This window comes from Rutidosis leptorrhynchoides, chromosome 8 (assembly GCF_046630445.1).
Source record: "Rutidosis leptorrhynchoides isolate AG116_Rl617_1_P2 chromosome 8, CSIRO_AGI_Rlap_v1, whole genome shotgun sequence".
NCBI classification, from domain to species: Eukaryota; Viridiplantae; Streptophyta; class Magnoliopsida; order Asterales; family Asteraceae; genus Rutidosis; species Rutidosis leptorrhynchoides.
In genome coordinates this window covers 281938002-282010090 of record NC_092340.1, presented here as the reverse complement: position 1 = coordinate 282010090, position 72089 = coordinate 281938002, and the positions used below count along the sequence as shown (strand labels likewise).

Genomic DNA, 72089 nt, shown 5'->3' with positions numbered 1-72089 from the left:
GCTTCTCGTATATGTGGAATTGTTAGACTTGTGTATAGGTCCAATTGGCACGGTTGTGCATTTTGGTTGACCACTTTGGCGAGGTGCACACTTTGTGTGTACGTTATCACATGGGCGTGTGATGTGGACTTATATAACCCCAATGACGAAGGGTTAATATAGTGAGTGGAATAATTATATGTGTAGGTATATAATGTATCTATTTGTTGTTGCATGAAATGTGTAGTGTCGAGGTGCTAAGACACCACGTTTCACGTGATGAGTGAAGCATCGAGGTGTTAAGATGCCACTCGGGGTGAAGCATTGAGGTGTTAAGATGCCACCTAGGGGTGTAGTATCGAGGTGTTAAGACACCACTCCGTAAAATAATGAGTGAAGCATCGAGGTGTTAAGATGCCACTCGGGGTGAAGTGCCGAGGTGTTAAGGTGCCACCCTAGGGGTTAGTGATACGAGGTGTTAAGTACCCTAACGGATGTTATGAACACCGATGGCGTTTTCGCGAGCGCCATTCCCTTGTGCGATTGGTTAACCATGGTTATTGTGTTATAAGCGTAAGCAAATTATGTTATTCGAGATATATATATATATATATATATATATATATATATATATATATATATATATATATATATATATATATATATATATATATATATATATATATAATGTTGTATTGTCGTGATGTAGCTAACCCTCCGGGAGTAGCTTATTGGCATTGTTCACATCGTTGTTGGTGAACTTATATTTTGTTGATGTATCTTTAGCTCGTTGCTTAGTGATCTTACGGTATGCTTAAACTAGCTTGACTTTATGCTTGGATGCTCCGGTATGCGGTATTTGGTTTTGTGTGGCGTGTCCATTTTATGCATATATATGTATGTAGTATGTTATCACTCACTAAGCGTTAGCTTACCCTCTCGTTGTTGACTTTTTTATAGATTGCATGGATGCGGAGGCTCGGGTAAGCGGGGACTAGTGGACTTGCGTAGTTGCTTTAGAAGGCTTGCTTTTGGATTGATTAGGATTGGGTAGCGTATCCCCAATCGCCATGCTCGGCCTTTATTTTGTATTACAAATCATGTAGTTGAAAACTTGTATTTTCGTATGAAAGTCGTAAAACGGCCGATGTGGTCCCGGTCTTCGTAAAACTAATTTTATTAATGGAACGTGTTAGTTCTACATATATTAATGTATGGTTAAAAGCGTTTTGTCTAAATACGTCAGGAAGTGGTCAAACATTTTCGCATTTCATGACTTTTTGGACAGGCCAGTTTGGCGCGCCGCGCGGCCATATGGCGCGCCGCGCCATATGCTGTTCCGGAAAAAAAAAATTAATTGATATTTCCGCGTGATCGTTTGTATTACGGGTTGGGATGTTACAGTTTGGGCGAAACAGTTGCAGGAGTGTTGACGAAACCGTATCGGCCGGTGACAGGAGGTTAATGGTGGCGGTGACATAAGGTTCATGGCGGCGGTGGCAGGTGGTGGTGGATGATGGTAGCGGTGGCAGGTGGCCGATGGTGGTAGGTTGGGGATAGTGGTGGTGGGTGGAGGTGAGGTGGAGGGATGGTGGTTGTAACACCCCGTCAAAACCCATTAACGGAATGTTAACTCTGGTCCCAGTGCTTGGCTTGACTTCTACGTAACAGCAAAGTTTTACGGCGGAAGCAATTAATACATGAGAATAAAACACGCAAAACGGATCAACAATAATGTTGAGTGAACCTACAGCTTTTAGGTAAACAATACATTACGATTATTAAATGATATTTAGAAAACGTTTATTAGTAAAAGACTACCAAGGTTTCATATTAAAAGTTTGTAGACAACAATGTGTCCTGTTTCAAATGTTTGTAGACGTTGTCATGTCAAGTTTCAAATATTTGTAGACAATACCATGTTTTATCTCAATTGTTTGTAAACCAAAGTTTTAAATAACGTAATATAGTGCTTGAAAAACATTATTCAGAAAAATAGTTTAACCGCATTTGACCACAAGATTTCAATAAGCGCAATCCAGTTGCAAAATGTTTACATAATCCATGAGCACCTGAATACTAACAATGACCTTAGTATAGAAACCACTACACTCCCTTTATCCCATAAAAATATTATACACTTGTTCGAATGTACTTAATGTTCAAAGTAAATGCACAACAGTTAATATTGTTTGGGTGAGGTTTGTCTAACCTAACGGATCTGTCCATCTAAATTGTGCTTACCTGAAGGTAATAAAAGTATTCAAGCTAGGGGCTTTGTGAACAAAACTCAATATGTATAATAAGTACTCGTGTCAAAACATAAAAGCATTTGTAAAATGTAAGTAATCAGCATGTATTCTCATCCCAAAAATAGTAAGTAAAAGTGGGATTGTAGACTCACATTTGAATAGCTCTTGAACAAAGTAAGCAAGTAACTTGTATAGTTTATATCCGAGTAAAGCAACCTAAGTGTGCATAAAGAATCTGTTTTCACAACTTAACATAAACTAGACTTAAGTCTCATAACATGCAACGTTTCAATATCCAGAAGGCCAAGGTCTCAAAAGGTTCACAACTCATGCTATAAAGCTATAGGTGCATACATTACAGATTTGGACTGAACTCAGGTTACCATTTTGATTCGCATATTACACAAGTTTCACAAATCCAAATGATGCAAGGCCTAGGTGAAAAGTTAACTATAACATATAAATTTTCCTAAAATGTAAAGACCTAAATCATCATCTCATTTTAAATGAATTAAAAAGTCAATTTCACGATAATGAGCAAATCAGTTTTTCATGTTCATTCAATTAATCATAACGGAAGCTATACGAATCCAAACTGCATGAAATCCTAGTCTAACTTGAGTGTTTTTAAGTCCTCTATAAAATGGTTAATATGTTATAACAAAATTCACAAAGCAAACAACTCAGAAAATTAGGATTCATGGCAAGATCACAACAAAACTTCGATTTAACATAACTAGAGCATACGATAACGAAATCAATTGATTCTTGAGCCTAACGTTATTAATTTTTCGACCTATTTCCATCTAGATAATAATCATTTACAGTAAACAAGTCCATCGTATCAGTATCATCAATATTAAATTCGGTTTTCACACAAAACATTCAATACGATCAAATTAACGACTAATAATGCATACAAACATGATGAATCGAGCAATTGTGTGACGACCCGGAAAATTTCGACTAATTTTAAACCAAACTCTTGATACGATATTATATTTTCGACACGTTAAGAAAAGCCTGTTAGGTTGAGTCTCAAAAATTTTGAACTGTTTCATATATTCAATTAACCTTCGACCATTCCCGACGATTCACGAACCACTATTTGTAAATAGTTATGTGTGAATATATATATATATATATATATATATATATATATATATATATATATATATATAAATAATTAGAAATATAATTCGAAACATTATATGTTGTTGTTATTTAAACGAATTATGTAAAATAAAATAAAAATAGAATATGATAATAATTATTATTTACAACATAACTATATATAAATAAAGTATAGTAAAAATAAATATTAAATGATTGTAATACTCGTTTGATGTTCCGATTGATATTAAGTAAACTAAATTCAAATTTATATGATTTTAAAATAAACGGTGATCCGAAAATGAGTTCTATAAATTATGGACTTATTAAAAATGTATTTAGGAGCTGTTTATTAAATTTTAGAACTTTTTATATTTTACCCAGAATTGAGAGGGACAGTTGATGTAATTTTTATTTAATAAATTAATGATCAAATTTTATACCATAATGACCAAAATAAATAAAACTATTTAATATAAAAATTTGGGATTTTTCTGTGTACTTTTATGCATTACCAACGGAGCACAAATTTCAGTCCGTAAATGAAATAGTAGGCGACGGCTAACTTAATCACACGTTTATATTTTAAATTATATTATAATTATTATTATAAAAATTTTTGATTTCAATTTGATTGAAACGTCTAACTGGAATTGGAATCAAGTGAATTGAGTACTATGCTTAATTGAGAAATTGAGTTACTATGCGTGTTTGATGTTTGATTCCCCACTCACTGGTTATTATTATTAATATATAATATTATAAATTAAGATGAAGGGTGTTCTGTGTTCTCATCCTCAATCTATTCTATACATATGCATATATATTGATACACATAGACAGAAGCGGGAACACACCCATTTACATAATCACACAACCACAATCATCTCCAAATCACCTCTTTCATCACCTCAGACCATCCTAAACACCATCATCTTTTCTCTTGATTTTCTTGTTCCTCTTCTGAGTCATCCAAGATCACAACAAAAACCACCATCGATCATCTTCATTAAAAACTAAGAAGATGCTAACCATGAACAACCACCTACGAAACCCATTTAAACAACCACCCTTTTCTTTTCTTTCGGCTTTGCAAGCAATCGAAAAAACCTCATCATCCCCGGTTTCTTCTAAGCCGAGATCACCATAATCATCGAGTAAAAGCAAACCCAAAAACCACCATCTTATGATTTTTTTTCTTCCTACGAACAAACACCACTACTATGATCACAACTTTCATCTCTCTCTCTCTACAATTTTTTTTCATTAACCTTGATCGACCACCTTCAACAATCAAGCTTTACTGTTGCGGGTGCTATCTCTTTACTCCCTGTACGAATCATCACAACCCATCATGGTTGCTACAATTACGTAAGTTTCTGTTTCTTTTGGTATTATTCGATCACCATCTTCAAATACCATACAACCACAGGAACCATTTCTCTTTTGCTATTCTTCTTCTTGTTTCTATTTAACGAACCACCTTCATCATCATCTTAATATATTATTTTTCTATTTCTATTCGAATCATCACAACTCACCACCAATAATAGAACCCATTACCAACACCACAAAACGGTTACTACTCATTGATGCTATGAACTGATAAGGTTTGATCTTTTCTATTTTTTGGTTACGATTACCATCACCACCAAGAATCACAAAACCCAATTGCTATATCTATCTCCTGTTCCCAATCGACTGCTACTTGTCTTCGTTATTATCACAACCCGTTTTCTCATGTTTTCTGGATTAACCGAACATCATAAATCACCCCAACCTCCTCACAAACTGCTGCTGTATTATTGCTATTCCTGCTTCTATATTACTGTTACATTGAAAATAGGAATAAAATGATTATGGTGAGTAACGATATAAATAATGATGATGACGAGGTTTATGTGGAACCGAGTAAGTAAATAAAGAAGATAATAATGATGATTATAATAATTGAGATGATAATGCTTCAAATGCTTATTACAGACGAACCCCACCTCCCACCTAATCACTCGTTCAATCCTTATCTGTTTCGAATTTTTTTTATAAACCGAACCCCAATTAGAATCTGATAAAATGTTACGGAGTATCTGTTCTACGTTGGGCCATTGAGTATCGGTTGGGCCAGCACATATCTGTTTGTACATATTAGGCCGTAGCCAAGCCCCATTCCTTTTATATCTTTACGACACCCAATTACTTGCTATTGCAGCTATGATCGTGTCTATTCCTATTTCCAGTCACCGTGAAAGATGTGACGACCCAGAAATTTCCGACCAAATTTAAACTCTAATCATTATATGTTTCCGACACGATAAGCAAAGTTTGTTAAATTGAATATCAAGAATTTTAAACTATGTTCATACATTCATTTGACCTCGACCAAATTCCAATGATTCACGAACCATTAGATGAACGGATATGATTATATAGGTGTATGTGTATATATTATAACTTGAAAACATTAACAAAGTATTAGACGTATAATACTTTACATAAACGTATTTGTTTCAAATAATTATCGATGGAATTAGAAGATGATATCAAATGATTGATTTAGCAGATACATTGAATTATGATTACGAGTCTCTGTTAAGAGGTCCACTTTGATTTAGAAAACCTTTCCTTTTTAACCATATTCAGAATAAATGGAAAAGTGATCTTCGAGTAAGGACAAAGTGTCAAGTAGCGAGAGCAGGTCAGATTGGTGAAAATTTCTGTTAAATTCCAATACATGCCTTACAATAATTGTCTCGTGACTTTTGATAAGATAAATTAATTAACCTTCATATTAGGTATTGTGAGAGTGAAATTAGGGAATATAGGTAAATTAGAAAATAGATATTGACAAGTTAAATAGATCGACATTTTACATTAAAATGATTCCTTGCGTTTGATTTTTCCTTTAGACTTAATCCTATGAGTCATGATTAAACTAGAAGTTAAAACCTTGAAACTTGATATGATTCATATATGATTTTACGTTCATAAACGAAAACGTCATTTCGATATAATAGACTTTTTAAGAACGTCTTATGACATAACAACTTCTACTATTATAACCTTTGTGATAAAATGATTTGGAGTATAAAGTAATTGGAATATTAAAATGTCTTTGTAAACATTTTTCACATAAATAAAGTATATCAATATTAAACTTTAACAATACAAATGTTACGAAATAATATTTCTTATTACTTACACGATTTCAAGATATATAAATTTGAATATTATTAGTTTTGAAAAACTATATATTATATATTGTCCCAAAATTTATATTTCGAATTGAAAATATAAAAATATATATATATATTTTAACTTAGTCATAAAACGTCTTGATTTAAAATAATATATTTTGATAAACAACGAGCCACTGATTTATAGAAGCAAATGACCAAAACGCTCAATTTTATAAGTTACATTTTTTTATAAGATAATTTATTGATGAGTAAGTCAAATTATTAATAAGAGTACACATCGCGAAACGTAAAAGGCTAGTTTTCTAAACGTACGAAAATGCGTTCGAAAAACCGAAAGTGGTACATGAGTCGGGTGACAACGTACGAGTTATTTGAACAAAAATTACATTTTTACCATGCACGTAAATATAATATAATATATAATTAATTATATAGATTAAATAATAATTTATAATTAATATATTAAATAATTAAATACGAGTGTGGGCGAGAACAATTGATGGATACCAGCTGGAATAGAGCTCCATGCGATCGCATGGGCTCTCCACACACCCACCATGCCATCACATGGCTAAGGGAGAGAGGCTAAGTCCATAAATTCGTTCGACTGGTTCCATTTTCATTTCATCATCCATTTCTCTCTCGTACTCTCTCTATATTTATATACATATTATTATTATTATTATTATTATTATTATTATTATTATTATTATTATTATAATTATTATTATTATTATTATTATTATTATTATTATTATTAAGAGTAATATTATTATTAATCGCGTTATTATTAGTAGTATTATTATTGTATTATACATAAAATATTACGACGATGTCATGAACGGGTTATTTCAAGACGAGTTTTGCGAGTAGGATAGGGCTAAGGAAATTATGGGTTATAGCTATGGAGGTGATGGGTATGGTTCATGGGTGTGCTCATGAGGTTAATCTAGTGTTTATCATCTCCGTTGCGTCTATGTACCTTTCCTGCAATATTGAATCTCAATATTGATACGTGAGTACTCATAATTTAACTTTTACATATTAATAGTGTATCCCTGACAAGTGCTCGAGTATTTAGGATTATGCATGCTTGTACTTATGATCTTGTCATTAGATATGATATGTTGAATCATGAATTAGTTACATATGCGGTTGAGATAAGGTATAAGATATGCATGTCGTTGGAAAGATAGCGAAAAATTAAGAACTTTTCATTTAGATATCGAATGATTCCGATGAATAGATTAGAAGTTATAGTCAATTGAATTTTTGTATTATTATTAAAATTGATTATTATTATCGTCGTTCTAGTTTTTATCTAATTATTATTATTATTATTATTATTATTATTATTATTATTATTATTATTATTATTATTATTATTATTATTATTATTATTATTATTATTATTATTATTATGATTATTATTATTATCATTATTAATAAAAGGTATTATCATTAAAAATTATTATTTTTATTATTATTACTATCGTATTTATCGTTAAAATTATAATTAGTATTATTATTATTATTATCATTAAAATAGTTATTAAGTATTATCATTAAGATTACCATAATATTTATTATCATTAATATTATTAAAACTAATATTAGTAACAGTTACTTATTATGATTACTATTATTATCATTAAAATGAATGCGATATAAAAGACAATTAAAAGCTATTAAACGAATCGATTAGGAAATAATGAGTATGACTATCATGATGAAATTAAAATATTGTAAGATATTGACTTAGATAAAATTATCGTTCTTAGTATTTTTATCATTACTATTATTAAAAGTATCGTTAGTATTAAAACTATCATTTTAACAAAAATTATCATTTTAAATGAAATGTCATTGTTATTATAAAATATTATTATTATTATCATTTTAAATAAAATTATTATTTTAAAGTTAATATTAAAAAGTATCGTAAATATTAAAGTTATCATAATTAGAATTATCATTTATCATAATATCATTTTTAGTAAATATAAATATTGATATTTTTATTAATAGAATAATAATTATTATTATTACAAAATAATACAACTTTTACTTTTTATTATTATCAATATTATTTTTATCAAATAAATATGTAATACAAATAATATAATTACCTTAATAAAACCTATCATAATATTTTATGAACTTTATTACTTAAGATATATACAAGTATATATTTTTGTATAAAGTTTTATTTATTAATAAATGAATTATATTATTTACTCTAATAAATCTTTTAAAAATGTTTAAAAATATAAAATAACGATATTTAAACTATATAATAATCATGTATAAATTTTGGAAATCATTTTGAGTAAAATTGACTTTTGTTGAGTTTTGCATATTAGTCTCGAGCATTAGGATTGTGGTACACTATGACCTGACCTAAATTGTTAGATAAATATTGACCAACATATAAATATATATAATTAATATAGGTTCGTGAATCCGAGGACAACCTTGCACTTGTTCAATGACGTTATATGTATTTTTACTACGAAATACAATAGGTGAGTTTCATTTGCCTTTTTACCCTTTATATTTTTGGGCTGAGAATACATGCGAAATTTTTATAAATGTTTTACGAAATAGACACAAGTAATCGAAACTACATTATATGGTAGAATGATCGAAGCTGAATATGCCCCTTTTGCTTGGTAGCCTAAGAATTAGTAAACCGATCTACTAATTAACGCGAATCCTAAAGATAGATCTATCGGGCCTAACAAACCCCATCCGTTGTTGCGGATGCTTTAGTACTTCGAGTTTTTATATCATGTCCGATGGATGTCCCGGAATGATGGGGATATTTTTATATGCATCTTGTTAATGTTGGTTACCAGGTGTTCAATCCATATGAATGATTTTTGTCTCTATGCATGGGACGTATATTTATGAGAAATGGAAATGAAATTCTTGTGGTCTATTAAAATGATGAAAATGATCGATTATGATAAACTAATGAACTCACCAACCTTTTGGTTGACACTTGAAAGCATGTTTATTCTCAGGTATTAAAGAAACCTTCCGCTGTGCATTTGCTCATTTTAAAGATATTACTTAGAATCATTCATGACATATTTCAAAAGACGTTGCATTCAAGTCGTTGAGTTCAGTAAAGATTATGATTAAGTAAATGACAGATTAGATCATTTATAGATGGATATTATGAAATGGTATGCATGCCTGTCAACTTTCGATGTAATGAAAGTTTGTCTTTTAAAACGAATGCAATGTTTGTAAAATGTATCATATAGAGGTCATATATCTCGCGATGTAATCATATGTTATTGTATTCGTTCTTATGGATTATGACGGGTCTTTACAAATGATACATAATAACGAATGTAAAATGATGACAATTATGATATAAGATAGAACGAAGTAATAACGAATAGATGGTGATGGGCATGATCACATAAAATAATAATGAAGGGGATTGATAAAGATGATGGCTGATATGTTGATAATTATATCGATGATTATAATTTATGATAGTATGATTTTAATCATTCGCGAAACAGAAAAAGATGTTAATGATGATGAATGGTTTATTCCCTGATCAATTTGTATTATTGAAGAAGAAAGGGAAACTTAAAAAGGAAAGTTAAATATACTTTAGGCGTAATATAATTCAGAAAAACAGTTTCAGACGGACAGTTTAGGGGTGGTTGTGTTGAGCGAAAGGTCGGGGGTTCGAACCCTGGCGGCGGCGATTATTGTTTTTAAGGCTTATTTCTTTAAAGGTAGTAACTTATTTATTTATTTATTATTATTATTATTATTATTATTATTATTATTATTATTATTATTATTATTATTATTATTATTATTATTATTATTATTATTATTATTATGATTATTATTATTATTATTATTATTATTATTATTATTATTATTATTATTATACTAATACTAATCTTGATATCATAATTATTATATTATTAATATCATTAATATTAATCTAATTAAGATTACGAATGTTAAGATAAAAACGATTAGGATTGTGATCATGAATATAGTTAAGGTAATTACTACCGAGAAGTATAATTATAAGTACGTTTATGAATAAAGATGAATATAAATACAATTAAATCATGCTTAAATAAAATCATCATTTTTTTAGATTATCATTATTATTAAAAATAACATGTTTGTTAAAATCATCATTTAAATTATTATTAGTATTATTATTTTTATTAAAATTATCATTTTTATTAAAAACTATCATTTTTAGTAAAATTATTATTATACATAAAATTATCATTTTTATTAAACTTATTATTATTATTATTATTATTATTATTATTATTATTATTATTATTATTATTATTATTATTATTATTATTATTATTATTATTATTATTATTAAAAGTATCATTATTATTATTATTATTATTATTATTATTATTATTTTTATCATTATTATGATTATCATTAAGCATGATTTTATTTTTATATTTTATTTTTATTACTAGTATTATCATTATTATAAGTATTATTATTTTTAAAATATTACTATTATCATTATTGTTATTACAATAAAAACTTATCATATAAAAACATACTTAATAAAACTATATAATAATTATTTATTTAAGGCATATAAAATAAATATAATTAATTAAGTTATTAATGAAGCACACGATTAAAATAACAATTAAATCACTAATAATATATAAATTTGTTTGATTACCATCATATGTGTTTATATATATATATATATATATATATATATATATATATATATATATATATATATATATATATATATATATATATATATATATATATATATATATATATATATGTTCGTGAATCCGAGGTCAACCTTGCATTGTTCAGTTCCGCCGTATGCATATTTTTACTACAAAATATCGTATCGTGAGTTTCATTTCCTCCCTTTTTTAATGATTTCGCAATATATATTTTTGGGACTGAGAATACATGCGCTGCTTTTATAAATGTTTTACGAAATAGACACAAGTAATTGAAACTACATTCTATGGTTGGATTATCGAACCGAGTATGCTCCTTTTAGCTTGGTAGCCTAAGAATTGGTGTTTATAATAATTGCCACCAATTGACGCGAATCCTAAAGATAGATCTATTTAGCCCAACAAGCCTCATCCGAGTAACGGATGCTTTAGTACTTCGATTTATCATGTCCGATGAGAGTCCCGGAATGATGGGGATATTCTATATGCATCTTGTTAAGGTCGGTTACCAGGTGTTCAATCTATATGAATGATTTTTATGCAGAATTGCTATATGATGATTATGAAAAATGGAAATGAAAATCTTGTGGTCTATTAAAGTTATGGAAATGAATGATTATGATAAACCTATGAACTCACCAACCTTTTGGTTGACACTTTAAAGCATGTTTATTCTCAGGTATGAAAGAAATTTTCCACTGTGCATTTGCTCATTTTAGAGATATTACTCGGAGTCGTTCATGACATATTTAGGACAGTACCTCGCAATGGGACCAAAATGTTGAGGACTTCGTCCAGATGGATTAGGACGGGGTATGACAAATTGATCAACATAAACTATGAAACTTTATAAAATTAGAATTTTTAGAGTTAGGGTTTGTACAATTATACCTTTAATCGTCAAATAAATTACACCAATGCGTAGAGAACGAAGAGAATTGCAAGTTTCGTGTTCGAGGTTTATTCAAAAAGTGAAAATTGAAGGTGCTAGGGTTATGGTGGTTGTCGACGTCATGGGAGGAAGAAGGAGCACCGAAAAGTCGACTGGAATTGTTTTTATGAGGGATTAAGGCAATATTAGGTTTACACTCTAATTTATACTTAGGGCCTAATCTAACACACACTAGTAACAAGCAAGGTCCAATACACAATTTAAATGGGTGGGGTGGGCCATTCGGCCGAATGGGGTCCAAGGGGGCTTCCCGGGCTCATGTTGGTCAATCCCGCGTACTCGTGATCCGTTTCAAGTGCCGTTTAGACCTAACGAAGGCTCGGAACGCTAAACCGATCGTTAAAACACAACCAAACGTTTAATTTATTAAAAACCCAATAAATTAAATATTTTAAAAAGTTAATAATTATTAAAATAATTATTAAAATAAACCCGAGCGGTTCGTTGCTCGAAAAGCATTTTTTGCAGTTATTCAAACCGTAACATTTTTATCGTATTTCTTTATCCGAAATATATATATTAATTGATATTAACCCATATTAATTCAAATAGCCCTCCAAGGATCACACATGCATTTAATATACTTAAACACATAAAAAGTTAAATAATCACCGTTAAATCAACTAACAGACAGTTAACAGAAGTGACGGAAAAAGCAGGGTTGTTACAGTAGTTGTAGCCAAAAATCAATTAGTAAATGGAAGGGGTGAAAGGATGCCCCCGTTACCATGAAGTGTATACTAATTACCATGAGTAAAATTACTGTAATACTCCTGTGAATAGTAAAATCTCATGATAATTAGTATATAGTTATAGTTGAAGTTTACTGTTCATTAATTTCTAATTGAATATATATAATATAATATATATGTTAGTGAATCGTTTAAATTGCCTTTCAATTGATGATATATTTATTTAAAGAAAGTTATTATAAGAATTAAATAAAAAAATTAGTAGACATATTAAATGTTACATTTTTATAATAATAAAAAAACATAGCTAAAACTTTAGTGATTTTTTTATTGTTATACAAAGTAAAAAGAATATCATATATACCCTTATTAAACATCAAAATTACATATTTTTTCAACTACACATCAAAATAACATATACACCCAATACATAAAATTATATAAATATAAATATATATACACCCAACTTAAACCTCAAAACTCTCAAATTTATCCATTTTCTAATTTAATCATAATAAACACTTTAAATATATATTTCTTAGATAGAATTACAAAATGACTTAGATTTAGGGTTTATGGTTTAGAGTTTAGAGTTTAGGGTTTAGATTTTAGAGTTCAGGATTTAGATTTAACGTTTTGCATGAAAAATTTAGAGTTTAGGGTTTAGGGTTTTGGGTTTAAGGATCTAAATCGAAATCACTAAACCCTAAATTCTCGATCGGACTAAATTCAGAAAAAGCTAGATTTGAACATAAAAACCTGAATTTGAACGAAAATTGATGAATTCGAACAATTTTGTCCATGTTCGAACAAACTTTTGTTCTACATTTCATGAATTTGAACAAAAAAGGTGTGGTCGAACAAATAATGGTCTATTCGAACAAAAAAAATGTAGAACCAGAATTGTTCAACTATACCAAAAATCGTTCAACCGTGCTTTGTTTTTTTCGACTACGAGTTCTCATAGTTCTCTTCAATATGAAGTTTTCATGGAATGCTCACCTTATATATATATATATATATATATATATATATATATATATATATATATATATATATATATATATATATATATATATATATATATATATATATATATATATATATATATATATATATATTATATTGCAAATAAAATATATATATATTATATTGCAAATAAAAAGAAAGAACAAGATTAATGATGATTGCACACGTAATCATATTATTAACCATATATACCAAATATGATGGTAAATAAATTGAATATAGGCATTTAAATGTTTTAATTAAGATTAAATTAAGAAAATAAATAAATTTGAGTGTTTTAAGATTTAAGTTGGGGTTATATGATATTAATGTATTTATTTGAGGAAATATGTAATTTTGATATTTAAGATGGAATCATGGGGATATATGATATTAATGTGTTTATTTTGGTAAATATGTAATCTTAATATTTAGGAGAGGAATATATGATACTAGTGAAATGACCCGTGGAACTACGAGTTTGTTTAAACGAAACGGTTTAATGATTTGTTTTAGATATTAAGTGGACGTAAATGCTAAAATCATTTAGTTTAATGACCCGTGGAACCACAGATTCCGACTAAGAATCTTGTCGTTGTTTTTATAATTATATTGATATACTTAACTTGGTCAGAATAAATGAACTACATTTATTCTCCCACGACCCTCTTCCAATTTTCATCACAATTCTATTTTTCTTGTCATAAAAGCCTACATTACAACATTTTATTGAGACATGTATTTCGGATACATATATAACGTAATTAATCCCGTAAAGAGAACTCATATTTAAATAATAACAATATAATAGTAATAAAGTTTGCTCTAAAATTGATTAGTTATATTTTTAATAATAATTTTTAGTAATAACAAATGACTCTTTATTTTTTTTAAAAATTTTTAAATACAATTATTATATGAAAGTTGTACAATATGCTTCAAAGTTTGTACATGTGTTCATGGAGTGTTTTGTAAAAGATTGTATATTTTGTTTTAAAGTTTGTACATATGGTCATGGGGATGTTATATCAAAAGGTTGTACATTAATGATTCAAATATTGTACATATAGTGTTTTATCATAAAGTTTGTACATAATGCTTCATATATTATATACAATGAATATGTTAATATTTTTATTAAATATAATTAATTATTTTAATGACATCATCATGAGGTCCTTAGAAATTTTTTTTTAATTTTTATTTATAACATCATCATTTTAAAAATATATATGATACTATAGAAGATTATCCATATAAAGTAAGAGATAATATTTTCAGAATAAATAGAAATGGTAAGGAACACAATTATTTTTTAGAATGAAAGTACTAGGTAAGTAGATGAACCATCCAGTGGACGTGCCATCAATAAAATTATGGGTAGTGATATGTACACAATCATTCATTTTCCACACACAATCTATTTAAGTGTTTGAACTATATTACCCTTCCCAACTTAAAGTTATGTTACGCCTAAATATTTGCCTAATATACTAAACCACCTTCTAAACGATTAACCTACAATATCTCCCACGACTTCTCATCATCTCCTAAAGTTTATAGACACTTCCCCGCTCAATGAACACGCGGGTATTTTGATCCTTGGTTATAATATATATTGATATTGATTATTTTAATTAGCAGATACAGATTAATATATATTGATATTGATTATTTTATCGCTCTGATTTTGATTTAGTAGATAAAGATATAGATTAATATATGTTAGAAGTATTTTGGACGTGCTGAAGATTTTGAGATGTTCATGTTAAGTTGGAAAAATTTGGTATATTCAACAACAGATGCAACTTTTATGAATAATTTGACTGAATCCGAGTCTATTTATGATAAAAAGAAAGATGAAACTGACTACATGAGAAATATATATGGTTACCTTGGAAGGAGAAGTTTGTTAGTCCTTGGACCGAAAAGTATTTGCATTTTGGTGATCGTTCATCATCAAGGGTGGAAGGTGTTCATTCAAAACTCTAAGATGTATTTACAAAATTCTACTAGTGGTTTTCGAGTGGTGAAGGAAAAAATTTGTCTTGCGGTTGGGCATGAATTTAATGAGGTTAAAGTAAGACTTGCAAACGAGAAGATACAAGCTCCTCATTATTGTAATATCCCCGTTTATAAGGATATTTTGTACCATGTATCACAGTTTGAACTTAAGAAAGTATTCCAGCAGTTTGAGAAAGCGAAAAAAGGTAATATGCGAAAAGACTATATTTTGCATTGTTCCATAATTTAAGATTATCTTACTTTTATTATGTATGTTCTTTTAGGTACGAAAAATCCTTTCACCGGTAATTTTATGGCTACTATGGGCCTTCCATGTGCTCACAAGATGAAGGATTCTAGAGAAATGACAATCCCGCTAGAGCTCATTCATCCAAAATGGAGGATTGATAGATTTTTTCCTCAATTCTGAATATGACCCACAAAATGATATTGATGATGCTAAAAGATTTCGAAACTTTCTTGATGAGTTGTATTCAAAGTATCAAGTGTGGCCACGAAACAAGAAAGAATCTATCACTTCAATGATTACTAAACTTGTCAACCCATCAGATACGTACTTTGAGCCGGTGATTAAGCGACCAAAAGGTAGACCTCCAAAAAATAAAAAGAGAAAGGGAGAGGGGATAACTTCTACAACACGAAATCCTTCAAGATTTGAGTATGTTGAATTCTCACGGTCACAAAATCCTTCATGTTCTACTTATATATCTCAAGGAAGCAATGAGGTCGGAGACGAGGTTAGCCATACCCTTATGAAAACAATATTATCGATTTGAATGTGTATCCTAATTTTGAAAGTTACACGTTTTGATAGTCTTGTATTGAACTAGATCTTCGAGTCTAAAGATACATTAACTATTTACTATTATGGTACTTAGAGAATGATGATCATTTGACTTTTGTAATCAAAATGGGGCTATAGTCATAAAACTGCTCTTAACTCCTAGTTTGTATGATTGTATCTTAATTTTATTCAGTTAAGTTTTTGTTATTTGGGTTATTTTTGTCAACTGACTTGATGAGAATATGTATTTATGACTTCTTTTGGTTGTGTAGCATTTCATGTAGTCTGTTTTTTATGTGTATATTCAGGGGCGACTCTAGTTTATTGCTCGTGGGATCACGAGACACCACTAGTTTAAAAAATTTTATGTAAAAAATACTCTTTAAATTGTATAAGACATCAATAAATTTAAGTGAAGGAACCATATATTTTTTGAATTTATAGTTTTTTCTTTTAAATTGTATAGAAGACCACTAAATTTAACTAGTCGGACAACATATATTTTTCGAATTTTTAGTTTTTTTAAAATAAACAACCACTAAAATAAAGAGTAAAATATAATTAGTATTGTAAAAAATTTCGAGACCCCCATTAAATTTTGAGTTTGGAATCGCGATTGTGTATATTTCATTTGCTGATCTACATAAATGTATAATGATCGGATTGCTAGTGTATATTAAATGGAATTTATGTATTTTGGGTTGAATTGATGCTAATTTTATGTGAGTATTTAATTTTTGGCTATAAATAATGAGTTAAAAAGAGTTTGCTAAAATAGTGAAAAAGTCAAAGAAGAGTGATTAAATTCAAGATAACAAAAGGGTAAGATAGTCCAAAAAATTAATTTAGTTGTGTATAAAAAAAGGTTGTACCCTAAAATTATGTCATGGAAAATAATTGAGTAAAAATTAAATGTGATGCATGCATGTCATATATTGAATGATAATAACATGGATGCAGGAGTGAAAGAAAAAAGAGAAGTATAATTGGGTATTTGTGTTAAGTTGTGTATATACTATATATGCGTTGTTTGAGAGGGACGAGTGCCTGCATTTACCATTTAACCACTAAAACCATGGCAGTATGGCACTGAAAATCATGATCTTAACTATATAAGGGAGGATAGTATTTTTAAAAAGTATTTAAAGGAGTCTTGTACTTTTTAAAATATTTATAATATTCAGTTATCCTTTTTAATTATATTATATTAAATACGAATAAGAAAGTTGCAAATATAATATGTAAATTTTTTGTCGATACTAATTACGAAGTACTTAATTACGTAATAACTACAATTTTTTATAGCACCAAGGAAAGTTAAGTAGTTAACCAATGATTACAATCAATTTGCATTTTCATTGTTCTCATTGATTTTTTCTACAAAACATCAACAATCAAAACAAAAGTCAAATCAATATCCCTAATCCCTATCCCTAATTAGTTTCTCTACCTTGCATATGATAGTTTTAAATTCTTCTCCATCATCATCTCGAATTTCATCTATATCTCAAGTTTTTTCTCCTAGTTGATTAATATTTCTAGTTTCATCTACATCTTGGTTATCATCCATATTAATTTCATCTATCTTAATCAATCCGCTATTCTATTCATTTTTGATAAATTTTTCATTCCAACCATGTTGAATCTGACATTAGTTTTTTCTTCAACTATAGGAGATAATGAAACATATTTTTCAATCAACACCGAGTCTTGAATGAAACATCTTCTTCAATCAACATCTCTTAGTAATTTATACAATAATAAAATTAAGTGACTAAACTAAAATGAGTAATCTTGAATCAACAAGCAAGCTTGAACACTTGAACAGAGTTGAACTATTGGGTTAACCCCAAATTAAAAAATAACCTGCAAAATAAAAAACAAAATAGTTTATGTGGAATAATGTAAAAAAATCATGAAATAATCAACATATAAAGCGTATGTTAATTGAAAATGTTTAAAGTTTATGAGAAATTGTATCTAATCGATGGTGTAGGTGACATTAAGAAGGTCAGTAACGGTGCATTGTGAGGGTAATCAACAATGAGGGTTTGGAATATGGATGGTCACCTATTACACATGAGAGTTGGTTTTTATGTAGTTTTAATTAAAAAGAAAAAAGAAAATATTAGTAAATGATAAATATATTTGAAAGTACCTCATTTTCCCATTTAAGTTTTCAATATACTAGCATCAGTTAAAAAACTCATGGATGCAGGAGTGAAAGAAAAAAGAGAAGTATAAGACCATATATAACCCTGCCTGTGACGTCACAGGCAGATTGGCCACTTTTTGGTCAAAAAGTGCAATCTGCCTCTGACGTGGCAGTGTCACCCTCTGACACCAAAATAACCCTGACGCCCCCCCAGTATCAAATAGGTCCCACCAGTTTTATTTTTTCTTTTTCTTTTTTATTTTATTATGCATACAAATTATATTACATATAATTAAAAAATATATAAAAATTAACCATTACATAAAAAATTAACCATTACATAAAATTTAACCATTACATAAATTATTGAGTTTGATGTGTTAAAAATGATAGGTTTTGATGGGTTTATATAGAAAAGAATATAAATAATTCAAATAAAAAAAACAAAACAAAACAAAACAAAAATCATTTGAATGAAAGTGTTAAAATGAGAGAAAAAATTGAGTTTGATGTGTTAAAAATGATAGGTTTTGATGGTTATATATAAAAGAAAATAAATAATTTAAATAAATAAAAAAAACAAAAAAAATTTGAATGAAAGTGTTAAAATGAGAGAAAATATTGAGTTTGATGGGTTAAAAATGATGGGTTTTGATGTGTTTATATAGAAAAGAATATAAATAATTTAAATAAAAAAAACAAAAACAAAATTAAAATCATTAAAATACGTGGACCAATCAGAAACCCTGACGCATTTTTTTTTTCGTGAAAAAGTTGACTGACGCCCCTCCCGCGTCAGCCGTAACGCCCCACTAGGGGCGTCAGGGGGCGTCACCCACTGCCAGCGCGTCTGACGGGACCCCTCTGACGCCGCGTTAAAAATGGTCTAATTGGGTATTTGTGTTAAGTTGTGTATATACTATATATGCGTTGTTTGAGAGGGACGAGTGCCTGCATTTACCATTTAACCACTAAAACCATGGCAGTATGGCACTGAAAATCATGATCTTAACTATATATGGCTTAACTTTTTGCCATGTATTTATTTATTTAGTTACAACAATAACAAAACCAATCCTACATAACTAGAATATTTATTTATTTATTACTCATATTATTATATGAATGAATCACGTGAAAACAATCATCAAATCAGAACTCATTCATTCTATACTGATCGAACCTAAAACACATGTTCGATAGGGAGACGGGTAATTAAAGGTTTAAGCGCTTAATTTTTCTTGAAAAATAGGATTAATCGATAGTTTTAACTCCGGCATTCGTGTGAACCCGATGAAAAGTAGAATTATTGATGACGTAAAACAATCGATCGGACAGTCGGACTAATATACTCAATTAGATTGAGTAATTAATATCTGAGCTTTTTTGAACTCCGACGACAATCGGAATTCAATCGGAATACGAGTAAACCATGACAATAGAGGTACTTTTGACAGAGTAAGTTTACAGTGACTGATGATGATGAAATAAATCGCCCAAACTGTAGTGACCCGAACTTTTCCATGTTTATATATATTAATTGAGATTGATATTTACATGATTAAATGTTTCCAACATGTTAAGCAATCAAACTTGTTAAGACTTGATTAATTGAAATATGTTTCATATTGACAATTGACCACCCAAGCTGACCGGTGATTCACGAACGTTAAAACTTGTAAAAACTATATGATGACATATATATGGATATATATATAGTTAACATGATACTATGATAAGTAAACATATCATTAAGTATATTAACAATGAACTACATATGTAAAAACAAGACTACTAACTTAATGATTTTTAAACGAGACATATATGTAACGATTATCGTTGTAAAGACATTTAATGTATATATATCATATTAAGAGATATTCATACATGATAATATCATGATAATATAATAATTTAAAATCTCATTTGATATTATAAACATTGGGTTAACAACATTTAACAAGATCGTTAACCTAAAGGTTTCAAAATAACACTTAAATGTAACGACTAACGATGACTTAACAACTCAGTTAAAATGTATATACATGTAGTGTTTTAATATGTATTTATACACTTTTGAAAGACTTCAATACACTTATCAAAATACTTCTACTTAACAAAAATGCTTACAATTACATCCTCATTCAGTTTCATCAACAATTCTACTCGTATGCACCCGTATTCGTACTCGTACAATACACAGCTTTTAGATGTACGTACTCGTACAATACACAGCTTTTAGATGTATGTACTATTGGTATATACACTCCAATGATCAGCTCTTAGCAGCCCATGTGAGTCACCTAACACATGTGGGAACCATCATTTAGCAACTAGCATGAAATATCTCATAAAATTACAAAAATATGAGTAATCATTCATGACTTATTTACATGAAAACAAAATTACATATCCTTTATATCTAATCCATACACCAACGACCAAAAACACCTACAAACACTTTCATTCTTCAATTTTCTTCATCTAATTGATCTCTCTCAAGTTCTATCTTCAAGTTCTAAGTGTTCTTCATAAATTCCAAAAGTTCTAGTTTCATAAAATCAAGAATACTTTCAAGTTTGCTAGCTCACTTCCAATCTTGTAAGGTGATCATCCAACCTCAAGAAATCTTTGTTTCTTACAGTAGGTTATCATTCTAATACAAGGTAATAATCATATTCAAACTTTGGTTCAATTTCTATAACTATAACAATCTTATTTCAAGTGATGATCTTACTTGAACTTGTTTTCGTGTCATGATTCTACTTCAAGAACTTCGAGCCATCCAAGGATCCATTGAAGCTAGATCCATTTTTCTCTTTTCCAGTAGGTTTATCCAAGGAACTTAAGGTAGTAATGATGTTCATAACATCATTCGATTCATACATATAAAGCTATCTTATTCGAAGGTTTAAACTTGTAATCACTAGAACATAGTTTAGTTAATTCTAAACTTGTTCGCAAACAAAAGTTAATCCTTCTAACTTGACTTTTAAAATCAACTAAACACATGTTCTATATCTATATGATATGCTAACTTAATGATTTAAAACCTGGAAACACAAAAAACACCGTAAAACCAGATTTACGCCGTCGCAGTAACACCGCGGGCTGTTTTGGGTTAGTTAATTAAAAACTATGATAAACTTTGATTTAAAAGTTGTTATTCTGAGAAAATGATTTTTATATCCAAAAATTATGGTTAAACTCAAAGTGGAAGTATGTTTTCTAAAATGGTCATCTAGACGTCATTCTTTCGACTGAAATGACTACCTTTACAAAAACGACTTGTAACTTATTTTTCCGACTATAAACCTATACTTTTTCTGTTTAGATTCATAAAATAGAGTTCAATATGAAACCATAGCAATTTGATTCACTCCAAACGGATTTAAAATGAAGAAGTTATGGGTAAAACAAGATTGGATAATTTTTCTCATTTTAGCTACGTGAAAATTGGTAACAAATCTATTCCAACCATAACTTAATCAACTTGTATTGTATATTATGTAATCTTGAGATACCATAGACACGTATACAATGTTTCGACCTATCATGTCGACACATCTATATATATTTCGGAACAACCATAGACACTCTATATGTGAATGTTGGAGTTAGCTATACAGGGTTGAGGTTGATTCCAAAATATATATAGTTTGAGTTGTGATCAATACTAAGATACGTATACACTGGGTCGTGGATTGATTCAAGATAATATTTATCGATTTATTTCTGTACATCTAACTGTGGACAACTAGTTGTAGGTTACTAACGAGGACAGCTGACTTAATAAACTTAAAACATCAAAATATATTAAAAGTGTTGTAAATATATTTTGAACATACTTTGATATATATGTATATATTGTTATAGGTTCGTGAATCAACCAGTGGCCAAGTCTTACTTCCCGACGAAGTAAAAATCTGTGAAAGTGAGTTATAGTCCCACTTTTAAAATCTAATATTTTTGGGATGAGAATACATGCAGGTTTTATAAATGATTTACAAAATAGACACAAGTACGTGAAACTACATTCTATGGTTGAATTATCGAAATCGAATATGCCCCTTTTTATTAAGTCTGGTAATCTAAGAATTAGGGAACAGACACCCTAATTGACGCGAATCCTAAAGATAGATCTATTGGGCTTAACAAACCCCATCCAAAGTACCGGATGCTTTAGTACTTCGAAATTTATATCATATCCGAAGGGTGTCCCGGAATGATGGGGATATTCTTATATATGCATCTTGTTAATGTCGGTTACCAGGTGTTCACCATATGAATGATTTTTATCTCTATGTATGGGATGTGTATTGAAATATGAAATCTTGTGGTCTATTATTATGATTTGATATATATAGGTTAAACCTAAAACTCACCAACATTTTTGTTGACGTTTTAAGCATGTTTATTCTCAGGTGATTATTAAGAGCTTTCGCTGTCGCATACTTAAATAAGGACGAGATTTGGAGTCCATGCTTGTATGATATTGTGTAAAAACTGCATTCAAGAAACTTATTTTGTTGTAACATATTTGTATTGTAAACCATTATGTAATGGTCGTGTGTAAACAGGATATTTTAGATTATCATTATTTGATAATCTACGTAAAGCTTTTTAAACCTTTATTGATGAAATAAAGGTTATGGTTTGTTTTAAAATGAATGCAGTCTTTGAAAAACGTCTCATATAGAGGTCAAAACCTCGCAACGAAATCAATTAATATGGAACGTTTTTAATCAATAAGAACGGGACATTTCAGTTGGTATCCGAGTGTTGGTCTTAGAGAACCAGAAAATTTGCATTAGTGTGTCTTATTGAGTTTGTTAGGATGCATTAGTGATTCTGGACTTCGACCGGGTTTTCTTTAAAAATGATTGCTTAACATTTTTGTTGGAAACTATATATTTTTAACATATGAATATTATGTGATATATTAATCTCTTAACGTGTTTGATATTATGTGATAGATGTCTACCTCTAGAACAAGTCCCATTGACTCACCTAATAATAATGAAGAGTCAAATGTAAATTGGAATGATTCGTGGACTGATTCACAAGTTCCCGAAGAGGAACCGGAAGAAGAGTCGGAACCGAAAGAAGAGTCGGAACCGGAAGAAGAATCGGAACCGGAAGAAGAATCGGAACCGGAAGAAGAATCAAAACCGGTGGGGGAAATAATAAAACGGTTAAGTAAAAGAGAATCCTCAACCAACCGACCAAGGTTAATTATGGTCAATGGTGTTTCCGCCAAGGAAGCAAAATATTGGGAGGATTACCAATTCTCCGATGAATCGGATTCCGACGAGAATTCCAATGATGTTATAGAAATTACCCCAACTGAATTTAAAAAGGCAAAAGAAAATAATAAGGGAAAGGGCATAAAAATAGAGAAATCTAATTCCAACCCCGATGAAATTTATATGTATCGTCAACCCCCGAAGTCCTTAAGTTGTAACAATGACCCAGGAACCTCTAAACCACCAGGTTTTTCTAAACCGTTGTGGAAAATAACAGCTAGTATTAGGGGAACATCATATATCCCTAGAAACTTGGCAAAACGAACCAAAACCGAAGAAGAAGAAACAAGCGAGTCGGAATAAGATAGTTGTATTCGTGTGGTGTAATATATGTAATATAGTGTGCTTATGCTTTATGATATATGTAAAAATTGCTTGTATTAATAAGTATTTTTTTTTATGAATCTAACTCTTGTCTATTTTACAGTTTAAAAAACACAAAATGGATAGACAACCCAATATTTTAAGAGACCTACCCGGAGACATGATTGATGAAATCTTGTCTAGAGTCGGTCAGAATTCTTCGGCCCAACTATTTAAGGCGAGATCAGTTTGTAAGACATTCGAAGAACGTTCCAAGAATGTCTTGGTTTATAAGAGACTTTCGTTTGAAAGATGGGGGATAGCACATTGGGAAACCCATAAGTTACGATGTGTTTACTTTGACGCATATATTGCGGGGAACCCAAATGCTATTTTACGCAACGGGTTAAGAAATTATTTTGACTCAATATATCCGAATATTGGACTTCGTGATTTAGAAAAAGCGGCTAACATGCAACATAAAGAAGCATGTTATGCTTACGGATTAGTAATGTTCGCTTCTCACCAAAGTGAGAACAAGAACATCAGGCTACAACTATTAAACAAAATGTTTCCACAAGTGACGGAGTCGGTAATTGGGGTAAGAAATGAGGTTTTTAGATTGTTACGGGACTGTTGGACATTACGTAACCCTCATCCCTTTGACGACATTACAACACGCTGTCTTATCAACTGCCATAACGGTTATGTTCCACAAGACCAAGGATGGGAAGTAGTCCTAGTAAAACCAGAATGCATGACTTGTTTCTGGACGTATGAATTACGTGTCTTTATTGCCTTTGCTGAACGACTTGTGTACTAGCTAGAATTATCTTCACAACTATCTTGTATCAAAGTTATTGTGTGCTATATTTCATGCTTTATGTAAAATAAGCGGTATTGTAAGTTTGTAAAATATTGTATAAAAGTTTGAACGCGAAATATTATTATAATCAGTTTTTCATATAGAATTGTAGTAGTTGAATTGTATATTAGCTACTAAGTATGAACTTAACGGGTAGGTACTACCCGAATTTAAACTTATAAAACGCTAATATGAAGAAAAAGCTTTTATAAATGAGTTCATATTATGCTACGAAATACTATTAACTACTCTTAATATTCTGTATGATTAACTTGTTCCATTTGATAATTTTGAAGGAAATGGCACCGACTACTCGACATACCGTGAATATGAATGAAGAGGAATTCCGTACTTTTCTAGCTTCAAACATAGCCGCAGTACAGGCTGCGCTACATACCAACAATAACCTTGGATCTAGCAGTACAGGAAATCGTGTAGGATGCACCTACAAAGAATTCACTGCCTGCAAACCTTTGGAATTTGATGGAACCGAAGGACCGATCGGATTGAAACGGTGGACCGAGAAGGTCGAATCGGTGTTTGCCATAAGTAAGTGTACTGAAGAGGACAAAGTAAAGTACGCTACGCATACCTTCACAGGTTCTGCGTTAACATGGTGGAATACCTATCTAGAGCAAGTGGGACAAGACGATGCGTACGCACTACCGTGGTCAGCATTCAAGCACTTGATGAACGAGAAGTACCGTCCCAGAACCGAGGTCAATAAGCTCAAGACAGAACTTAGAGGGTTACGAACCCAAGGATTTGATATTACCACGTACGAAAGACGATTCACAGAATTGTGCCTATTGTGTCCGGGAGCATTCGAAGATGAGGAAGAGAAGATCGACGCGTTTGTGAAAGGATTACCGGAAAGAATCCAAGAAGATATAAGTTCACACGAGCCCGCCTCCATACAACAGGCATGTAGAATGGCTCACAAACTCGTGAACCAGATTGAAGAAAGAATTAAAGAACAGACTGCTGAAGAGGCCAATGTGAAGCAAGTCAAAAGAAAGTGGGAGGAAAACGGTGATAAGAATCACCAATACAACAACAACAGCAATTACAACAATAATCGCAACAATTATCCCAACAATCGCAACATCAATCGCAACTACAACAAACGGCCCAACAACAACAACAACAACAACAACAAAAACAACAACAACAACAGCAACTACAACAATCATCCCAACAACAATAATAACCGCAACAACAACAACAATCAGAAGCAGCTATGCCAAAGGTGTGAAAAGAATCACTCGGGGTTCTGCACCAAATTTTGCAACAAGTGTAAAAGAAATGGTCATAGCGCGGCGAAGTGTGAGGTCTACGGACCAGGGGTTAATAGAACGAAAGGAACAAATGGTGTCGGAACGAGTAATGGCGGAGCAAGTAGTGTCGGAGCAAGTTATGCCAATGTAGTTTGTTATAAATGTGGAAAACCGGGCCACATTATTAGAAATTGCCCGAACCAGGAGAACACGAATGGACAAGGCCGCGAAAGAGTTTTCAATATTAATGCGGCAGAGGCACAGGAAGACCCGGAGCTTGTTACGGGTACGTTTCTTATTGACAATAAATCTGCTTACGTTTTATTTGATTCGGGTGCGGATAGAAGCTATATGAGTAGAGATTTTTGTGCTAAATTAAGTTGTCCATTGAAGCCTTTGGATAGTAAATTTTTACTCGAATTAGTAAATGGTAAATTAATTTCAGCAGATAATATATGTCGGAATCGAGAAATTAAACTGGTTAGCGAAACATTTAAGATTGATTTGATACCAGTAGAGTTAGGGAGTTTTGATGTGATAATCGGTATGGACTGGTTGAAAGAAGTGAAAGCGGAGATCGTTTGTTACAAAAATGCAATTCGCATTATACGAGAAAAAGGAAAACCCTTAATGGTGTACGGAGAAAAGGGCAACACGAAGCTACATCTTATTAGTAATTTGAAGGCACAAAAACTAATAAGAAAAGGTTGCTATGCTGTTCTAGCACACGTCGAGAAAGTACAAACTGAAGAAAAGAGCATCAATGATGTTCCCGTCGCAAACGAATTTCCTGATGTATTTCCGAAAGAATTACCGGGATTACCCCCACATCGATCCGTTGAATTTCAAATAGATCTTGTACCAGGAGCTGCACCAATAGCTCGTGCTCCTTACAGACTCGCACCCAGCGAGATGAAAGAACTGCAAAGCCAATTACAAGAACTTTTAGAGCATGGTTTCATTCGACCAAGCACATCACCGTGGGGAGCTCCTGTTTTGTTTGTCAAGAAGAAAGATGGTACATTCAGGTTGTGTATCGACTACCGAGAGTTGAACAAACTTACCATCAAGAACCGCTACCCACTACCGAGAATCGACGACTTATTTGATCAACTACAAGGCTCGTCTGTTTATTCAAAGATTGACTTACGTTCCGGGTATCATCAAATGCGGGTGAAAGAAGATGATATTCCAAAGACTGCTTTCAGAACACGTTACGGTCATTACGAGTTTATGGTCATGCCGTTTGGTTTAACTAATGCACCAGCTGTGTTCATGGACCTTATGAACCGAGTGTGTGGACCATACCTTGACAAGTTTGTCATTGTTTTCATTGATGACATACTTATTTACTCAAAGAATGACCAAGAACACGGTGAACATTTGAGAAAGGTGTTAGAAGTATTGAGGAAGGAAGAATTGTACGCTAAGTTTTCAAAGTGTGCATTTTGGTTGGAAGAAGTTCAATTCCTCGGTCACATAGTGAACAAAGAAGGTATTAAGGTGGATCCGGCAAAGATAGAAACTGTTGAAAAGTGGGAAACCCCGAAAACTCCGAAACACATACGCCAGTTTTTAGGACTAGCTGGTTACTACAGAAGGTTCATCCAAGACTTTTCCAGAATAGCAAAACCCTTGACTGCATTAACGCATAAAGGGAAGAAATTTGAATGGAATGATGAACAAGAGAAAGCGTTTCAGTTATTGAAGAAAAAGCTAACTACGGCACCTATATTGTTATTGCCTGAAGGGAATGATGATTTTGTGATTTATTGTGACGCATCAAAGCAAGGTCTCGGTTGTGTATTAATGCAACGAACGAAGGTGATTGCTTATGCGTCTAGACAATTGAAGATTCACGAACAAAATTATACGACGCATGATTTGGAATTAGGCGCGGTTGTTTTTGCATTAAAGACTTGGAGGCACTACTTATATGGGGTCAAAAGTATTATATATACCGACCACAAAAGTCTTCAACACATATTTAATCAGAAACAACTGAATATGAGGCAGCGTAGGTGGATTGAATTATTGAATGATTATGACTTTGAGATTCGTTACCACCCGGGGAAGGCAAATGTGGTAGCCGATGCCTTGAGCAGGAAGGACAGAGAACCCATTCGAGTAAAATCTATGAATATAATGATTCATAATAACATTACTACTCAAATAAAGGAGGCGCAACAAGGAGTTTTAAAAGAGGGAAATTTAAAGGATGAAATACCCAAAGGATCGGAGAAGCATCTTAATATTCGGGAAGACGGAACCCGGTATAGGGCTGAAAGGATTTCGGTACCAAAATTTGGAGATATGAGAGAAATGGTACTTAGAGAAGCTCATAAAACCAGATACTCAATACATCCTGGAACGGGGAAGATGTACAAGGATCTCAAGAAACATTTTTGGTGGCCGGGTATGAAAGCCGATGTTGCTAAATACGTAGGAGAATGTTTGACGTGTTCTAAGGTCAAAGCTGAGCATCAGAAACCATCAGGTCTGCTTCAACAACCCGAAATCCCGGAATGGAAATGGGAAAACATTACCATGGATTTCATCACTAAATTGCCAAGGACTGCAAGTGGTTTTGATACTATTTGGGTAATAGTTGATCGTCTCACCAAATCAGCACACTTCCTGCCAATAAGAGAAGATGACAAGATGGAGAAGTTAGCACGACTGTATTTGAAGGAAGTCGTCTCCAGACATGGAATACCAATCTCTATTATCTCTGATAGGGATGGCAGATTTATTTCAAGATTCTGGCAGACATTACAGCAAGCATTAGGAACTCGTTTAGACATGAGTACTGCCTATCATCCACAAACTGATGGGCAGAGCGAAAGGACGATACAAACGCTTGAAGACATGCTACGAGCATGTGTTATTGATTTTGGAAACAGTTGGGATCGACATCTACCGTTAGCAGAATTTTCCTACAACAACAGCTACCATTCAAGCATTGAGATGGCACCGTTTGAAGCACTTTATGGTAGAAAGTGCAGGTCTCCGATTTGTTGGAGTGAAGTGGGGGATAGACAGATTACGGGTTCGGAGATTATACAAGAAACTACCGAGAAGATCATCCAAATTCAACAACGGTTGAAAACCGCCCAAAGTCGACAAAAGAGCTACGCTGACATTAAAAGAAAAGATATAGAATTTGAAATTGGAGAGATGGTCATGCTTAAAGTTGCACCTTGGAAAGGCGTTGTTCGATTTGGTAAACGAGGGAAATTAAATCCAAGGTATATTGGACCATTCAAGATTATTGATCGTGTCGGACCAGTAGCTTACCGACTTGAGTTACCTCAACAACTCGCGGCTGTACATAACACTTTCCATGTCTCGAATTTGAAGAAATGTTTTGCTAAAGAAGATCTCACTATTCCATTAGATGAAATCCAAATCAACGAAAAACTTCAATTCATCGAAGAACCCGTCGAAATAATGGATCGTGAGGTTAAAAGACTTAAGCAAAACAAGATACCAATTGTTAAGGTTCGATGGAATGCTCGTAGAGGACCCGAGTTCACCTGGGAGCGTGAAGATCAGATGAAGAAGAAATACCCGCATCTATTTCCAGAAGATTCGTCAACACCTTCAACAGCTTAAAATTTCGGGACGAAATTTATTTAACGGGTAGGTACTGTAGTGACCCGAACTTTTCCATGTTTATATATATTAATTGAGATTGATATTTACATGATTAAATGTTTCCAACATGTTAAGCAATCAAACTTGTTAAGACTTGATTAATTGAAATATGTTTCATATTGACAATTGACCACCCAAGCTGACCGGTGATTCACGAACGTTAAAACTTGTAAAAACTATATGATGACATATATATGGATATATATATAGTTAACATGATACTATGATAAGTAAACATATCATTAAGTATATTAACAATGAACTACATATGTAAAAACAAGACTACTAACTTAATGATTTTTAAACGAGACATATATGTAACGATTATCGTTGTAAAGACATTTAATGTATATATATCATATTAAGAGATATTCATACATGATAATATCATGATAATATAATAATTTAAAATCTCATTTGATATTATAAACATTGGGTTAACAACATTTAACAAGATCGTTAACCTAAAGGTTTCAAAACAACACTTAAATGTAACGACTAACGATGACTTAACAACTCAGTTAAAATGTATATACATGTAGTGTTTTAATATGTATTTATACACTTTTGAAAGACTTCAATACACTTATCAAAATACTTCTACTTAACAAAAATGCTTACAATTACATCCTCATTCAGTTTCATCAACAATTCTACTCGTATGCACCCGTATTCGTACTCGTACAATACACAGCTTTTAGATGTATGTACTATTGGTATATACACTCCAATGATCAGCTCTTAGCAGCCCATGTGAGTCACCTAACACATGTGGGAACCATCATTTAGCAACTAGCATGAAATATCTCATAAAATTACAAAAATATGAGTAATCATTCATGACTTATTTACATGAAAACAAAATTACATATCCTTTATATCTAATCCATACACCAACGACCAAAAACACCTACAAACACTTTCATTCTTCAATTTTCTTCATCTAATTGATCTCTCTCAAGTTCTATCTTCAAGTTCTAAGTGTTCTTCATAAATTCCAAAAGTTCTAGTTTCATAAAATCAAGAATACTTTCAAGTTTGCTAGCTCACTTCCAATCTTGTAAGGTGATCATCCAACCTCAAGAAATCTTTGTTTCTTACAGTAGGTTATCATTCTAATACAAGGTAATAATCATATTCAAACTTTGGTTCAATTTCTATAACTATAACAATCTTATTTCAAGTGATGATCTTACTTGAACTTGTTTTCGTGTCATGATTCTACTTCAAGAACTTCGAGCCATCCAAGGATCCATTGAAGCTAGATCCATTTTTCTCTTTTCCAGTAGGTTTATCCAAGGAACTTAAGGTAGTAATGATGTTCATAACATCATTCGATTCATACATATAAAGCTATCTTATTCGAAGGTTTAAACTTGTAATCACTAGAACATAGTTTAGTTAATTCTAAACTTGTTCGCAAACAAAAGTTAATCCTTCTAACTTGACTTTTAAAATCAACTAAACACATGTTCTATATCTATATGATATGCTAACTTAATGATTTAAAACCTGGAAACACAAAAAACACCGTAAAACCGGATTTACGTCGTCGTAGTAACACCGCGGGCTGTTTTGGGTTAGTTAATTAAAAACTATGATAAACTTTGATTTAAAAGTTGTTATTCTGAGAAAATGATTTTTATATCCAAAAATTATGGTTAAACTCAAAGTGGAAGTATGTTTTCTAAAATGGTCATCTAGACGTCATTCTTTCGACTGAAATGACTACCTTTACAAAAACGACTTGTAACTTATTTTTCCGACTATAAACCTATACTTTTTCTGTTTAGATTCATAAAATAGAGTTCAATATGAAACCATAGCAATTTGATTCACTCAAAACGGATTTAAAATGAAGAAATTATGGGTAAAACAAGATTGGATAATTTTTCTCATTTTAGCTACGTGAAAATTGGTAACAAATCTATTCCAACCATAACTTAATCAACTTGTATTGTATATTATGTAATCTTGAGATACCATAGACACGTATACAATGTTTCGACCTATCATGTCGACACATCTATATATATTTCGGAACAACCATAGACACTCTATATGTGAATGTTGGAGTTAGCTATACAGGGTTGAGGTTGATTCCAAAATATATATAGTTTGAGTTGTGATCAATACTGAGATACGTATACACTGGGTCGTGGATTGATTCAAGATAATATTTATCGATTTATTTCTGTACATCTAACTGTGGACAACTAGTTGTAGGTTACTAACGAGGACAGCTGACTTAATAAACTTAAAACATCAAAATATATTAAAAGTGTTGTAAATATATTTTGAACATACTTTGATATATATGTATATATTGTTATAGGTTCGTGAATCAACCAGTGGCCAAGTCTTACTTCCCGACGAAGTAAAAATCTGTGAAAGTGAGTTATAGTCCCACTTTTAAAATCTAATATTTTTGGGATGAGAATACATGCAGGTTTTATAAATGATTTACAAAATAGACACAAGTACGTGAAACTACATTCTATGGTTGAATTATCGAAATCGAATATGCCCCTTTTTATTAAGTCTGGTAATCTAAGAATTAGGGAACAGACACCCTAATTGACGCGAATCCTAAAGATAGATCTATTGGGCTTAACAAACCCCATCCAAAGTACCGGATGCTTTAGTACTTCGAAATTTATATCATATCCGAAGGGTGTCCCGGAATGATGGGGATATTCTTATATATGCATCTTGTTAATGTCGGTTACCAGGTGTTCACCATATGAATGATTTTTATCTCTATGTATGGGATGTGTATTGAAATATGAAATCTTGTGGTCTATTATTATGATTTGATATATATAGGTTAAACCTATAACTCACCAACATTTTTGTTGACGTTTTAAGCATGTTTATTCTCAGGTGATTATTAAGAGCTTTCGCTGTCGCATACTTAAATAAGGACGAGATTTGGAGTCCATGCTTGTATGATATTGTGTAAAAACTGCATTCAAGAAACTTATTTTGTTGTAACATATTTGTATTGTAAACCATTATGTAATGGTCGTGTGTAAACAGGATATTTTAGATTATCATTATTTGATAATCTACGTAAAGCTTTTTAAACCTTTATTGATGAAATAAAGGTTATGGTTTGTTTTAAAATGAATGCAGTCTTTGAAAAACGTCTCATATAGAGGTCAAAACCTCGCAACGAAATCAATTAATATGGAACGTTTTTAATCAATAAGAACGGGACATTTCACAAACGGTTTATTTATAGGTGGAAAAATGTGGTAAAGGAATTGCTAACATCGCATACGTCCCGTTTATGGTTGTTACGTACTTGTGTAACAAACTTTCCTATTTTCATAGGCTTACATGACACAGACGTTCCACTCGTGTGTCACTGCCTAGATATCTTGGTGCACGTGGGTCAGCTGCGGGATAGCATGCACACTTTTCCCAAAGTAAAAGAGCTTACGTATAGACAACCTAGATTCTTCTCAAATATTTCTTCACATCATCTTCTATCTGAACACTTTCTTTATGGCAATCCTTGTTCTATGTTCTATCCGAAATTCTTTTTTCCCGCACCATGCTCACGGTGCAGAATCATTCGCCTGCAAGATATCTTTATCTTTTCCTTCAATTATTCTCCCTTTTTACCGGCGTCGACTTCATTTATAAATGTTTTTGGTCCCAGATTCTTTTTAAAACATATAATATATAATAATCTTATAAAATTAAAGATTATTTGATACGGATCTAGAGCGTCTCATTAAGTCACCCAGTTTGGTAATGCTAGCTGGCACATGTACTTTACCAAACTTAAAATTCAAATATGTTTTCACCAATCTTGCTGATTAGACGTTCATTAAATGCTCTACTATTTTGTCTACCAACTATCCCTACTTCGTACTATACAGGAAGCCAAACAATATGTCAATTCCCTAATAGATAAAACTTTAATATGGCATCCGTACATCTCCCAATTTCCTCTCCTCACGCGGCCTCCTTCTTCCCTAACCTTAACCTTACCCAGAACACTTCCGTTTCCGTTTCCAATCCTACTCAAAATCACTCCAAATCCACTCCAACTCCTTTACCTCCACCTCCACCACAACTTCATATTTATGTTGAGGCAGTTGTGGGGAGTACTTCGGCAACAAAAAACAACAAAAAGGCTGAACAAAACAACCCCGCTCATGAAAGGCACTGAAAATATGAATATTTCCAAAGAAGGCAGACGATAAAGGTGTCAACGGTTTTCTTAGCAAATATCACTAGGACAACCACACCAATGGTAATCAGTCAAGGTTTTAGACATTTTGGTTGGATCTAAAATATTGCTTGGCGTGAAGGGCATAATTTTGCATTTATCAAGTTTGCTTCTCATCAACAAGTTATTGAGGCTGTTTTCAACATGAATGCCAAATTTCTTATGGGAAACAAATTGAGGGTGGGTTTGGCGAAATTTGACAAAAAGCAATCAAATTTTGCACACAACCGGGATCAAACCAAATACAATCATAATGGTGGTCAAGGTATACACGGTGACAGCAGGTATACGTATACAGAGCTTCAAATTAATGATGATGTTAGTGAAGGTATGGACCGGACTGTCCTAATTATTGATAAGGTTGGCTTCTCCAAACACAAAATCAATAAATGGCTCATCGATAGAAAGGCGAAGATAGATAAGTGTTGCCTTTTGGGTAAGTATGGTTGTTTGCTTAGATGCACTGATTCAACAAGTTTTCAAAGTGTGTGTCTTGGCCCTTTGTATGACATTAAAGAACAAATTCTGAAGGTAACTCCCATGTCAGATAGGCGGGGAAAGTTTTCAAGATTGGTTTGGGTGGAAGTTCGGAGTATTCCGGTTGATTATGGATGTATAGAGAACATCTATGCCGCTGTTAATGAGTGCGGGGAGATTTTGTTAATTCCTAAGCCTTCATATAGACTTATTCAGGCTGGATCCTTATTGTCTTTCATGGAAGTCTTTACCCCTTTAAAGATTGATAGGCAAACGATTGTTGAGTAGAAAAATAAAAAGAAAATCACTTTGTGGGCTCATGAGGTTGGTGAGAGCTTTGATCCAATGGAGCTTATTGATCCAGAAGATTTGGATGTTTTTATTGATGCTGTTAATGACTCCATTGATCTAAACGATTCCCAAGACCTTGGTTGTAATCATGTTACATGGATGATACTTCGATTGTTGAAGCGGGAGGTTAGAATAGTGATGAATCACCAGAATCTGCTCATGTATCACCGGTGCCGGAAACGGGTGGAGATAAAGCCAATTAAATTCAAATTTTGAATTAGATAAGAACACAAAAGATATTGACAATCAATCGCTGATCAATAGCACATCTCCCGAGTTAAACTTACAAGTTTACGAGAAATACAAAGGTGTTTTTTTGGTTAATAAGTCATTTTTTGAGCCAATAAAAATAGTGGAGATTGTACCTTATGAGAGTAATATGCCAAATAACATAAAGAAAAACCTAGAAAGCTCTTTTATGGATGCAGAAGATGTTACTGCAGAAAGGGACAATTCTTTACCTGTGTGTACACTTGAACAACAAAAAGAAACCTAATACAGACAACGAGACTGTTCCTGGCACAAATCAAGTTTCTGCATGCCCATTGTCAAAGCCCAACTTAACTGGGCAGCCCATGATAAAAGCTGCTTTTGACGATGAAATCCTTACTGAACCATCATTCTTTCACTCAGCTAGATCTTCACATGAAAAGCAAAAAACACACGGGTGCCCAACACATGAGTGTAGATCGTCATGTGCATACTACAAGAAAAATGCACAAAAATTAAAAATTAAAGAATTATAAAGAAAGATGATCAATGCACAGGAGTCCATCTAAAGGCCATAAAAGAAAGAAGAACAAGTCATGTGATTTGAATGAGGATATGGACATAGAGATGGAAAATCGTGCTGATACAGAGGCTGTAAATCAAAGGCAATCTGATCAGTCTAACGGCATCCCACGTAAACCTATTAAAGTGAAAAGTAAGCTTATAAACTCTAAAATAACAATAGTAAAGATGGTAAAAAGGTGATGTTTTTAGTAATTTTTTAGAGGGCATGTTTGATAGCAATGAGAAGTCTAACAAGCAATGAAATTAGCTACTTGGAATATAAGGGGGCTTGGCAATAAAGATGTTTGGATGCCGTGTTGATTGTGGGAGATAAAGGTTCAGCGGATCATAATCCTTTAGTTTGGGGGGAAAAGCATTTATTTTGGGGTCCAAAACCGTTTCGATTTATAATAGTTGGTTTGAGGTACCTCGTTTCATAGACATGTGCTAGTTAAAGTGGGAAGGGTACCAAGTGGGAGGGTATACAGATTTTTTCATTCAATAAAAGTGTAGGAAGTTGAAGAAGGAGCTCAAGTTTTCGAATGATACTCAAGTGATCCAAAACAAAATTTTGATAACTTCATTGGAGTGTCAAATTTATGATATAAAGAAACTCAAGATACAAGAGACTTGCTTCCTTTTGAAATCACCAAGTTAATTGAGTTGAAAAAGGACCGTAACATACCGCAAAAACAAGAGGATATGAAAAGTATGCTGCAAAGTGGGGCGAATTGGTTGAAGATTGGGGACAAAAATCATGTATTAACAAATATAAGATCCATTGCGGCTGTTATAAGTGATATGAAAATTAGTGAAGTATGGATCGAATGTCCACTTACTGTTAAGAATCATGTAATTTATTTGTTTGAAGTGTTATTTTCGGCCCAAGTTGCTACTGGTCCAGAGATGGAATGGGCGGAGTTGCAACTCTCCAGAATAGAATAGAGACGGTGCACTGAGCTCGAGTGTGCCTTCTCTCAAGAAGAAATTTGGTACATAATTAAAGATTTTGATGGCAACTAGACGCTGGGTCCCGATGGCTTTTGCTTGAATTTTTTTAGGAAAGGATGGTCTTTTTTAAAAGATGAAATAATCTCTCTTATGCTACAATTTCATGCCAGCGCTTCTTTTCCCAATGGGTTTAATTCTTCGTTTATTATGCTAATCCAAAAGTCTAATTGTCCTAAAATAATTGAGCACATGAGACCGATTAGTCTTATTAACGCACCTTACAAGATCATTGCAAAAACCTTAGCAAATAGACTAAAGAAGGTGTTATCTCATGTTGGAAGTATCAATCAAAACGGTATTGTGCCTTGTCGTTTATTAGTTGATGGGGGTGATGTTAGTTAACGAAGTATGGCACTTAGCTAAAAGAAGGAACAAAGGTGTGATTTTTATTAAGATTGATTTCGCGAAAGCATATGATTCTGTTTCACACAAATTCCTTTTGGATGTTCTTTTCCATATGGGGTTTGGCTCTACATTCATTACATTTATTAAAGCTTGTATTTCCAATGTTAAGTTTTTGGTGCTTATTAATGGAACGCCTACAAAGGCAAGATGAAAAGGGGGCTAAGACAAGGTGACCCTTTATCTCCTTTTCTTTTTATTTTAGTTACTGAAGTTTTGAGCAAGCTTCTTTCTAATGCTATTGGTTGCGGGAGTTTGAAAGGGGTGGAAATTGAAAACCAAAAATGGGTTAATCATTCACAATATGCCGATGACACAATCATTTTTGCACACGCATCTAGGGAAGAATTGTATTGTATTCGTCAAATTCTTGATAGATTTTTCCAAGTTTTCGGACTTAAAATGAACCCGTCTAAAACAAACCTGTATGAGGTCAATGTTCCTCTTTCGGAACTTGAGAGTTATGCTGGCATTTTTTAGTGTAGTATCGGGTCACACCCATTTGACTATCTTGGCATTCCGATTGGTGCCAAGATTAAAAGGAAGGTGACATGTAGTCCAATTATTAAAAAGGTTAAGAAAAAATTGGTGGGTTGGAAAGGAATGTGTCTTTAGATGGGAGGTAAAGTGGTATTGGTAAACGCGGTGTTATCAAGCTTACCGCTCCATTATATGTAAATGTTTAAGGCTCCGAAAAGTGTTATTAAAAAGTTAGAAAACTTAAGAAGGAATTTTGTGTGGGGTGGAGATTCTTCTACAAGTAAGATGGCCTTAGTTAAATGGAGTGAAGTTTGTCTTCCGAAAGAGTGTGGTGGTCTTGGCAAAGTTCCGTTGAGAATCAAGAACTTAACTTCAATGGCTAAGTGGTGGTCTAAAATCACATCTTTGGATCATCCTACATGGAAGATTATTGTCAACTCGTCCATCGGTAATCATCCTCGGGGTAATATTTTAACCGATTTGTCAATGGTAAGAGTCAATCGAATGTCCCCCGTTTGGCGTGATATGATGAAACTTCAAGGTGTTGATGAATTATATGAGATTTTAAGTCCTCAAAGTTGGTGGTGAAATGTTGGTAATGGTGTGAAAATATTATTTTGGCATGGTATTTTGTTAGGCGTTTCTAAATTGAAAAACCAATTCCCCGCCCTACATCGCATATCTTCCAAAAAACATAACTTCTTGTCGGCATGTGGTACTTTAAATACAGTGGGCTTAATGGTGTGGGATATGGGCTTTTAAGCCATTATGGACGACTATGAAACTTCTCAGGAGCTTATTTTGAAGGTTTTATTGGAAGCATTTAAGTTGGTTGAGGATAAAGAGGATGAGATAGTTTGGGTACATTCGGTAGATAAAATATATACGATTGCGGATGGAGTACGTGTAATGATCTCTAGAAATATTAATGTCGATTTCAATTGGGTGAAGATTATATAGTCTCCTAAAGTGCCTTCTAAAGTTGATATTTTCATTGGCTTGCAATTCAAGGTGGCATTCCGGTTAAAGAATTTTTGAGTTATAGACATTGCTTAAGAGACGGGTCGGATGACAAATGTGTTTGGTGCGCGACTTATGTGGAATCTTTAGATCACCTATTATTGCATTGTTCATACTCTAATAAAGTCTGGACTTCATTGTTTAGTTGGTGGGATTTTGAATGGGTTATGCCTCGATCTATTGTGGAATTTTTGTTGGAATGGCATAGTGGTATGAATTTAAAAGCTAATAAATTTTGGGCCGTAATCAGACCGGATACATTTTGGGCGATTTGGTTAGCAAGAAATGAGGCTATTTCAACGGGAAGTATAGATGTTGGGTCGCTCTTGTTTCAAGCATCAAGCTCGAAGTTTTTCAATGGATGATTTATGCAAATATGTGTTCGAGCCTTCAATTTTATATTTGGTCCACACAACCGGAGACTTTCATATGAGATTACAAAGAATTATTGGGTCATCTTAACAGGAACATTTTAACGAGGAAAGGTGTTTGTCAAAGTTTGTGTAATGTAAAGATGTCACTGTAATATGTAACTTTGTTTCTTTAGTCATCATTGAATGAGTACAAGTGATATGTAAATCCATTTCAATCCACCTTTTATTCTTTGACTTTTCATAATTTCGTGAGAGGTCTTGTATATATTCTACTTTCTTGTTTTTTGTCAAAAAAAAAAAAAAAAAAAAAAAAAAAAAAAACTATCCCTACTCAGTCGTCGTTCAGTTATCGATGATTACATTTGATTACTCAAAAGCTTTTGTATACCAATAATCCCTACTTTGTCGTCGTTCGATAATCCATGATTACATTACATTACCCAAAAGATTTTGACACATGTAATATGGCCCATAAAGCCCATTACGTTGGCCCACTGCTATAAATAATCTTTTTGATTTTCCGATCAATATTAATTGTATTTTTCAAAACTAATTAAAGTCCCCTAAAGAACCGATTTCTGCTCCTAAAAGCTACGATATTAGCTATATTTCTAGCAGAGTAAATGAATCATATTTTTCGAAAAATGTATACCCTTTGTCCTTAATTGGCTAATCTAAACCCTAAAATTCCTACTCCTAATCAGAAGGCTAATGCTCCACCTTTTATCAATATGTTCGCCACTTAGAAAATTTTAAATATTGTTACCCTCTAACTAATTTTTTTCCTCTATTCTTGATTTTTATGGCATTCATCCTGTCCGTCTTCATCCTCATGCTATTTAATGTATTTCTTTATTTGAAATGTATTTTGTTGGTGTTGTCCATAATTCCTAACGTTAGAATATTTATGAATATCTTTCGCGAGTGGTATCAAGGTTAATATACTTTTACTGATCAAATCGGTTTTATAGGCAAATGTCAGATTTTGCTGGTAATTTGCCAGAGAGATTTGTTTTTATAAATTGTTCGGTCATGCCATTGAAACACGACGTGTCAATTATATGGAAAAGAGTTAAGATTGATCATGGTTGCCCTTTATCAAAATGTGACGATGATCTTTTTGAATTCTGCAAGAATTTGCAAATTCCTCAACACACTTATGGAGAGCATGTTTTGTTATTGGATAAATGAGTAATAATTAAGTTCTTGGTGATCGTGCCCTTGTTATTCGTTGTGGTGGAAAATGTGCATATCTTTCCTTCTATTAACTATATGAGATTTTGCCTTTCCTATTTTATCCTATCTTCTGAATTATTTCAAAACTTTTTTTTTTTTTTTTAAAGGCAAGCTTGCATCAGTCCGGACCCAAGCCTAGTCATCATTTGCGCACACACACGCGCTTTCGGGCAGGAAACCCGAACCACACTCTGAGGATCCGACCCTTTAACCATCCCGAGGGGCAGGCGGGCCGGATCTTAGTCCCGAAGCGGGTCGGTAAAACCTTCCCTTTGGGCCACCTTCAAGGAATATATTTCAATTCCTAGAGTGGGTGACGAGGCTCGAACCCGAGACCTCTAGCCCTGCGAGTACACAAGTGTAACCGCGGTACCATTGAAACAATGCTTCGTTGGTTGAATTATTTCAAAACTCTCTCTTCTCGAAGTTTTTAAAGCTAGAAGCTTGGACGTGGTGACTTTTACGGACAAAACCCATGGGGCCTCCCGAACAATCAATAAGACCATGTGCCCGTTCTCCAGCTCAACCTCATCCTTCATCCCCTTCCAGGGATTAAATACACCGCAAAAGATCTTGTTCTGACAACAACGCTCCCCCACCCCCTGCTGGCGAAGGTAATATTTCCTTTCTTCATCTTGAAGATTCTTATATTTCTCCTTTTTTAATATCCTTAAATTTCGAGTGAAAGGTTCGTCAAGCTCTCCTAATATTGGTACTATATTTTGAACTACAGATAGGCTACTTTATGAGGCAACTCATGATCGCGGCAACCCTACATCTTCTTTTTCGACCCTACCGACAAGCTCTTCCGTGTCCACTTATCCCGGGACAAAAACTGTTCTTGAAGACATTAATTTGGAGACAAAACGGACTACTTCCTCCGGCCAGGAGATTTATTCATTTCCCTTATTGAATGCATAATCACTCTATGCTTTAATGAAATGCCCTTTCAGTGATTATCATGCCTTTAAAGAATACTTGGATGTCGTGTCATCCCTGTCCATACAGAAGTCGCTAGCTTATTTTCCCAATGTTGTTGATTCCAATCTCATATTGCCGCTGATGAACTAAGACGAGACAAGATTAATGTTGTCCACATACATGATCATAGTGAAACAAATGGGAAACGAATAACCTCCGTATTGCCGACCTTGAAAGCACCAAAAACCGTCTTGAACATGAATTTTTATTTTCCAAGGAGCTTTTTGCTATTTCCGAGTTTCCTTGAATGAAGAACGTGAAAAGAATTCCATTCTTTAGCAGGAAAACAAAGGTGAAAGGACCCGTTCATATACATTATAAATGATTCACAATAGTCGATTACATCGCGAGGTATTTGACCTCTATATGATACATTTTACAAACATTGCATTCGTTTTTAAAATACAAACTTTCTTTACATCAAAAATTGACGGCATGCATACCATTTCATATTACATCCAACTATAATTGACTTAATATTAATCTTGATGAACTCAATGACTCGAATGCAACGTCTTTCAAAGTATGTCATGAATGACTCAAAGTAATATTCTTAAAATGAGCTAATGCACAAAGAAAGATCTTTAATACCTGAGAATAAACATGCTTTAAAGTGTCAACCAAAAGGTTGGTAAGTTCATTAGTTTATCATAATCAATCATTTCCGCAATAGTAATAGACCACAAGATTTCAGTTTCCATAAATATCCGTACACTCGCAAGTGTATAAAAGTATTCTATAAGTTGTTGAGCGCTTCGGTAACCATACTTAACAATTAATGTGGCATATTCCCTTTATTATGAAATCTCCCTACACTTTATCAAGTGTAGTAAAAACAAAGTACTATGCAACCGTTTACGATACTAGAGCGACTAGCCCGGTTGGGGTTGTCAAACCCGATAGATCTATCAATAGGATTCGCGCTTACATGCTCTTACAACATGTAAATATTAGTTACCAAGCTATTAGGGAAAAATATGCAAAGTGGTACAACTCAACGTAGAATATGTTTTTAGTACTTGTGTCCATTTCGTAAAACAGTTATAAAACATCGCATGTATTCTCAGCCCAAAAATATATATAAAAAGGGAGTAATGAAACTCACAATACTGTATTTCGTAGCAATTATGTATATGAGCACTGAACAAGTGCAGGGTTTGTCTCGGATTCACGAACCTATATTAAGTACATACATTTATATGTTGGTCAATATCTGTCTAACAATTTAGGTCAATTCGTAGTGTATCACAATCCTAATGCTCGAGACCGACATGCAAAAGTCAACAAAAGTCAACTTGACCTAAAATGACTTCCAAAATCTATGCATGTTTATTATATAACTTATATATAGTCGTTTTATATATTTAAATATATTTATCAGATCTTATTATACTAAATAATACAAGTCATTTATTAATAAATAAAAATTTATATTAAAATTCATATATGATAAAAATATACTTTTATATATCTCAAGTAATAAAATTTATAAAATTCACTTAATATCATAAAAATATAGTGGTATGTATTATTAATGTAATTATATTACGTGTGGTAAAAATATCTTTGTACGCATATTTATTTGATAAAATAATATTGATAATAATAATAATGATAAAAAAATAAAATGATAGTTTCAATAAAAATATTAATTTTTAGTAATAAAGATAATTTTAGTAATAACATCAACTAATAACAATTATAATAATCGTTTTAATAATAATATTAAAATTAATGATAATTCAGTTGACCATATCCTTTAATCCGTTCATCGAAACCACACGATTTCTAAATGAAAAGTTATTAATTTTTCGTCAGCTTTTTAACGACATGCATATCATATACCTTATCTCAGTAGCATATGTATCAAATTTGTGATTTATCATAAACTATTTAACTACGAAACTAAGCATATAAATATGCATAATCATAAATACTCGAGCACTAGTCAGGGATACACTATTAATATATAAAAGATAAGATATGAATGCTCACGTATCAATATTGTGATTCAATATTGCAGGAAAGTACGTAGACGCAACGAAAATGATAAACATTAGGTTGACCTCACGAGCAATACCCTCGAACAATACCCATAACCTCCATAGCTATAACCCATAATTTCCTTAGCTCTATCCCGTTTGAAAACTTATTTTGAAATCGTCTGAACATATCTCCGTCGTAGTATTTTATGTATACTAATAATATTTTGAAATAATACTAAGTAAATATATATATGTAATTCGATTGAGAGAGTTTAGAGAAATAAATTTTCATGTTTCTATGAAATAATGAAACCTATTGAATTCTATTTATAATAGATTTTTGAATTATTAAAGTGAATTATTAAAGTATGAATTATTAAAGTAAATTATTAAAGTATGAATTATTAAAGTGAATTATTAAAGTATGAATTATTAAAGTGAATTATTAAAGTATGAATTATTAAAGTGAATTATTAAAGTGAATTATTAAAGTATGAATTATTAAAGTTAAAGTAAAGTAAAAGTAAAGTAAATGTAGAGTTAAAGTATAGTAAAAGTATAAAACTATGTACGTATACTACGCGTATAAATATATATAATATTAATTTAAATCGTTATATATATTTAATAAAATAAAATATAAATATCGTTATCTTTATCATACTGGTTAAGTAATGAGTTGTCAAAAGTGGTTCTAGATATTTATAAAAGTTATATACGTTTTAATAATAAAGTTCTTTTTAAACTGAAAACGTTTTTATACGTTTGAAACTAAATCAAATAAATATGATAATTTTGTTTTCCAAAACTAAATATATTTAAGAATCATTTTGTTAAAAGGTTAAAATAATGGAAATTGTTATATCATAAAACGTTTTAGAAAAGTAGAATTATATATATTCATAATAGGTTTCAAGTTTTTAAATTACAGTCTGTTGGTGAAGCATGAGATAAAGTCCAAAGGTTAAATAAACGTATGAAATCATCTTAATGAAAAATGTCGAGTTACTTAACTTATCGATATCCAACATCTAATTTATTTACACTCCACGTTTTTACTTTCATATTAAATAAAATAAAAGTTAATATAGTTATCTTATCAAGGTCACGAGGAAAATATTATAAAACATGACTTGGAATTTAAACAGGAATTTCCACTAAACCTTGTCTAGTTCCTGTTAATTGACACATTTGTTCTTACTTATAAATCACTTTACCATTTTTCGAATGTTGTCAAAAAGAATAGATTTCTTAAATCACAGTGGACCTCATAACATAGACCCGTAATCATATCATAATGTATATGATAATTCAATCATTTGATATTATCTCTTAATTCTGTTGATAAATATATCGAAACAAATACGTTCATGTAAAGTATCATATATCTAATACTTTGTTAATGTTTTCAATTAATATTATATATTATATATACATATCTATATACACATAATTATTCGTGAATCGTCGAACACGGTCAAAGGGTAATTGATTACATGAATGTAGTTCCAAAGTTTTTGAGATTCAACATTACAAATTCTGCTTATCGTGTCAGAAACATATAAAGGTTAAGTTTAAATTTGGTCGGAAATTTCTGGGTCGTCACAAAAGGCCTTCAAGATAAAGTTAATGAACTATCAATCGACAACAATAGATTGTCAGAGGTTATTTCTACTGCTTTAAACTACTTGAGCTGCCTATTGCTTGGCCTTCCCGATTTATTTTCTAGGGGAGATAGCTTCTTCTGCTGTCATGCAACCTTTTATGTCTTATTAGGAAGTGATCAAAGAGTTGACAATTTTGGAAGTTTTAAGGTACATTCGTCCTTTCCTTTTTGTTTCCGATGTTGTTGATACAATGCTTTCTAACCTTAACCCGAATTATTGTGAGAAGGCTGCGAACGCTAGTGATGCCGCTAGGTAACTAAATGTTCATGCGTTGGAAGATGTTTGTAATAACGAGGATTCTATTGTTGATGAAATTTTATTTATGAAATTGTAAGCCTATTTGACTGTGCTAATTTTTATTATATATATATATATATATATATATATATATATATATATATATATATATATATATATATATATATATATATATATATATATATATATATAACGTTTGGTTCTGTATATATTTACTATCACTTCATTTTGAAAATGAAATGTCTTCATTGAAACTAGTCTCGTTACTGATTGTATATTTAACGTCATGAGGAACGTAGATATCTAGACTACGCATGAGCTTGGTTAAGATCTGTGTACAGTTTCTAACCAGACGAAAGCTTGACTTTCTGACCTGATCCCCCATATCAGTATCCTAGTTTTTTCTAGGATGGTCTTCCTACCAATGAAAGCTAGAAGACATATTAAGGTGGTTGATAACGCCCAAATTATATATATATATATATATATATATATATATATATATATATATATATATATATATACATATATATATATTCTTATACATTATCGGTTCTCAATCATGGTATTTTGGATAATTTTTTTTAAACACTTAGAGTTTGTGTGAGCTTAAAGTGAAGAATAATGGTCAAGGAAGAGTTCATTGGAGTTTGGACGTGTATCAGCGAAAACCGAATTCAAAACAAAGCCAAATGACATGCGAACAATAAATGAAAAAATGAAGATTTTGATGCTGAAGCTATCTCGACCGTGATGGGTTCATCCCACTCGCGATGGCCTGGTTCTGGGTAAGTAGATGTTGATTGCCAGCATGATAAAGGGACAGAATACGAGATAATCGAGTACATGTGCATCACGGTCATGATGGGTGCATTCCAGTCGCGATGACTAATTTTTCACCATATTGTAGTCGTGACCATAAGCATCGCGGTCGCGATGCGGGGTCGGTTAGGTCTCTGAATTTCCATCTATAATTACCCCTAATTAACCCCAACTTGAGGGCATCTTTTATCTTACGACTTCTGGAGCTAGAAGAGACGTTTTTAAGGGTTTAGAGGCCATTCTTCATCAAATTTGAATATCTTAACATCAAGGTTAAAGATTGGATCATCTATTAAATGTTGGTACTCTAATTTTTCATTATTCTAGTGATTTTATGATGAATACTACTCGTTCCAATTATGTATTTGTTATTTCTTTTGTCATGCTAGGCTAAACTTATTTGTGTCCGCTTGATATAAGACTTATGATTTTAGATTGTTCTATCTTTTGAATTATTAAGGTTTTTAAGTTTAATTATTCGTGGTTTCTTGAAAGATCCATTGTTGTGTTCATCTATATATGGTTAATTTAATTATATTGGTTATTGGATGTGGTTTATGTGAATTTATCAATATTCAAAGCGTGTACTTCATCTTTTTGATCTAGACAATTGTATGAGAGAGCAATTAGTGATTAAATTGATATTGTGATAATACAATCGTGTAGGATGTTTCGAGTGATCCTGATAGTCTAGGTTTTATGTGAGTTTAACCAAGAGAAAGCCTCTTTTAATTTAACATGGTAATTTGGACCTCTAAATGATAATTAATGTGAGTTAATTGAATTCATTATGCCTTTGGTTCATTGATTTCGTGAGACCGATATGAACTAGTTACCTAGACTTTTAATAACGGTTTTAATAAAAGAACAATCATAGTCATTTTTTTTACAGCTATTAGGATCACCCAGGGGAACTTAACCACCCACGCGTTCATCTCCTACACAGTTATACCCGCCCCCAACTGCATGCCCAGGAGGAAACCCGCACCAATCCTATACGAGGCATGGACGGTAAAACCCCCATCCCCTTTACCCCCCATCCAACGCGATGTGGGAAAGGTGCCATGGGTGGAACTTCATGGCAGAGATGAAATCGTGGGTGAATATCTAGTCAACGGGGGTCGAACTCCTAACCTCCCCTGAAGGAGGCAGGCCTACAACCGCTGGACCACATTACATGTTGAGTATTAAAGAAGACACTCATTCTACTATCTGGTTAATTCGTTAATTTATCTTTGCTATTATTTTAATTCATTAAATTCAAATCAACACCCCAATTCTTAGGATAATTATTAGTTATTTCAATCTTAAACACTTTGCTCTATGTGGATGAACTTGTGCTTACTAGCTTCTTTACTGCATTGATCAGAAATAGTTGCCTGTATTCGTGTGTTAATTTAGTTAAGTTAGCTCAATAAAAGTAGGTGTATTTTGTGGTAGGCCTAAAAATACATTCAAGAACTATTTGTCCTTATTCGTGCAACATATTCAGATCAGCTATGGTAGTACAAGACGAATTTTGATAAATTCAACAAAACTTTATTCGTAACTTGCACTAAAAATTACATTAAAAATATGTCATATTTGTTGTTTCCGATTAGGTGATCAGCCCATCTAGCATCACACATTTTACACATGATATTTTTTCAAGTCGACTGCATGCCATCTACGTGACAGTGGATTTTCGGCTGGTGTACCTAACTCATACGCTCTGTGTTCATTAATGCCAATGACCTTATATGGTCCTTCCCATCTTGGCCCAATTTTTCTTGTGTTTTCCACTTTGCTTACTTCGTTGCTTCTCAAGACCAATTCATTTGGCTAAAACGCCAACGACTTGACTTTCTTCTTGTAAGTTTTTTTTTATTCTCTGCCGGCCTTATAGAAGCTATGATTCTTTTATCTTCAAGCAGATTCAAATTTTCTCTTACTGCGTTTTCGATTTTTTTCTTCAATGTATGCTGCTACCCTGAAAGTAGGTACGCTAATTTCTGCCGAAATGACAGCTTCACTACCATAAACAAGACTAAATGTTCCTTTGTGCTATAATTTGGTTTTGTTCTATGTGCCCATAACACATGCGACAACGTACTCATCCACCTATCCGGCTATGATTTTTCCGAGCCTAGGTTTTATTACGGCTACAATATCTCTATTTGTCACCTCAAGTTGCCCATTCGCCTGTGGGTACGCTACCGATGTGAAGGTTTGTAATGATACGCGTACCTACACGCATGGCGCTCGTGCGTATCATGTGCAGCGTACACGTTCTGAATACTTCCAGAACATCTGATTAGGAGGTGCGCACGCGGGTATTTCTTAGCGCACACGAAAGTAATCAGATATGATTTTATCCATAATTAAGCGTGATCCTTTTTCAACTATAAATCCGTTATTTATGGTTGTTATTCAGTAGGATCTAGAACCTAATTATGAGGTAATCTAGGGTTAGGGTTTTATTATAAATACAACCCTTACCTCCTTCATTCGACACAACGTTTTCTGTATTACTCGAACTTGCGGTTGCATCCAGAAAACACTTTTACGGTAACATGTATGTGCCATGAACATAAACCTTATGCAACCACCTTTAGTGGCCATTGTTGCGGCAACTGCCATCAATGGTGGATGTAGCTTTGATCACCCTTTCGTAGATCATCATCTCAATAAGGGTTATCCACGGTAAACTGGACCGGAGATCAAAGCTATAAACGTTCTTAAACACTCCCTCATGCACTCAACATTAACTTTGCTATTTTAGCATATTTATGTTCAATCAAATGGCGCCATCCATGGGACCATAACTAGAATTGCGTAAAAGTTTTATACGTTACGAACGATTAACTGCAAAACTTCTTATCTTTTTATGGTTATTCCTGTGTAACAGGTTACAATGGGAAAGTCTGGTAGCAATCAATCATCTCGTTTTAAGGGTCTTGATGTTACGGGATCGAACAAGCAAACCTAGACAAGACTCCTGTCACAAGCAAAATTCCAAGATCTGGAGCAGTAAAGCTCCCAAAAAAAATCAAAAACGTCATTAACTGCTACTCCCCCGGTGTCTCGGCCATTGACGTCACAAACAATGACTGAGTATTGGGCACCGGGTGACGAAGATGATGAAGAGTATGAGTATAAGGAAGAGGTCCCTCTTACTATAGTGGGGTCCATTCCTATATACTCTACGCCAAAGTCAAAGGTTCATATTCGGCGAGTAATGACGCCTACGAGTGCATGCGAGTATTTAGCGGGGCAGAACATCGATGTTGGTTGCCTGACCAATGATCGCACTCCCTTGGACAAAATACAAAGAAAGTGCATGTCCTCGCCCATTCCGAGGTTATCATCTATGCTTTCACCAAGTGCACCTTCAGGGTATACTACCAATTCTACGGAGGAAAGCAAAAAGAAGATCCAAGAAGATCTCCTCGCCATACTGGCTCAAGCTCCGCCAAAATAATATGCGCAGGCGTTTACGGTGCCAGACAAAGGTGGGGAAGTGTTAGATAATTTCTATGCAGGAATAATGGGGCGAAAGGTAAAACCCTTCATGGAGGTTGCGCCAGCTAATGAAAAGTTTGCGCCCCATATTGCTAACTACATGCCTGAATCTCCTCCTATCATTCCTTTGACTATGGGATGGTATGATGGCACGACATATCCAGATGATTTCTTACAAAGGTATAAAGGAACACGCACGGTCAGGCTTGGAACGATGAAACCAAGTGCTTAGAATTTCAGACTTTATTTCAGGGAGTCGCAAGGGAGTGGTTTAGTAATCTGCCACCACCGCTTGTTACCTCCTATAATGATCTTTGAGTGCGCTTCCTGTTAAACTTCCACAACATGCGTGCCCGTAAAAGGACACCTGTGGAATGCCATGATATCAGGCAAGGTACAAGAGAATCCCTTGGGCAGTTCATAGATCGATACACCAAAGAGGTCACTAAAATGGCTGGACTCCCCGAAAGCCAAAAAGTGTCCAGTTTTATACATGGGTTTTGTAGAGAGCGACATCTTGCCTTATGGCAGCGCTTGCGGATGAAGGTACCTGATACTTTAGCCGAGGCAATCAAAAAAGCGCACGAGCATATGCGTGATCGGGAAGATAACACTAGGAATAGTGTGAAAAATAACGATAGCAGAGGTAATAAAGATGACGATTCTTATCGCAGTCAAGCAGGGGGATCGAAGCGCAAGGATGACAATTATAGCCAGGGCTCCGCATCATCGAAATACAACAAGTTTTAGAAGTCAAGAAATTCTGATCAAGGGAAGGGTCACTTCCCAAGTCAAAACTTTGCAATCATGCGCGAGTTGACTAAAACACCGAAGGAGATCCTAGCTACTGAACCATTCTGTCTGACATTCTCAGCTCTTGCAAAAATATCAGAATATGCTAGGAGAGACAAGTCAAAATTTTATGAATTCCATGATGATTATGGACATGAGATTGATCGTTGCAAATCTTTTATCGAAAAAGTGATCGAATCTCTGAGAAGGGGTAAGCTTAATCATCTAAAACCCATGAAAAATTAGGGAAATGCGCCTCATGAAAATCAATCAGAGAAGGCTGCATCAAACGAAAAGAAGGGCGGCGATAAAAACTCTGACAAAACAATAAATATGGTGTATGCTTGGCGCTCTGGTCAGAGGCGCAAAGCCGAGCAATTAGAGGAATGGAGGACGAAAGCTATTATCTTCCCTCCAATGCAAACAATTAATCCTTCACATACGCCCATAATCATTAAAGGTCGCGTCACTGATTGTGGGTACAATGTGCGACAGTTAAATGTCGACACTGGCAGCAATGTCGACGTAATGTATGAACACTGCTTCAGGTAGCTACCTGCGGCAATCAAGTCCATGATGTGGGCACCCACAAATGTTTTGTTGGGGTTTTCTGGCGAATCGGCATGGCCTTTGGGGTGCATTGAGCTTGAACTAGAGCTGGTTGATGATAATGACTCAACTTGCACGCGAGCTGTCCCTGTTGAATTCTGTGTGGTACGTTCTTATTCATGCTATAACGCGCTCCTGGGGCGAGTTACTTTACAAAAGTTTGGCGCAATACCCTCCACTGTTCACGACATGATCAATTTTAGTACAAAGCAAGGTATTGCTACTATCCAGAAGGAGTCTAGAAGAGCGTTATGCGCCGCGATTACACTGCCTAAACCATTGCTTGCAGATGAAGAACAGATACAAAGCAGTTCTACCCTTGTCAATTCGAAATACCCTGATAAACGAATTCAAGTTAGGGGTGACCTCTCAGATGAAATCAAAGTTCAGTTGCGCGACATACTGGTAGCTAACATGGATATCTTCGCGTGGTGTGAGGATGATATAACAGGGGTACTACGAAACATCGCAGAGCACAAGCTAAACGCGAATCTAAACTTAACTCCAGTACGCCAAAAGAAGCGCCCAATGGCGCCAGAAAGAAACAAATGGTTAAGGATGGAGGTAGATAAGTTGGTTCATGCGAACATTCTTAGAGAGGTGCGGTATCAGACTTGGGTCGCGAATCCTTTTTGGTTAAAAAAAGGAGATGGCTCGTGGCGCATGTACGTCGATTTTAAGGATATTAACGAGGCATGCCCTAAGGACAATTATCCTTTTCCTGAGATTGACTGGAAAGTTGAATCTCTTTCCAGTTTCAGGTTCAAATGCTTTTTGGATGTTATCGAACATAAATCTGCTCAAATAGCAAAATTGATTTTGAGTGCTTGAGGGAGTATTTAGGAACGTTTATAGCTTTGATCTCCGGTCCAGTTTACCTTGAATAACCCTTATCGAGATGATCATCTACGAAAGGGTGATCAAAGCTACGCCCACCATTGATGGCAGTTTCCGCAACAATGGCTACTAGAGGTGGTTGCATAGGGTTTATGTTCGTAGAACATACCTGTTACTGTAAGAGTGTTTTCTGGAAGCAATCACAAGTTCGAGTAATACAGAATACGTTATATCGAGTGAAGGAGGTTAGGGTTGTATTTATAATAAAACCCTATCCCTAGAATGCCTCATAATTAGGTTCTAGATCCTATCGGATAACAACCATAAATAACGGGTTTATAGTTGGAAAAGGATCACGTTTAATTATGGATAAAATTATATCTGATTGCTTTTGTGTGCGCTAAGCAATACTCGCGTGCTCACCCCCAATCAGATGTTCTGGCAATATTTAGGACGTGCGCGATGCACGTGATACGCACGAGTGCCATGCGCGTAGGTACGGGTATCATTAAGTCCCCCTAGTTTAATATGATGTGCGATCACCATGGTGCATCATGTTAAACTACTACTTAGGAGTACTTAAAACAAAATAGCACATGCTTAATCTTATTTCTAAAATAATAACTTTCAAGTAACCAAATCGTTTGGTCAAGATTTTATCATTATGTGGCATTAATTACTGACAGACGTTGTCAATCAAACATCTGCTAATGCAGTATTGGAAACGGCTGTTGTGTAGGCAATCATGACAGACTGTCAAATCAAGGCTTGCCTAACCACAAGCCAATGCTAACCTGCACCACACCGTAGCCAAACCATCCAATAATTCTTATCGTTAATTGTTCATTTAACTTGTCATTTGTTCAGATCATGACACGTGTACGGCTCTTAACAAATTACGCTTTTTGAAGCCCTAATTATTCTCGATTATAAATAGGACTCATTCTTTTACCATTTAAGGTAAAAATTCAAAAATCAACTTTGTTTCCTTCTTTGCTCTCAAAAATTTTCCTATCAAATTCCGGCAATCACACAATTACTCATGTCAGTTAATCTTTGCTTAAATCTTTTATCATGTCGACTTCCATTACCAGTACAACCGTTTTCCATGTTCATTCGATATCATCAACCCTTGACCCAGCGTCAATGAAATGTGTTGTCGAATGGCATCCACCCATTGCCGACTTTAATCCCACCCTTCCAAAGGTAAACGAGCGAGCCCACAAACCACCCTCCTGCATGGTTGCAATGTACGATCAAACCCTCGAGGTAGGGAACGTCTGAATTCCTCCAACCGCCTTTTTTATGAGAGTGTTGTCCGCTTACAACATTGGATTAGGTCAACTGAATCCACAGTGCTACCTGATTATCCCTGTTTGAGATGTGGTGTTGGGCTAACAATCAAGAGCCCTCATTGACAGTTTTTCAAAATATCTTCCCGTTACCAAGTAAGCGAGCATGACTGGTACAGCTTTTCCGATCGAGTTGGCTTCACCGCCGGTCAACAGAAAGGTTTACAGAGTTTCTGGAAAGATTCTTTTTATTTTGTTGATAACAAATTTGTTCCCCCTGAATTCGCCAACATCCTGCAATGGCACTCTAGTGCAAACACTATTCTGAATAGACCCCCACGTATGGTCCAGGCTGAGCAGGAACTGTTCAACCTGTGCTCCGGCAGGAAATTAAAACTTCGCATCTATCCAAACAAAGTCCTGTTTCTTACCAAAGTGTCATCCTACTGGCCGTTTGCTGGTACCATCCCATCATCATGCTTAAGGGAAAGGGTATATTCTGTTTATTGCCTATATCAATTAATTGGTGATTTACTTTAGTGCATGCTAACCTTTGTGCTCTTTTTTTGCAGTGATGAATGCTCGTGACATTCTTTTGGATGATGACTTTAAAGGTTATACCATCAAGAAGGACGCTGTTGACCAAGATGCTATCATGAAGGATGCTGATGCAATAATGAGCGAGGGAGGGGCTGATGAGGCTACATCAAAGCGCCGCTCATCTGTACGCCTCAATCCTCCAGTGAAGAAGAGTAAAGCTGCAAATTCTTTTGAAGGAAAAATATAACTTAAATTATTTTTCTGAAGTTTATATCTTACATTGCTTGTGCCTGATTGTGGAATTTTTGTGCCAGTTTTTAACATTGATGAGGACGTGGAGCCTACTGTTTCTGACACCACTCCCTCCATTGCCAATACGCCCTCTGTGCCCTCAGCTGCTAATATTCAGCCAATCTTCACAGTTCCACTTGCCGTGATTGCTCCTTCTTCAACTCCTGCCGCCGGCCGAGCTACTGCCACTCCTTTTATTCGAACACCGATTTTAAATGACAATCGATACGTGCCCATTCATGTGGACAACTTGGCATCTAATTTAAATGTGTTCAAGTGCTTCACGCTTGAAAAAAATCTGTATATGCAGGGATGTGCTCCTGACGTCATTAGGCAAGAGTTAGAAAAAAACGATACCGGAGCAAAAGCTAAATTTTGTTACGCAGATATCGTTTTTAACATGGGCAAGGGATTGTGACTATTTAAGCACTAAGCATACTCATCGCGCAGATATCCACATGTCCAGGCAACTACAGAAGAGGGTGCAGGTTCTTGAAATACAGCTTAAAGTGGCGAATGACGCACTGAAAATAGCTGAGGCCACCATTGAATCTTTGAAAAAGGATAAGGTTGATCTTCTAACATCGCAGGTTGACTATGAAGAGGAGAACAGGGTATTGAGAGAGGAGCTTGTTGTTGCTACCTCAAATGTTGATTTGCTAACCTTTGAAAAGAATGATCTTGGCATCCAGGTTACTAAAGTGTCTGCGAGCCGTGACGTCATTCGGCGGACTTATGCAGATCTACGAGCGACACTTCCAACCATTACAACTCATGCACTGAGTGCCTCCATTGTTATAGAGCTTTACTTGCAAGCTCTTAAGGCGACCAAGGCATTAAAGCGGGTGCGCTTCTGGGATCTAATCTCAAAGAACATTGAAATACCAGCTGTCATTCCCCAAATCATCACATATCAACTTGAAGAAGATGCTTATGAGAAGCTACTTGAGTCCAGCAAGGCGCTGGAGAACATTTCAATCCAAACTCTTGCTGATGCTGCTCTTGATCCTAATGTTTTTGTGGGGGGTTGCGAGGCGTACTTTGTAAGGCGTTATGCAACGATTTTTGCTAAGAGCGTGGGGGTCTTGGGTGAGCCATAAGCTCGCATTGCTTTTAGCCCCATGAGCTCAATGCCCTTGGGGGGTGCACCTGTTATTATCGTGCTTCGTGAGGCGCTTTTAACATTATGGGTGTGCCCCCAAACTTAGTTTAGTTTGTAATTTTCTATTTCCACGGGGCAATCCGCCTGATCGCTGCGTGCGAGGGTTTGAAGGATTGTTACTGTTAGCGTAGGGCACTGTTCCAAACAAGCCACGTAGTTTAGATTTTAATTTTTCTGCAATTGTAATGGCCTGCGTGCCTACTTAGCTTTTGTGTTGTAGGAACCTTTATTTTTAATGTCACTATGTAACCAATGCTATGCATTGTTTATTTCATATTGGTAATAAGTAAAGTAATCCAATATCTTTCTTATTATATTGTTCGCGTCATTAGGCGTATTAAGTTCTAAAAACTTATAGTTTTATTTGCATACAAATCTGTAACATCCCGTCTTTTTCCGTTTACTTTCCGTCTATCTATTTTAAAGTCCGTTATATAATTATAACATATTCCGTTAATACGCGTTTTAAAATATTTCATTTAGGTAATTCACGCACCCGCTTCAAACTTGAGGGACTAAACTTGCCAAGAGACCAAACTTTTGACTAGGTCAAATGGTCAACACCATCTCCTCCATTCATTCATCCTCCACTTTTCCTTTATACTTCCATCTTTTTCTCTCAACACCCAAATCAAAGAATCATCATCCATTTTCGATCTAGAAAGTGTTCATCAAAACAAATTACATATTCAGAATCCTTGCATCTTCCTCTTCGAATCCATACCAACTTCATCTCATTTGGGTAACTTTCTAAAAATACTAGATTCTTCGTTCTTGATGTTTTTAACTTATAAAAGTGTTAATTAGTGTCTATGGCTCAAGTCTAACATGAATATGTGATTTATATGCTCGACCTTGTTATTTTAAGTAACTAGCATGAACTTGAAATTTGGTGTGTTTGATCTTGTGATTTGGTTGCTTAAATGTTGTTAGATGTTAAAAGTGCATGTATTAAATGTGTTACTAGCATCACTAGCTTCAATTTGGTGTGTAGGTTGACATGGAAAAGCTTCATAAACATAATTGTTAAGTTTATGATTTTGAGTTAGGGTTTGATAGAAGTAAAATGAACTTTTGATGCATTGAATGCTTTGCAAGGTTATTTGTAAGTGTCTAGTTGTATTGTATGCGTAATTATCTACGAAAAGGCGAATCATATGTGTGCATTTAATTCCCGAATCATCAATATGCATTTATGAACTTGAAGCATTTATGAACTTGAAGCATTTATGATGAGCATTAATTGATCATTTAATTTGGAAATTTGATTATTTTAAATGATGATTTTGGTTGATGAAATGTGTTTAGTTGCATTCCTCATTAAATTACCTTTCCAACGATGTATGGTATGCGTTTTAAGTGTTTACGGTTTTTGATTTGTGCTTAATTGAAGTTTGGTTGAGACTTGAACAATTGAAACTGACCAGGCACCAGTTCATGTTGATTGCCGTGGTGCGGCACTCCTTGGTCGCAGCGCGACATTAGGCGTGGCCAGGGACTGATCAACTTTACTTTTATACCGAAAATTCTAACTATGCTACGCACCTCCGATTGACATGTAACTTGTTCTAACATGCTTATATATGATTAATTAGCTTAGAAAAATAGTTTGGGACCCGATCCGAACGTGTTGAATTTTTCGTTGACTTTGACTTGACCAAAGTTGACTTTTTTTCAAACTTAACCAAATACTTATGCAATCATTCTAACATGCTTTTATATTTGTATCATGCATGAAACTTGGCTACGTGATTCACATGCTATATATAATCGAGTCGTAATGAGCCATAGGACTAATTGAACAACTTTGACCAATCATGTTTATCGATATTGACACGACCTACTTGTTTAGGCCAAGACTAGCATCCGTTCTTGCACACATTTACTTGTGAAGTACTTTTACCTTTGTGCACTCAAGGTGAGATCATAGTCCCACTTTTACTCTTTTAAACTTACATTTGGGATGAGAAAACATAAACGTTTTGTTTTACAAAGTGAACACAAGTACGGAAACAAACATTCTACGTACGAGTTAGAACAAAAATCCTCAATTCGATTATAATTAGTTACACTTGCCGGGTGTAAGCGAGAACTTATGTTGTATGGTCATATAGGTTTAACAAACCCTCATTCGGACGGTTCGCTACCGTTATTCGGATGAAATATATTTTCGAGAAACAGTGTAGGTTCTAACACTATGTGTATGGGGTTCGTGGAAAGTTAAGCCTTGATAATTGGGTGCTCGTGATAACAATTTTTAGAATGGTTTACTATTATTTCAACATTATAAATCTTGTGGTTCATTTGTACTTACTCACTTACTTACTTAAACCTATGATTTCACCAACGTTTTCGTTGACAGATTTCTATATTTTTCTCAGGTCCTTGAACAATAGGTGTTACATGCTTCTGCTCACTATTTTTGATACTTGCTTGGATGTCGAGTATACATGAATACATGGAGCATCTTTTGACTTACTTTTAAATCGTGTCGCATATGTTTCATTTGTACGTTAAACGTTGTATTGTAACTAGTCGTTCAACTACTTTTGTAAACTTGAAACATCTTTACATTTGAAATGAATGCGACATATTTTGGTCAAATGTCATTTTAAAGACTTATGACCACGTAACAGGACCTAAGTAGAAGGCGTCGTCAATGAAGATTTTGTTGGGTCACTATAGAATCAATGTATACTCGTTTATACTCCAAATTTAATAACACTAACCGACGTCAAACTATTGTGCACATAGCCGACGCTTTTCATTGCATTAATAAGTAAATTATTCAGAGTCTTCCAAGTGAACCAACACTTAGGTTAGTGGGAAAGCAACCCCAGTGCTTGTCGTTTATAGTCATGACTTTCAGTCTTCTAGTCTGTGAGAGTGTGTTGGTCTAGGCAAACCAATGCCTGTTACCCACCCTAAAATCTAGCCTTGTAACAAAACAGGCTTCTGCCACGCGGGAGCTAGAGATCATGCCTTAAGGAGGCAGGATTCACGTAATAGCTGTCATATTGTGCGTTGAAATGTAACCATACACTTCTATTTAAAAAAATTAAATTTATTCATTGCGAAATAAATTAAATTCTCAAATCATATCCAAATGAAAATTCATTGCAACCATGAAAGAAATACAATTTGTCTTAAAAGTAAACGAAATAACATTTTAAAGGAACTAAAAAATGCAAGTGTTTAAAAGTCGGGGTGATCAATCCCTGGTGTTGCAGCCTGACAATTATATGTAACATCTTTTCAAATTGGTCGCATGCCAAGTGCGAGGTATTCGCTCTCCATTCAATCCTGCCAGGATATAGGACCCCGTTGCGCTTATTCCAATAACTTCATAAGGACCTTCATAGTTTGGTCCAAGCTTTCCAGTATTCTCAGTGACTTGCTTCATTGTTACACCACACATAACCTCCAACCCTGAATGACATTGGCTTAACGCGCTTGTTGTATTATTTAGAGATATTCTTCTTGTTAATTGCTTCCTGTATGGCGGCTATTTCTCTGCGCTCTTCTAGCATATCTAGATTAGTGCGCAAGCCCTCATCGTTGCTTGACTCGTCAAAGCTGCGTATGCGCTTTGTTGGAACCAATAATTCCGGGGATTACTGCTTCAGTTCCATAGACCAAACTGAATGGTGCTTCTCCTGTGCTGTTTTTATGAGTGGTACGATGCGACCATAAAAAACTTGGGAGCTCATCGACCCACTCATTACCATACAAACCCAGGCGTGCCTTTATCCCCTTTACAATATCTCGGTTAGTTACTTCACATTGGCCGTTGGCCTGTGGGTGCGCGACCGAAGTGAAAGACTGCTTGATATTCAGCTCCTGACACTAGCTCTTAAAAGGTTCGCCTTCAATCTGAGTACCATTGTCGCTGAAAATTTCATTGGGAATACCAAACTTGTACACAATATCTTCCCAAAAGAAGTTACGGATGCGCCTGCCGGTAACTGTTGCCAATGCTTTTGCCTCCACCCACTTGGTGAAATAATCAATTGCCACCACCAATAATTTTATTCCTCCTGAACAAGCAATGATGATATAAATACTGTTAAAGCACGCATATTGCAAAGTATTACATAAGCGTTTTATTTCAAGCGTACCTGAGCATGCAGTAATGGAACCGACAATGCCGATGGCCCACTTGCTGAACAGCCACGCTGCCGTTATTGGTATCATTGGGTTCCGTGGTGCCCGACTTATTGGCGACTGCTGTTGACACGACTGGCATTTCCTTACTATCTCTGCCGCATCGCTGTGAATGGAGGGCCAGTAATACCCTATGCGCAAGGTTGGAGAATTCGGATCTCTGGGAGATCTCATTTGGACTTTTTTTATGAGGATCTCGGCATCTCGGAATAATCTCGGGGAGATCTCGGACGTTGACTTTATAGCTTTTTAAATAAAAATATACATAAAAACATAAATATATGCATATTTATATACTTTTTTACGAGATTTTACAAAAATATCCGAGAAATGAGCGAAAAAATCTTAGAAATTACCAATTTTACAAGAAAATCTTACAAATTAGCAAGAAAATCTGAGAAATCGTGGCTTTGACTAAGTTTGACCCCGTTGACTGAGAAATCTCGGGAGATGAACAACTCGTCTCGGTTGCCTTCTAAAAATGAGATCTCGGGGGAGATCTCGGGAGATTTACAACACTGCCTATGCGCATCACTTTCGCGGCAATTGTTATGTACCCAGAGTGTAAAGCACAAGAGCCTCTGTGAACTTCTCGAAGCACTGCAACAGGTTAATTAGGCCCAATGCACAGTAGGACTGGGCCTAGATAGGATTTCCTATATAAAACACCATCAATTAATGCGTACATAGGAGCTTTCATGCGAATCTTCCGCGCTTCTTTTTCATCTTCCGGGAGTTCACCCCCAGTTAAGAATTTCACCAGTGGTGTCATCCAATTTGGGCTTTCCTCCACGATGGGTGCAACAATCAATTTCTCATTAATAGATTTTTCTATTAACACTTCTACCCATACGTTTTTGTGCAGATGAACGAAAGCCAAGGCGGCCAATTTGCTCAGTGCATCCACGTTCTTGTTTTGTCCTCTAGGTACCTGCGTCAACCTGAAAACATCAAACTCATTTGCTAGTTCATGAACCAGTTCCATGTACCGCTGCATAGAGGCTTCATGCGCTCCAAACGATCCATTAACCTGGTTAGCGACCAACTGCGAGTCAACATACGCATCTAAGTGCTTTATTCCAAGTTGCTGTGCTATGCGCATCTCAGACAGTAACGCTTCATATTCAAATTCGTTGTTGGTCGCAGCAAACGTGAACCGGAGTGCATAGATATGCTCATCTCCATCGGGGCTTGTGAGAACTAGTTCGGCGCTGGTACCTTCGGGCCCACAAGCTCCATCCGTATGCAGTTCCAAGGCCTGATTCTCATTATATTCGATTGTAGTACTTTCTGCGAGTGCCTCTACTTCTCCCGTTGTCTCAACTAAATAATTTGCAAGTATCTGTCCTTTTATTGCAGTGCGCGGGGAGTAATTAATTTCATGCTCTCCCAATTCGATAGCCCACTTGGCCAATCTATCCAAAACCTCAGGCTTGTACAATACCTGTCATCACGTGTTATCAACGTATCACAATTAGTTCAAGCGCGTATTTGGAGTCTTACAAGATTGTGTAAAAAGAGATTAAGAGGCGCGTACCGCGACTTATACCTGTCTTTTCGGTTGATCAGTTAACACCACTATTGGATGCACCTGAAAGTACCTGCAAAGCCGACGAGCTGTATGTACTAGCGCGTATACGAGCTTTTCAATAGGTGGGTAGTTAACTTCACTGCTATTGGATTCGCCACTTCCGCTAAGTGCCTCGCTGACAAAATACACAGGAATTTGCACCTGCGCCAAAATAGTGAGAAACACATAGTAAGCATTACATTCAACACAAATTCCAAGTCTCAATATGAGACATACCTACCCCTATCTGCGACAAGAACAGAGCTTATCGCTTCTTTCGAAGTCGCGAGATACAACATCAATGTCTCGCCCGCTATTGGTGCAATCAAGTAGGCAGCTCCCTTAGGAGCGACTTCATCTCAACAAAAGCTTTCTCGACCTATTCATTCCACCTGAAGTCTGACTTTTTCAATGAATTCTTAAGGGTCTGGAAAAAAGGTAATGACCGCTCCGCGGCTTTTGACAGGAATCTAGTTAGCGCAGCCAACTTGCCTGTTAAACTTTGCACTTCTTTCCTTGATTTTGGGGAACTCATGCAATCCACAGCTTCTATCTTATTGGGATTAGCCTTGATTCCTCGTGGCGTTACTACATATCCCAAGAACTTGCCCTCTTCCTCCCCAAAACTGCACTTTGTAGGATTAAGCTTCATGTTGATTTTTCGCAGAGAGTTGAACGTTTTCTGGATATCATCCAATAACTGTACTTCTGTGTTGCTTTTGATGACTAAGTCATCTACGTAAGCCTCAATATTTCTGCCGATTTGATCCTTGAACGCCAATTCTTCAACTCGAAGGGCATTTTTGTGTAACAATAGATGCCATGATCAGTGTGGAATGCGGTCTTGTCTTTATCTCCTACTGCCATCTGAATCTGGTGATGTCTAAAAAGCATTTGAACCTGAAACCGGAAAGTGATTCAACTTTCCAGTCAATCTAAGGCAAAGGATAATTATCCTTAGGACACGCCTTATTGATGTCCTTAAAATCGACGCACATGCGCCACAATCCATCCCTTTTTTATAACCAAAACAGGATTCGCGACCCAAGTTTGATACCGCACCTCTCTAAGAATGTTCACATGAACCAGCCTGTCCACCTCCAACCTCAATCATTCGCTTCTTTCTGGCGCCATTGGGCGCTTCTTTTGTTGCCCAGGAGTCAAGTTTGGATTCGCGTACAGCTTGCGCTCCGCGATATTTCGTGGTACCCCAGTCATATCATTCTTACACCACGCGAAGATGTCCATGTTGGCTACCAGTATCTCGCGTAACTGGATTATGACGTCATCTGAAAGGTTGCCCCCAATTTGAATTCTCTTGTCAGGGCACTTCGGGTTGACTAAGATAGAACTGCTTTGTATCTGTTCTTCAACTGTGGGCAATGGTTTAGGCGGTGTTACCGAAGTGCATAGCGCTCTTCCGGACTCCGTCCGAATAGTAGCAATGCCTTGCTTAGTAGGAAACTTGATCATGCTATAAACGGTAGAGGGTACCGCGCCAAACTTTTGGAAAGTCACTCGCCCGAAGAGTGCATTGTAACATGAATAAGAACGCACCACACAAAATTCAACAGGGAAGGCCCGTGTGCGGGTTGAATCGTTACCATCGACCAACTCTAGTTCAAGCTCGATGCACCCTAATGGTCATGCAGATTCGCCGGAGAATCCTGACAGAACAGTTATGTAACGACCTGACAAAATCGCCATTGACGGCGCCGTTAACTTAGGTCCCATTACGTGGTCGTAGTCCCTAAATGAGACGCGTTTGACCAAAATTATGTCGCATTCATTTGAAACATGCATGACTTGCGAAGTTTTGAGTTACCAAACGGTTCGACAACAAGTTTAAGTTTACAAAAGTTATAAAGTATGAATGAAATAATTTGCGACATAATATAAGTTGAAAATCACGAATGCTATCAATAGCGTATGTTTGTATACTTGACCCCAAGCAAGTAATCAAAGTGTGCGCATGTATGCTTGACCCCAAGCAAGAAATCAAAATGTATGCATGTATGCTTGACCCCAAGCAAGTATAAGTATACGCGGAAGCATGTATCAAATAGCCAATAAAGAACCTGAGAAAACATATAGAAAAAATGTTGGTGAAATCATAGATGTATTTGTAAACGTTGTTTTTGAACCACAAGATTAAGTATTTCCATAAAGTTGATTATCCAAATCGTTTGCATTCCAAAAGTTGTTGCACGTTTGCAAGCACCCAATTATCAAAACTTAACTCTTTTGTACCTTGTTACGTAGTGTTAGAACATACACTATACTCGAAAATATATTTCATCCGCTAACGGTAGCAAACCGTCCGAATGAGGGCTCGTCAAGCCCATGTGATCACATAACATAAGTTCACGTTTACACCCTGCAAGTGTAACTAATGATAATTGAATTGAGGCTTTTTGTTCTAACTCACTGTGGAATGTTTGTTTTCGTACTTGTGTTCAAAGCATAAAAGTATGATACGTATATGTTTCTCATCCCATGATTTAAAAGTATAAAAGTTGTTGGAAAGATGCGACTATGATCTCACCTCGAGTGCACGAGTAATAAGGTACTTCACAAAGTAAACGAGTGCATGAATGAATGCTAGTCTTGACCTAAACAAGTAGGTTATATCAATATCGGTTAACACGATCGGTCAAAGTTGTTCAATTAGTCCAATGGCTCGTTACGACTCGATTATGTAGCATGTGAATCACGTTGTCAAGTTTCATGCAACATATAAGTGTAAACGAAAGGTTATAACGATTAACCAAAGTATTGGTTAAGTTTGAAAAAAAGTCAACTTTGGTCAAAGTCAAAGTCAATGAAAAAGTCAACTTGTTCGGGTCTGGTCACGAACAATTTTTCTAAGTTTCATAATCATATATGAGCATGTTAGAACAAGTTTCATGTCAATCGGAGTTGCGTAGCATGGTTAGAATTAAACGAAATTTGATTATTTTTGACAGCCCCATTTTCATGCTTTAAGTCGAGCCGTGGCTAGAGGAGCCGCGCCGCGGCTTAACACTAGACAGAATGCTGGGCTGTTTCATGTTTATGCTCGAACCAAACTTCAAACAAACATAATTAATGAACCGTAAACATTCAAAACATGTATCTTATATTGTTGGAAAGGTAATTTAACGAGGAATATAACTAAACACATTTCATTAAATAAAAACATCATTTACAATAACCGAAATCTCGCCGAATGATCATTATTTAACGTTTCAAGCTCAAAAATGCAAATGGTGAATTGGGAATCCAATTTACACATACGATAGGCTGTTTCAAAGGTAATTAAACATACATTGCAGCTAAACACTTACTAATAACATTTCATAGCATTCAATGCATCAAAATTCATATTCAAGGTTACTAAACCCTAACCAAAAATCATGAATTCAACAATTTTGTAAATGAAGTTTTTCTAAATCAACCTACATACCAAAACGAAGCTAATGATGCTAGTAACACATTTAATACATGAACTTTAACATTTAATCACCCAAAATCAAAGATTAAACACACCCATTTTCAAGTTCATGCTAGTTACTCAAAATAACAAGATCGAGCATATAATTCATATATTCATGTTAGACTTGAGCCATAGGCACTAATTAACACACTTTTAAGTTTATAAAACGAATTTGAGAAATCTAGAGTTTTTAGAAACCTTACCCCAAGTAGTGAAATTGGTACCAAATCGAAGAGGATGAAGAGACGATCAAGAGAGGATCACAAAAGTACAATTTGTTTTGATGTTTGATTGCTAGATTGGATTTAGATGATGAATGAATGAATTTGGGAGTTGAGAGCAAAAATTGAAGTAGTAAAGAGAGAAAGAAAGAAAATGGGTGGTGAATGAATGAGTGGTGGGGAGGTGGGTTGACTAGTTGACCTAGTCAACTAGTTTGCCCACTTGACAACTTTAGTTCTTCGAATTAAAAGCGGGTGCATGAATTTACCAAACGAAATATTTTAAATACGCTAGAGTAAATGAGAGATGTTATAATTAAATAACGAAAATATTAAAAGGCTAGTCAACGGAAGATACAAATTTAGGTAACGAAAGATATTATAAAAAAAAACGGCGTTAAAATAAATTTAACGGAAAAAGGCGGGATGTTACATTACCTACACCTTAAAAGAAATTTTGTCCCAAAATTTAGTTGGAAGTAGTAGTCGTTGATTCTTCCCCGAGATCTTGCGTTGCCAATTCTACAAATAAGTAAGGGTACTTCCTTGGGCATTTCAACGAACTTTGACAGTCGAGATTTTACGTTGTTTTAAAGTTTGGTTTCATGATTCATAATTTCAACCGGTTCTCCTAGAAAGTGATGGTTGTCATCGATAGTAAGCTCATCGAAAAGGATAACAAGTTCTTGTTTCGCAAGACACGTCTTCAAGTTTGATACATGGAAAGTAAGGTGAACGGAGCTCAATTGAGTCAGAAGACCTAAACGGTAAGCAACGGGTCCAAAACGCCCCAAGATTTTAAAAGGATCAAAATATTGTGGATTTAGCTTTCTACGTTTCCCGAAATGGATTACACCTTTTCAAGGTGCGAATTTTAACATTTTGCGGCCACCCACTTGGAATTTGAAAGGTTTACGTCTAACGTCGGCATAGCTCCTTTGGCGACTACGGCCGCTTGAGCCTTTCTCAGATTTGAACGATATTAACGGTTATTTCATGAATGGGTTCGGGTCCGGTGGTTTGCTTGTGGCATACGTCGGCCCAACGAATAGGAGAATGACATTTGCGGCCATATAAAGTTTCGAAAAGGTGCGGAGTTAATACTCGAATGATAACTATCATTGTAAGAGGAAACAATTAAAGGCAACAATACAAGTTCGTGATATGTTTTTCCAAGGTTTGAATCGTACGTTTGCTTGGTCCGTCGGTTTGTGAATGGTACGCGGTACTCATGAATAGTTTTGTTCCCAAAGTTTCTTATAAGGCACTCCAAATCTAGAAGTGAAACGAGCATCTCGATCCAAAACGAGGTACATTTCTTTAAGGTATATTTGAACAATTTGTTAGGACTTGAAAACGTTTGTTAGAACAAGTTTCTTATGGTTTCTGAAAACGTTCATTAGGACTATTCATCCCGTGGTGAATACTAGTATAACGTGAAGAGTCTCTCTCTCCATTGAGAATTTAGAATAAAAGATTTCCTTATACAAAAGTACGAGTGTAATGTGAGAGAAGTTTCCGCCTCGATGTGAGCATATCAAGCATATTGTAGTTCGTCAATAAAACTGTGTTAAAACGAGGTAGTATACACGAGTAACATATGTTTTGAAGTTGAAAGAATTTGTCATTCATTCGGATGCATAAATATGGTTTAGCAATAACCGAAGGTGTGTCCTTGGTATGGTCGTCATCGATATTCTCGGAGTTTTTGGATGTTCAAACAATAAAAATGAAGTCATGTACATGGCACATGGTGGTGATTAGGTTGATCGAGTCCAATCACCATCACGTGTCATTAGAACTTTGGTATGACTTACCATAATATAACTACATTGATCGAGTGTCGTTATATTACGCTAACTCATACCTCCATTCCCACATCACTCCATAGAATAAAGTTCGTGTAATCATGAAGATTTAAAATGAACAAAGTGTGACAACGTCTCTAACGTGACTCTCATTTAATCGAAAGAATTTGTGCAACTCTGAAGAAGCGTTTCCCGAGGGAAGTGTATAATGATTGTTCACGTCAATGCATTTCAAGTCAAACAATAATATCCTTTGACACGAAAACAGTAACGAATTAAGATAACGAGTAGTACGCAACCGTAGTTATAAGTAGTGATGACGATACTCACCTAGAGTAGTGGTGGTAGTAACAAGAAGTGGTAGATAGTGAAGAACACCGGTGTAACATCGGTAGTGGCTAGTGATTGCCATAGTGGTGGAAACTTTACAGTACTTGTGGATAGTAAGATGGGACGGTGGTGAATAACAATCTGGGAGATAGAGTTCCCAAGCTAGTATAACAAATGAAGTCGTCGTCATCCTTACGTGTATGAATCTTAAATTTATGTGTGTTACCAGAAAGTGGTAGAGTACGAGTTCGTATGATGAAAATTTGGTACCATTAAGGAGTTCACCTAAGAAAGGTTTAAGTATAATGCACGAGTAGTCAAGTAAGTGCTATCTATAGCAAATGCAAGTCAGAATGCAATGGTTAACTATCCGTTTGTAGTCTAGACTCACTAATGCGTCCTAACGACTCTGTCAGACACAATAATGCACATCCTAGATCTCTACAACCAACGCTCTGACACCATCTGTAATGACCCAAAAAAATCGCCATTGACGGCGCCGTTAACTTAGGTCCCGTTACGTGGTCGTAGTCCCTAAATGAGATGCGTTTGACCAAAATTATGTCGCATTCATTTGAAACGTGCATGACTTGCAAAGTTTTCAGTTACCAAATGGTTCGACAACAAGTTTAAGTTTACAAAAGTTATAAAGTATGAATGAAATAATTTGCGACATAATATAAGTTGAAAATCACGAATGCTATCAATAGCGTATGTATATATGCTTGACCTCAAGCAAGTAATCAAAGTGTGCGCATGAATGCTTGATCCCAAGCAAGAAATCAGAATGTATGCATGTATGCTTGACCCCAAGCAAGTATAAGTGTTCGCGGAATCATGTATCAAGTATCCAATAAAGAACTTGAGAAAACATATAGAAAACGATCAATGAAAAATATTGGTGAAATCATAGGTGTATTTGTAAACGTTGTTTTTGAACTGCAAGATTTAGTATTTCCATAAAGTTGATTATCCAAATCGTTTGCATTCCAAAAGTTGTTGCATGTTTGCTAGCACCCAATTATCAAAACTTAACTGTTTTGTACCCTGTTACGTAGTGTTAGAACATACACTATACTCGAAAATATATTTCATCCGCTAATGGTAGCAAACCGTCCAAATGAGGGCTCGCCAAGCCCATGTGATCACATAACATAAGTTCACGTTTACACCCTGCAAGTGTAACTAATGATAATTGAATTGAGGCTTTTTGTTCTAACTCGCTGTGGAATGTTTGTTTTTGTACTTGTGTTCAAAGCATAAAAGTATGATACGTATATGTTTCTCATCTCATGATTTAAAAGTATAAAAGTTGTTGTAAAGATGGGACTATGATATCACCTCGAGTGCACGAGTAATAAGGTACTTCAAAAAGTAAACGAGTGCATGAATGAATGCTAGTCTTGACCTAAACAAGTAGGTTGTATCAATATCGGTAAACACGGTCGGTCAAAGTTGTTCAATTAGTCCTATGGCTAGTTACGACTCGATTATGTAGCATGTGAATCACGTTGTCAAGTTTCATGCAAAATATAAGTGTAAATGAAAGGTTATAACGATTAACCAAAGTATTAGTTAAGTTTGAATAAAAGTCAACTTTTGTCAAAGCCAAAGTCAACGAAAAAGTCAATTTGTTCGGGTCGGGTCAGGAACAATTTTTCTAAGTTTCATAATCATATATGAGCATGTTAGAACAAGTTTCATGTCAATCGGAGTTGCGTAGCATAGTTAGAATTAAACGAAAATTGATAATTTTGGACAGCCCCATTTTCATGCTTTAAGCGAGCCGTGGCTAGAGGAGTCGCGCTGTGGCTTTACACTAGACAGAATGATGGGCTGTTTCATGTGTATGCTCGAACAAAACTTCAAACAAACATAATTAATGAACCGTAAACATTCAAAACATGTATCTTATATCGTTGGAAAGGTAATTTAACTAGGAATACAACTAAATACATTTCATTAAACAAAAACATCATTTACAATAACCGAAATCTCGCCGAATGATCATTATTTAATGTTTCAAGCTTAAAAATGCAAATGGTGATTCGAGAATCCAATTTACACATACGATATGCCGTTTCGAAGGTAATTAAACATACATTGCAAATAAACACTTACTAACAAAATTTCATAGCATTCAATGCATCAAAATTCATATTCAAGGTTACTAAACCCTAACCAAAAATCATGAATTCAACAATTTTGTAAATGAAGTTTTTCTAAATCAACCTACATACCAAAACAAAGCTAATGATGCTAGTAACACATTTAATACATGAACTTTAACATTTATTCAACATTTAATTACCCAAAATCAAAGATTAAACACAGCCATTTTCAAGTTCATGCTAGTTACTCAAAATAACAAGATCGAGCATATAATTCACATATTCATGTTAGACTTGAGCCATAGACACTAATTAACACACTTTTAAGTTTATAAAATGAATTTGAGAAATCTAGAGTTTTTAGAAACCTTACCCCAAGTAGTGAAATTGGTACCAAATCGAAGAGGATGAAGAGAGGATCACGAAAGTACAATTTTTTTTTATGTTTGATTGCTAGATTGGATTTAGATGATGAATGAATGAATTTGGGAGTTTAGAGCAAAAATGGAAGTAGTAAAGAGAGAAAGAAAGAAAATGGGTGGTGAATGAATGAATGGTGGGGAGGTGGGTTAACTAGTTGACCTAGTCAACTAGTTTGCCCACTTGACAACTTTAGTCTCTCAAGTTTAAAAGCGGGTGCGTAAATTTACCAAACGAATTATTTTAAATACGCTAGAGTAAACGATAGATGTTATAATTAAATAACAAAAATATTAAAACTCTAGTCAACGGAAGATAGGAATTTAGGTAACGAAAGATATTATCAACAACAAAAAAATGGCGTTAAAATAAATTTAATGGAAAAAGGCGGGATGTTACAAGTTGTGGGTGCCCGCATTTTAGACCTGATTGTCGCTGGTAGCTGCCTGAAGCAGTGTTCATACATTACGTCGACGTTGTTGCCCGTGTTGACGTTTAATCGTCGTACATTATATCCACAATCAGTGATGCAACCTTTAATGATTATGGGCACATGTGAGGAATTAATTGTTTGCATTGGAGGGAAGATAATAGCTTCCGCCTCCCATTCCTTCAATTGCTCAGCCTTGCGCCTCTGACCAGAGCGCCAAGCATGCACCATGTTTATTGTCTTATCAGAATTTTTGTCACAGCCCTTCTTTTGGTTGGGCTTGGTTTTCTCTGATTGATTACCCTTTGATGCAGTCCCCTGCTTCTTTAAGGGCTTCAGGTGGTTAAGCTCACCCCTTCTCAGACATTCAATTACTTTTTGAATAAAGGACCTGCAACAATCAATCTCGTGTCCATAGTAGTCATGAAACTTACAATACTTGGACTTGTCTCTTCTAGCGCATTCTAACATCATCGCGGGAGCAGAGAACGTCAGACAGAATGGCTCGGTAGCTAGGATTTCCTTTGGAGTTTTAGTCAATTCGCGCATAATCGCAAAATTTTGACTTGGGAAGTGACCCTTCCGTTGATCAGAATTGCTTGACTTCTGAAACTTGTTATATTTTGATGATGCAGGACCCTGGCTATAATTGTTGCCCTTGCGCTTTGATCCTCCTGCTTGACTGCGATAAGAATCGTCGTCTTTGTTAATTTTTTATCGGGATTTTTTCCACTACTCCTAGTGGTAACTTCCCTCACACGCATATGCTCATGCGCTTCTTTGATTGTATTGGCCAAAGTATCATGAACCTTCATGCGCAAGCGTTGCCACATCGCAATATGTCGTTCTCTACACAACCCGTGTATAAAACCGAACACTTTTTGGCTTTCTGGGAGTCCAGCCATTTTAGCAACTTCCTTGGTGTATCGATTTATGAACTGCCCAAGGGATTCCCTTGCACCTTGTCTGATATCATGGCACTCAACATGCGTCCTTTTGCGGGGGCGCATGTTGTGAAAGTTTAACAAGAAACGTACTCGAAGGTCGTCATAGGAAGTAACAAGTGGTAATGGTAAATTACTAAACCACTCCCTTGCGACTCCCTGCAATAAAGTATGAAATTCTAAACACTTGGTTTCATCGTTCCAAGCCTAAGCGCACGCTGTTCCTTCGTACCTTTGTAAGAAATCATCTGGATCTGTTGTGCCGTCATACCATCCCATAGTTAATGGAATAATAGGAGGGGATTCCGGCACATAATTGGCAATATGGGGCGCAAAGTTTTCATTAGCTGGCGCAACCTCCATGATGGGTTTCACCTTTCGCCACATTATTCCCGCATAGAAGTTATTCAACACTTCTTCTCCTTTGTTCGGTACTGCGAAAGCTTGCGCATACTTATCCGGCGCAGCTCCAGCCAATATGGCAAGTAAATCTTCTTGGCTCTTCTTCTTGCTATCACCCGCATGATCGATAGTATGCCCCGAAGGTGTACTTGGCGAAAACAAGGATGATAACCTGGGAATGGGCAACGACATGCGCTTTCTTTATATTTTGTCCAAGGGGGTGCGATCATTAGATAGATGACCAACATCGATATTCTGCCCTACTAAATACTCGCATGCACTCGCCGAGGTCATTACACGCCGGGTATGGACCGTTGAGTTTGGCGTTGAGTATATAGGAAAGGATCCCACCGTGGTAAGAGGGACCTCTTCCTCATACTCATCTTCTTCATCATCTTCGTCACCCGGTGAAATGTCCCGTTCATATTGATTATAAACGTTCCATATTAATTGATTTCGTCGCGAGGTTTTGACCTCTATATGAGACGTTTTTCAAAGACTGCATTCATTTTTAAAACAACCATAACCTTTATTTTATCTATAAAGGTTTAAAAAGCATTACGTAGATTATCAAATAATGATAATCTAAAATATACCGTTTACACACGACCATTACATAATGGTTTTCAATAAGAATATATTACATCAAAAATAAGTTTCTTGAATGCAATTTTTACATAATATCATACAAGCATGGACTCCAAATCTTGTCCTTATTTTAGTATGCAACAGCGGAAGCTCTTAATAATCATCTGAGAATAAACATGCTTAAAATGTCAACAAAAATGTTGGTGAGTTATAGGTTTAACCT

General features: G+C 34.6%; 3 protein-coding genes across 3 annotated transcripts; 2 read left to right on the top strand and 1 right to left on the bottom strand.

Annotated features, from left to right (window-relative positions):
• The first annotated feature begins 37706 nt into the window (after positions 1–37706).
• LOC139864257 (uncharacterized mitochondrial protein AtMg01250-like) lies at positions 37707–38036 on the top strand. The gene has a single exon (XM_071852835.1). It carries the CDS (start codon positions 37707–37709, stop codon positions 38034–38036), a length of 330 nt encoding a protein of 109 aa, XP_071708936.1.
• A 13212-nt stretch (positions 38037–51248) lies between these two features.
• LOC139864256 (uncharacterized) lies at positions 51249–52112 on the top strand. Its single transcript, XM_071852834.1, has one exon. The coding sequence runs from the start codon at positions 51249–51251 to the stop codon at positions 52110–52112; it is 864 nt and encodes a 287-aa protein (XP_071708935.1).
• An 8065-nt stretch (positions 52113–60177) lies between these two features.
• Positions 60178–61789, bottom strand: LOC139864255 (uncharacterized). Its single transcript, XM_071852833.1, has 4 exons — positions 61630–61789; positions 61398–61489; positions 61117–61299; positions 60178–61011 (listed from the first exon to the last, which is right to left on the bottom strand). The coding sequence occupies exons 1-4, from the start codon at positions 61787–61789 to the stop codon at positions 60178–60180; spliced, it is 1269 nt and encodes a 422-aa protein (XP_071708934.1).
• Between the last annotated feature and the right edge of the window lie 10300 nt (positions 61790–72089).

Bases quoted from the DNA above. Each gene is read 5' to 3' on its own strand.
- LOC139864257 (XM_071852835.1), top strand. From the start codon at position 37,707: ATGAAAAGGGGGCTAAGACAAGGTGACCCTTTATCTCCTTTTCTTTTT.
- LOC139864256 (XM_071852834.1), top strand. From the start codon at position 51,249: ATGTGGGCACCCACAAATGTTTTGTTGGGGTTTTCTGGCGAATCGGCA.
- LOC139864255 (XM_071852833.1), bottom strand. From the start codon at position 61,789: ATGAAGCTTAATCCTACAAAGTGCAGTTTTGGGGAGGAAGAGGGCAAG. The intron at 61,490-61,629 runs GCAAGTTGGCTG...GTTGAGATGAAG, and splicing joins AGAAGTGCAAAGTTTAACAG to TCGCTCCTAAGGGAGCTGCC. The intron at 61,300-61,397 runs GTTCTTGTCGCA...ATTTTGGCGCAG, and splicing joins CGAAAGAAGCGATAAGCTCT to GTGCAAATTCCTGTGTATTT.